At 41.5% G+C, this 72089-nt stretch overlaps 1 protein-coding gene across 5 annotated transcripts; it reads left to right on the top strand.

Moving 5' to 3' along the window:
• Positions 1-16314: 16314 nt before the first annotated feature.
• LOC135468015 (homeodomain-interacting protein kinase 2-like) lies at positions 16315-58780 on the top strand. Of its 5 annotated transcripts, none has more exons than XM_064746015.1 (16): positions 16315-16370; positions 22126-23128; positions 38986-39109; positions 39567-39689; positions 39866-39952; positions 40201-40385; positions 40698-40878; positions 41050-41272; positions 44443-44531; positions 44841-44906; positions 48597-48797; positions 51032-51132; positions 51270-51566; positions 53301-53401; positions 54361-55060; positions 55221-58780. In XM_064746015.1, exons 2-16 carry the CDS (start codon positions 22143-22145, stop codon positions 55573-55575), a joined length of 3819 nt encoding a protein of 1272 aa, XP_064602085.1. In that variant the 5' UTR covers positions 16315-16370; positions 22126-22142; the 3' UTR covers positions 55576-58780. The 5 variants fall into 5 exon arrangements, with proteins under 5 accessions (XP_064602085.1, XP_064602086.1, XP_064602084.1 ...); XM_064746016.1 differs by lacking the exon at positions 16315-16370 and adding an exon at positions 16561-16828 and having other exon boundaries at positions 40698-40863; XM_064746014.1 differs by lacking the exon at positions 16315-16370 and adding an exon at positions 16561-16828.
• Positions 58781-72089: the final 13309 nt, after the last annotated feature.

Here is a 72089-nt window from a genome sequence, read left to right as displayed (position 1 = left end):
ACGTTTTTGAGCGCCTAAGTCACAGTAGGTAGAAATAAACTTTGTAAAAAACAATTCAAATACATGTACTATCTATGTCGAGAAATTAACTCTGGGCACAGTAGTGCATGTCAAACATCATTTCTGTCATCTAAATACATATATGAATACACTTTGTAAACCTACATATTAGAAAAATATTCACAATCTAGTATACATACATATAATATTAATACACTTTGAAACAGTGTACTGGTCTGTGGGCTGGGACTCGCCGTAAAAAAAATTTTACCCCTCAAAAATACACCCTTTGGCTGGATTGCCCGTCCAGTTGGACGGGTGTCTGGCTAGCCTGGTGCCCGGGGGTAAAAAAAAAGTCTGCCCGGTGTGTAGTTCGAACCCATGGTCCAAAAAAGCAAAAGGCCTGGTTTATAGCTCAGCCTGTTACCAATTAATCACCACCCTAACGGCGGGCTCCGGACTAGCGACCCACCGTTAGGGGGGGTAATTGGGGCTGACACATCCCACTACCTTTGGGCCATCTACAACACCCCTTGGTAAGGTCTCTCTGCCCCCGAAACTGTCGAAAGTTGCAGAGATTCCTTAGAAGTGCGTAGAGCCCGGCGCCATATGCAGGTAACGCATTCATATACTACATATACAGAAGACCAAATCCGGATTTGAGCTAGCAAACATCCCCTTATACATGTAGTATATGAATACGCCCCTTACACACAGCGCCTTTCCCACCTCTGTCAGCCGACTGAGCTATATCTCACGACCCACGAAACATGGGCTAAATTGGAAAGTCTATTCCGCATAAACAAAAATATTTCCAAATAATTCTCCTAAAAATACTGGATCTTATCAAACAAGACATGCTGAAAAAGGCTGTCACATTTATTTTTTATAAAAATTCGTGGTTTAGGCCCTATAGTGGGGAGAAAATCATCTGAATCACCCTGTTGTGCAATACAGCCAGCCTATATATAGACTATAATCCTTATGTATTAAATGCCAACTAGGTCGCCTCATATCAATGTGTGTGTGTAGGCGAGACTTGTAAATAAGCGTGTATGCCTTGGCTGGGAAGGCGCCTAAGGGGGGGGGGGGGTATGGAGAAGCAGGGAAAGGGGGGTGGGGCCTCTTTTTTGTTCTGGGGAGGGCCCCAAGGGGGGGTTGTGTCAGAACCTATAGTGTGTATACTAGAACTTCTGGACCTCGCCGGGAATAGGGGCTGGGGGCCTCCATTTGCCAAATGGAGAGTGCGCCAGAACCCTCCTTCCCCCTACTACTACATAACTTGCACGGGTTAGAAGACCTGAATTAGGCATGGAATCACCCATTGGATTTCGGTGGTTGGCGTTAGGAAACCTACATAAGAACAGTTAGCCCTTGGATAATTTATAAGCTTGAATTAGTAGGAATTCGTTGACAGGCGTACGCCTTTGCAGTTGCAGACCCGTCCAAGCCAAATCGGCAACCTGTTCACCTATAGTCAATAAATGTGCAGAACTGTATTCCCTGTGTTCGTGTCTTCTTAGTGTGTTCCTGGTGTTTGTTTCGAACAGTGAGCCAAGATCTGGTCTCACTACGCCCTATCCCTGAAAGCACACCGGCGGAACAGGACATCCGGCGTACGCAATGGCGGAGTGAGCCATTAACTCGGACGAGAAGGATAGACGACTAGCGGAGAAGAACGTTACAGAATGCAGACTACGGTAACAATAAAAGATTCCCGGATCGGAAGGCGTATATATACATTTCCAAGCCCTGAGGGATTAACCCAATCGAAACGCCGTCGACCAGAGTGTGTGTTGCCCAACAGGAGAGTGGATTTCGGGTGACGCCAGAGATTTTGCGGGAGCAAATCAAAGCAACAGGAAGAGAGTTGTCATCGTTGAAAGAAGGGCTTTTAAATGTGACGATGAACAGAAGTGACGCAATATCCTTTTCGATGCCAGCCCAAAGAAAGGTGCGGACGAGCGATTCTTTGAGACAGATTCCCCCTGGAAACCTTTTAGGTTAGAGCGTCCCTTGGTTAATCCGTCGACGTATGACAGCATGAGGCCATGGGTCGATTATCTAACGCATTTTGAAGTGTCTTCCGAACTTAACGGCTGGATGGAGGCACAGCAAGAGCGCCATCTAGCTGTAAGTTTGAGAGGGGCGGCTCAGCAAGTCGTTACTCATGTTGCAAGTGGCGCGTGAGCCAGTTACAAGGAATTAGTGACGGCGTTTGGAGGAACTAGACAAATCTGAACTGCGGTGACGACGACGGCTTCCAGATGAGACACTGATGGAGCTAGGGCATTCCATTCGCCGGTTAGTATCTCCTGGATACCCCAATGCACCAAGCGACAGAAGCCGAAGAAGTGCGTGACGAGACGACGGATAAAGACTTCCGGGAGAAGCTTTTTGAGGTGAAGGAAAAGCTTTTGGCGATAAGCGCGAAAAAGACCAACAGGCTCAGAGGAGCATTTAAACTGACGGCCAAAAGAAATTTTGTAAAGAGTTCAAATCAATTTATTTTGCCAAAGCAAAAAACAGGATGACTGAAGTTTAATGTATTGAAAAGACCAATGACTTTAGATATTGAAAGTCTTTTGTAATAACGGACAAAGAAGGCCCTCAAATCATTTTACAAGTGAACAAACAGAGCAGGGGTAGAAAAATAGGCATTCAATCTTGGTTAACAATGGGCAGAGTATACAAAAAGTTGATTATTTTTAAAATCAGTCAATATCAAAACAAATCAATATCGCGTGTGGCCACCCTTGCATCAATGCCTGCAAAAACTCTCCGACGTAAAGAAAACGTCAGTTGTCTGATGACGTGGAATTCATTGCCATTCATGTTGGAGAGCGAACGCCAGTTGCAACGTGTGGCCGTTGTCTTACTCGACGACCCATGATATCCCAAAGGTGGAGGACATACCTGGGGAACGGCAAGACGTTGACGTCATTGGCGTCCAGGAAGTTCTGCAGAACTCGAGCTGTATGGGGTCTGGCGTTGTCATGCTGGTACAGGACACCACGTGGCTGCTGTTGACGGAATGGCAGGACAACAGGACGTAGAATTTCATCCGCGTAACATCAAGCTGCTAGGTTCCCATAGATGATGACCAGTGGTGCCCGTTTCCCTCCACAAATCCGACCCCAGATCATCACGCTGCCGCCACCAAACAGCACCACCTCCTGGACGCATGATGCAGCCGTTCGTTCGCCTCTTCGACGGTAAACTGGCTGTCTGCCATCTACTCGGAACAGGCAGAAGCGGCTTTCATCCGTGAAAGCAACACGTTGCCAATCACGTCGTTGCCAACGGCGTACAATTCGAGCTCATGGCAACCTCAGGCGACGATGTTTGGCTGTCAACAACTGCCCTCTGAGTGGTCGATAGGCCTTCATTCCGTGAGCCATGAGTCTCCTGGACACGATCTGCCGACTGACCCGGTGACCTAAGGCATTGATTGACAATGACGTCACTGTCACTGCCTCAGGTGTAAGGTGCGCAGGTACCCGTCTTCTCTGGGCGTAGGTACCCTAGGCCTCCCTGTTCTTGGCCTGTCTCGTCGTCATATGACTGAAAAATTGTTGAGAACGACGTTAAACCCCAAGCACTCACTCACTCTTGGCCTGTCCGATGCCTTTTCTGTCTGTCGGTAACGTTGCACCGAGTTTGAGACAGTTACACAAGAGCGGCCGAAGGTCCTTGCAATGTGGGCATGGGTGGCTCCCATGGATACTATCGAGGCGTTACCAGCACACTGTGTAAAGTTTTTATATACTTATTACATGTGCAGTTGCGGCCATCCATGGGTCACGTGATTTTTCATCTTTCTTCGTTGTCTCAAATTCGTGTGGGTGTGCATGGGGATATGCCTCGTACAATGTTTTCCTACAATAATTTGTATTCTTGAGTACGGCGTAAAACACCAATCAAATCAATAAATAAATAAGTACAATAATTTGGTATTAATTTGCTGAAAAGGCTGGTTAAATTTAACTCACGAAGACGTAAACTTTCTATTTGCCGTCAGTTTAAATGCTATAAATGTAGCGAAGCTGGCCACGTGCGACGAAATTGTGCGAAAACGTAACCAACGTCTGCAAATATAAGCGTCAAGTCCGACATTCCTATACCATTCGTAGTCCGTAAAGGGCGTTCCAAGTCGATAATCGCAAGATCCATTTCCAAAACAACGTTTAACACTAACTCCCAAAGACAAAGGTATGTAAGAAATTATACAAATAAGAAATAAAGCCGGTAACCTACTAGAGAGAAGCAGTCATCAGTTTTCAATGATGCCGGGCAGACAGTGAATATTCCAGGCATGAATTCAATATCAACGTTCAAATTCGTAGTCCGTGAATGAGTTCCATGTCAAATAACAATTAAACAAGTATCTCAGTCGCGCTTTAATTGCAACTGTTCATAAAGGCATCATGCTGATGTAATTAGCATGGCTGCCTTTACGGCCCCTAGCCCCAGGTTAAGCGGTATTAGATACAGTTTGAAAATGACCAGCGTTACAGACCCTAACCGATCATATTGTGATTCAAAAGTAACGGACGATTACGTCTTTCCCGTTAATATGTAAAGATTTCATGGTACAAGAGGCGCCATCTATGATGTTACACATGACATACAGGATAGACGGTTACACTGGGCAACCAGCGCCATCTATGTTGTTAAATACCATGTACGTGATAGATATGTACATATGGATAACAGTGTCGTCTATGTGGTTGATCACAGTGCAGATGGCCAGAGATTCTGAACGCTCTGTCCATACCTGCCAACGAGAGTGTTATACTCATTGTAAAATTTGAGAAACTTAGAATGAAGGCGTTTGATGGAGTATCCTTGACAAACTAGTTTTTGAACTAGCAACTTGTGACGCATATTAAAGTCATCACAATTAACGCAAAATCTGACAAATGCTACAAGGGGAGATATGTATACGCCATATGCAGGACCCTTTGGTATATTGCTATCTAAATAAGGATAATTTACAATATCAAAATTGAAATTATCCCCTTTGTCGTAAAGGCGGCGTGAAAGGAGACCTTGTTCGTCTTTGTACAGATATAGATCCCAATAAGATGTACCATCAGGGCTGTATGTTGTCTCCTTTAAATCCAATGAAGGCGGATAGATTTCCTTTACCGCTTCAGCAATATGGGGATTATTTAACGCCAGAAGATCATCAATATACCACTTGGTAAATGAAAAGGATCGAGCTTTAGAGATATTACTTTTAAGTAATTTCTGCATATCGTCGTATTCATATGAAAACAGGTATAGATCTGGCAAAAGAGACGCACAATTGGTACCCATTGGAATACCTATGCACTGTTGGTAAATGGTATCTCCGAATTTCACATAGATGTTATTAATGAGAAATTCAAGTAATTCAATAAATAATGTAACATCCCATGAGTGGTAACCTTTATAAAGAGTAGAACTAAAGAAAGCCTTATTGCTTCTGACGTTAATGTAACGGTGACCAGTTTTAGTAAATACTGAGACAATTAACGACGATATTCTTTCAATAAGATCTTTGTGAGGAATCGTAGTATAGAGAGTAGAGAAATCCCATGTGGATACGTCTTTGTACGGTATATGCATATGAGCATCGAGTTCTTCTGTAAGACGTTTGGAGTTGTTAAGAATCCACATGCAGTTGATTTTTTTTTTTTTTGATTGGTGTTTTACGCCGTACTCAAGAATATTTCACTTATACGACGGCGGCCAGCATTATGGTGGGTGGAAACCGGGCACAGCCCGGGGGAAACCCACGACCATCCGCAGGTTGCTGCAGACCTTCCCACTTACGACATGCAGTTGACACCTGAATTTTTTGTTATGGCACAACAATACTTATTCCAAAATGACTTTACTTCTTGTAACGCTCTCGTAAATAGAGTTGACAAGAGTTTGGTGGTACAGCTTCTTGAACCTGCAATAAATCGAGCCTTGTATGGGGATTTATGCATTTTAGGAATCCAGTAAAGTTGTGGTATTTCTGTGTGACGGGTAGGTATATTTATGCGCCTTTCTTTAAGAAAGGTTTTGTGTTTGTTAAATAGTTCCTCCAGAGTACATGTAGTAGCAGAATACGTGGATGTCGTAGATGCACATAGCTCTTGAACAAGAATTTTATAATAATATACAAATGGAAAAAAGTAACTGTGCATCACAGAAAATGGGACAAAACAAAAGATGTTTGAAAAGTTATAAACCTAACCGTCAATAAACATTTAGCCAAGCATTTTTCATGAAATGTCATGTCACGTATCGCGCTTGGCAAGTGCACTTCGTGTATAATGACATGACTCACATTCTGCATGATGTTTGACACATGAAGTTCACACACCTGATTTCGAAAATTGAAAAACTGTTGATTATTCTTTAGCCTCTAAATGTTGTGGAAAACACGTTAACTTCAACATAAACTGTGCGTACAACATGCCACGGCTTGCAGAAAATCAGCGTCTCCGCGCCGTGGGTATGCTGGAGACGAATGGCCCAGAATGAAGTTGCCAGACATTTTGGTGTCCATCGAAACACGATATCCTCTCTATGGTGACGTTTTCAACAGAATGGGAACACGAGAGATTTGCCCCGGTCCGGCCGTCCACGTGTGACGTCACGTCAGCAAGACAACCATATTCGGCTGACCCATCTAAGGAATCGATTCCAGAGTTCCAGTTTGACTGCTCGGACCATTCCTGGCTTACGCCCAATCAGTTCCAGGACTGTACGGAACCGACTGCGGGAGCGCAACATCCGGCCCAGACGTCCGATTTTGCTCCAACGTCATCGACAGGCACGTCTTGTCTGGTGCAGACAACATCTACGGTACAGGAGACAAGATTGGGATGGTGTTCTGTTCGCTGACGAGTCGAGATTTCATCTGGACGGCTCAGATGGCAGGGCAAGGGTGTACAGACGTCCTGGTGAACAGTATGCTGACGCGTGCGTTGTTCAACGTCGAGCGTTTGGTGGCGGTAGCGTTATGGTATGGGGAGGCATCACATCTCATGGGCGGACCCAACTTGTCATTGTGAATGGCAATCTGACAGGCCTGCGATACAGGGACGAGATCATTCTGCCTCATGTGCAAGCGTTCATTCAAGGACATGGACGTAACATCACACTTCAGCAAGATATTGGCCGTCCACATGTCGCTCGTGTTGTGACGGATTTCTTGAGACAGCACAACATCCCGGTACTCCCTTGGTCAGCAGTTTCTCCTGTCCTGTCCCCTATCAAGCACGCATGGGAAAAAATGGAACGGCGTTTACGTCAGGGCCCGAATTAGCCATTGACGTTAGCTGATTTGGGACAAATGTTGCTTCAGACATGAAACAACATTCCCCAAGCTTTCTTCACTTGCTTAGTGTCGTCTATGCGTCGTCGTTGTCAAGCCTGCATCAACGCCAATGGTGGACACACACGATATTGAGTTTGTGAACTGACTTTTGACACCACATCTCTTCGAGGGCGTGTCATGATGCCTGGTGTCAAATCCTAAAGATTTCGAGATTATCCTGTCAACAGTTAAACAGTGATTAAACAGAATACCAAATATCATATTCTTATCTTAATTCATTAGAACATGGCATAACTGCAGATGATGAACAGTTACTTTATTCCTGTAGTATAATTCTTGCAAATAAAGATGACATTATTAGGAGCCTTGTCTGCTACAGTGATGACAAATTTACTGTGAAGGTCAGCGAGTGTTTCTTGCACAGTGGGATCCTTCAGAACCTGTTTAACTTTAGGTAGAGCGTCAATGTCTAGACGGTGTATAGTTAAACTAACTTTCTTTTTGACAATCTCGAGGCAATCGTTAAGTATCGAAGAATCCACTTTCTCCCGTTTTGACCATTTTTTAACATACTCCTCAAGTGCCGAGATGATATTTTTTTTGTTTGATCGAATGTTGACATTACTCTTTTCTCTATACTTAGGACCCCTCACAAAGAGATTCCTTAGATCATGATTCTTAATAATATTAAGGTCACCAGTCAGGACATGTTTACATTTGTCGCAGGTAAAAACTGAGGATTCACAATCACAGTTATAGCCGCCAGAAGTATACATCGCCAAATCGAACTCCTTGATGGCCTGGGAATAATTGAAAATTTTGGAAGCGATAGGCATTGTATACTCCTAGGATATGCAAGGTGGCTCTTGGATATTAAAATAATTAGGCACAGCACTACGAACATCAGGTTCATTAAAGATGCGTGGTAGGTGAATTAAATCAAGGCCACTGTCTGAATACTTTATCTTCAGAAAGAGTCGATCGTGTTGAGTTTCAGTTGTAGTTAGAGGGCGACACAATCGAAAATACGATATGTTTTGACACAGACGTACAAGGTGAGGTGGAACATTAAAATTGTGTATGTTATTGGATACGTCTTGAACGACCTGTTTTAGCAAGTTCAGTGGCAGTGCATATAATACTGTGCGTAGAGCATGCATGCTATTGGTGTCGTACGACAATCCTATTAAATTGTTAACTGTAACGTGTTTGTGAATCATGTTTCTGTTGAACTTCCTCCTACCATGACTGCGAGGTCTACGTTTATGGTATTTGAATAAATTTGTTACGATGGAGTCATATGGTTGGCTAGATGTTACATTGCCGATTCCCATAACGTTATGATTCAACCTATATGGGAAGACTGAACCAATCTCTGGCATCCAGAAAGGGTCACGGATTTTACGTTCAAATTCGACATCAGTCTCATTTGTTGATGGATAAACCGATTCTATTATTTGAATACTGAAATGGTCCCAGTCATGGTCGGCGGCAGAGAAATGCTTGCCTATTAGCAATTGTTTCTTGCCCACGGACACCCGTAGATGTAGTGTAGTTTTCTGGGTGGTCTTCCCAACATACTGCTGACCACACTTCTTGCATGTTATCAAGTAAATACAATTGGAAGTAATACAACTTAAGTTAACGTAGGAATTAACAGAATAACATTTACCAGTCAGTAAGGAAATAAAAGTGGCGGATGTATCAAATGACGGACATGTAAGACAATTGGTATGTCCACATTTGGAAATAGTTAAATGTTTGCTTTGGGAATTCAATGTCAAACAATCGTTCAGTTGGATAGAACACAATTTGGTGGAAATACTATGTTTAATGCTCTCAAATATATCCGGTATATGGATGGAAATGGGTCTTAGTGCTAACGAAACATTCATTGACTCGCCCTGGGAACATGCACCACTATTCCCAGCGTTAGTCCTCTACATATTGTTGTAGTTCATAGTTATTGGTATAATTGTGCAGAGGCCTGGCAAAGACCGGAGGATCAAAAACTGAATTAGGGACCACACAACAAAAATTTCAAGAAATAAAAGTTAAAGGTGGCGTTTTGGCGACATTTCAAAGCTGTCTGTGTGTTCCGGTATACGTCAACAGTGCGCCGACAAATTTGGTCGTAGACGCTGGGGCGGTGGTGACTATCATTTCAAAGGAATTTTACGACAAAATTCCGAAGGCAGGAAAACCTGAGCTAACCTCATTGGCTAAAACGCTTACCGTAACCAATGGCAATGCCTTGGCTATTAAGGGGTTTGCATGCTTTTCGTTTTCAATCGGAGGACGAACTGTGAGACTCGAAGCGGTAGTAGCCGAAATAACCGGAAACAGAGTTCTGAGGCTTGATTTCATGCAGGAGCATGTCTGCCTTCTGGACATGCGCATCAATGCCATGAAGTTTGGGGCTATTTGGATAAGAATGACAGACGAGGCCTCCTATGCATGCCGTCGCATTCGATTGGATACTGTTATCCCTCCAAGGCAGGGGAAGATTGTCATGTGTAGCCTGGCAGAAGGGACTGCTCGAATGACACAGGGCTTAGTGGAGCCACCGTGTGGGGAGCCCAACAGGGCGGTAATGGTGGCACAAGCACTGACAACAGTTGGTGATGACGGTAGAGTACCAGTGCGACAAATGAATCTTGGGGACGATTCACAAATGGTTTACAAGATAACAACAATTGCCTACTTATGGCCCATTAGGACTGTCGTTCCTGAGTCGAGTTGTCCCGCCGACTGTGTGACCGCCACAACACTGGAAAGAACTATTGCACAATTTGAAAGGTGACTTTGTCTGAAGCTCAGCTGAAAGCAGCCTGATCTACTATAAAATACACTGACTTGTTTGCATCCGGTACTGTACGTTTTTGTGTGGATTACCAGCATCTGAACAGCGTCACCAATAAGGACGCGTACCGTCTACGTTGTGTTGATGACTCCCTTGACGCGCTGGCAGGTGCCGAATGGCTCTCCACAGTGGATCTAATGTCTGGATACTGGCAGGTTGAAATGGAACCGGAAGATAAACCAAAGACGGCATTCTCAACTCACAGAGGATTGTTCCAGTTCCGTGTCAGACTTTTTGGACTGTGCAACGCTCCGAGTACGTTTGAAAGGCTGATGGAAACGGTTTGCTCGGGACTCAGATGGGAGATTTGTCTCATATATCTGGATGACATAATCGTCTTTGGCCAGACATTTAATGAGCATCTGTCAAGGTTGGAAAGTGTCTTGCAGCGGATACGTAAGGCAGGTCTACGACTTAAGGCAACCAAATGCCAACTGTTTGCTTCAGAAGTAACCTCCCTCGGACATTGTGTGTCGAAAGACGGTATCAAGCCAAACTCCGACAAGATAGCCGCTGTGAGAGACTGGCCAACACACACGAACGCTACAGAAGTGAGAAGTTTCCTGGGGCTCGCCTCGTACTATCGCCTCTTTGTGCAGTCATTCTCTAAGATTGCAGCGCCACTTCACCGACTAATGGAGAAGGACCTGCATTTCCTTTGGACATCTGAATGTCAGGATGCCTTGGATCGTCTAAAGCATGCTCTGATGTCAGCAGCAGTTCTGGCACATCCAAAATTTGACCAATCCTTGATTCTGGATACAGAAGCCTGTGGAAAGGGAATAGGAGGTGTACTCAGTCAGGTACATGAAGGGCGAGAGAAGGTTATAGCCTACGGGAGTCGAACCTTGACAAAGCCAGAGAAAAATTACTGTGTGACGAGACGGGAACTTCTTGCGGTGGTACATTTCTGCAAAACGTATTAACCATACTTGTACGGACCAAGACTTGTTCGACGCACCGATCACAGTGCCCTGCGATGGCTAATGCGCTTTAAACAACCAGATCAACTTGCTAGATGGATTGAGGTACTATCAGAGTTTGATTCTGAGTTTCAGCATCGACTGGGACAGGCCCATGTCACGATTTCCGTGTAATCAGTGTGGAAGGAGAAAATCGTTTGGTCCTAAGCTTTCCATAAGCGCGGTGGACTTCGGCGTCTCGCGAGATTGGTTGAAAAAGGATCAGGAGACAGATCCGGCCATTTCGAAAATAAGAGCGTGGTTTATACGCGGCACTCGGCCTGCATGTGATGTCGTTTCTACGGTGGGGGCAGAAATTAAGACATACTGGGGATTCTGGGAAAAGTTGGTCATAAAGGATGATCTGTTGTGAAGGAAATGGTTTGACGACAACGATCGGCATGCCAAAACCCAGTGCATTCTCCCTAGGGCGTGACGCACAGAGATTCTTACAGTGCCACGATTCCCCTGCAGGAGGCCACTTGGGAACTGGAAAAACTTTGAACAAGGTGAGGAAACATTTCTTCTGGTTTGGGTTGCATCGAGACATAAAAAAGTGATGTCGATCCTGTACAACCTGTGCCCAATAGAAACGGATAGGTAAGCAACGTCGAGCTCCAATTCAGATTACCGGTTCCGGGATACCGATGGAGAGAATAGCCATGGACGTGATGGGTCCATCGCCAAACATCGGGTAATCTGTATGTTCTGGTTGTGCAGGACTATTTCACAAAGTGGATCGAGGCGTTTGCTTTGCCGAATATTGAAGCAAAGAGTGTGGCTACACTGTTTGTAAACGAGGCTGTTAGCCGCTTTGATGTTCCAAGAATACTGCATACAGACCAAGGGGCACATTTCGAATCACGCCTAATGACAGCAGTGTGTGATATACTGGGCATCCATTACCCCAAACACGCACTACGTCTTACTATCTATAGTCCGACAGGATGGTTGAAAGGATGAATCGGGCTTTGGAAGCCATGCCTAGCGCTTAGGTGGATGTAAAAAAAAACTGACTGGGATAAGTATTTACCCTTGGTGTGCATGGCGTATCGTGCTGCGGAGCATGAATCTACAACATATTCTCCAAATCGGCTAATGTTTGGCAGGGAACTCACATTGCCATCAGAAATTGCGGCGGGATTACCAGCACGATCCACTCTGGAATTCGGGTTGCGTCGCCAGAAACGACAATATGACACTAATTTGTACTTGCAACGTTACCAGGTCGGGGACAGTGTTTGGCTGTATACACCTCATCGAAAGAATGGAAGGTCGCCAAAGTTACAAAAAATGGTGGTCTGGGCTGCACGAGATAATTAACCGCTAAGTCACGTTCAGAATCCGTCTGGGCAGCCAGATAAAAGTTGAACACGTGACAAGTTAAAGCCATACATAACACGAGGCGAAGATGTTGAAAGCAGTCAAACCCCTCGACCAGAAATTGTGTATGAACACTTTGATCAGTTAGACACACAACCGAGATGGTAGTCTGAAAACAGCCAGATACACCGCAGCCAGAATCATTGAAAGCGGCGACTTCAACAAGGTGAGGGCGATCAAGCCAGACTCCACGGCGCTTCGGCGATTACCATCTCTATGGCGTGTACCTCAGTCAGACCGCTGTTGGACCATAGGCTGACTCTCGTGATAAACTGCTTCAGACCTTGGGATGGCGCGATTCAAGTCGGTAGCGTGCAAATTTACAGCCATGCCTAAATGTTCTTTGTACCCTGAAATCTTCAGAACTTCGGAATGTGTTTTCACACATTTCCGATAAGCATCAAAGGAAGACGCATGCTTGCCCATTTTGTGATTATCAGTCCGCGAATAAGGTGGATGCGCAGCGACACATCGATCGCATACATGAGACTCGAGTGTGCCAAATAGATGAGCCCAGCCCAAAGAAGGCCAAATCAGACATAGTAGCCCCAGTGAGGAAAGCTACTCGACCCGACCTGGTGCGAACGCCACAGAGAGGAAGTAGGAAGCAGGTGAAAAAACTCCGGAGTGCGTCCCGTTGATTTTAGAAGATATAGCCTACCTACCGGGCCTGCCGGCGAACGCAACAATCGCCAACGACGAGAAACAAAATCTGGCGTACGCACGAATACAGGGCCAGCAGCAGCGGGCAGGAAGATTTGCGGATTCTTCGACGCAAACGGTGACGACGACTGAAACGGCTGAGATGGATCGTGAGCATACGTGGAGTGGGAAGAATTCGAGTGATTCTGGCGGATTTTCTATGGGCGAATTGTGATATGTGAACTGTGAACCTTTTAACAGCAATATGCTTTTATTTTTGTTTCACGCGTGAGGACATTCCGAGATATTTATTTTAACTTTTCAAGAGCATTCTAGGACTCAGTTCGCCTCGAGGACGAGTCGCATGGAGGCGTGGGTAATGTTACAAACTGTGTATCTTTACATGCATATATTGTCTCATGTACAAATGTTATTTTGTCACTTCACTGTTAACACTTATTCCCATTTGAATTGTTATTATATGACAATAGATGGTTGTGTTGTCGTTCATAGGTCACGTGACTATGTAACTATAAATACCCTGTTGTGATGATAATCTCCAGGAAGAAAGAGAACAAAACTGTTAACCAATAAATAAAAGCACTACTGTTGTTTTCTCTCTGTCTAAATTTCTGTTTAGGCAACTCAGTGTAATTCTTTAATATAGATCTATGTATTTCTAATGTAAAGATAACGTTAATCTCTGTAAATAGCTTACTATTTATCCCCTTTCTGTTAAATAACCATGGCAGCATTTGAACCTATGCAATAAGCTATACACAAGCTACCACAAAAAGGTTTAATGCCACTAATTGACTAATGTACATATGTAAATAGTATACCAACGCACTGCCATTATCTCTCCGGCCGTACGTGGGAAGGTCTGCCAGCAACCTGCGGATGGTCGTGGGTTTCCCCCGGGCTGTGCCCGGTTTCCACGCACCATAATGCTGGCCGCCGTCGTAAAAGTGAAATAATCTTGAGTATGGCGTAAAACACCAATCAAATAAATAAATAAATAAATCACTGCCATTATCTATCCAAAATATTCATGTGTTAAAAAAAAATAATAAAACACTGATTTGATGGGCCACGATATCCGCCAGGAAAGTGACCTTAAAACCAGTATTTAAACCAAAATAATCTCCAGTCTGTTGTAGATTCGCAACGGCTGAACACCTAACTTGCACGGGTTAGAAGACCTGAATAAGGTCTGGAATCTCCCGTTGGATTTAGGTTGTTGGGGTTAGGAAACCTACATATGAACGGTCAGACCCTGGATATTTTATAAACTTGAATTAGTAGGAACTCGCTGACAGGCGTACGCCTTTGCAGTTGCAGACCCGTCCAAGCCAAATCGCCCTGAGCCAAGACCCGGTGTCACAACTCCCTATCCCTGAAAGTTATTGTGTTCAAAAGAGTCCGTAACAGTATATATTAAGTTACAGGTACAAGGAGAGTGGGTATGACCAAATTACAGGTACAAGGGGAGTGGATATGACCGAGTTACAGGTACAAGGAGAGTGGGTATGACCATGTTACAGGTACAAGCAGAGTGGATATGACCATGTTACAGGTACAAGGAGAGTGGGTATGACCATGTTACAGGTACAAGGAGAGTGGGTATGACCATGTTACAGGTACAAGGAGAGTGGGTATGACCAAATTACCGGTACAAGGAGAGTGGGTATAACCGAGTTACAGGTACAAGGAGAGTGCGTGTGACCAATTTACAGGTACAAGGAGAGTGCGTGTGACCATGTTACAGGTACAAGGAGAGTGAGTATGACCAGGTTACAGGTACAAGGAGAGTGGGTATGACCCGAGTTACAGGTAGAAGGAGAGTGGGTGTGACCCGAGTTACATGTAGAAGAAGAGTGGGTATGACAATGTTAAAGGTACAAGGAGAGTGGGTATGACAATGTTACAGGTACAAGGAGAGTGGGTATGACCATGTTACAGGTACAAGTAGAGTGGGTATGACCGAGTTACAAGTACAAGGAGAGCGGGTATGTATGTTACAGGTGCAAGGAGAGTGGGTATGACCAGGTTGCTGGTACAAGGAGAGTGGGTATGACCGCGTTACAGATACAAAACGGGTGGGTATGACAGAGTTGCATTTACAAGGAGAGTGGGTATGACCATGTTACAAGTACAAGGATAGTGGGTATGACAATGTTACAGGTACAAGGAGAGTGGGTATGACCGAGTTACAGGTACAAAACGAGTGGGTATGACCGAGTTACAGGTACAAAACGGGTGGGTATGACCATGTTACAGGTACAAGTAGAGTGGGTATGACCCGAGTTACAGGTACAAGGAGAGTGGGTATGACCGGGTTACAGGTACAAGGAGAGTGCATATAACCAAACCACAACCTGTACAAGAACAGCGTTATGAGGGGAAATGTCCAAAGTTTATATGAGTAGGTATATTATTTATCTGTTTATTTGATTGGTGTTTTACGCCATACTCAAGAATATATGAAACATTCTCAAATACAAATGAGTAGGTATAAACATACAAAAACATACTCTTTTTATTGGTGGTAAGAGAATATAATTTAAGTTGGGTATGATCAAGTTACAGGTACCGGTACAAGAACAAACATTATATGAAGACTCACCAGAGGTAACAGGCAACAGTTGTCTCAGAAAACTAGAATTCACAAACTTAATTCTTTTAGAGCTTGTAGGCCTATCTAATTTATGCTTCGAACATTAAGAGGACATATGCCTATGTTACAGTCCTTGTTGGGATAAACGATTCTTTACATTGTATAAGTACTAAATCAGTTCCAAACAAAGACAAGTCGGTCTGTGCAGGGGCCTATGCCAGTAACCTTTGAATAGAAATCCTTCACGTGTCCACGTACTACTTCTACCTTAATTGTGTATTACTTTGAGATAATATATAGGTTTGTCGACTCACTAAACACCCACGTATTCTCGCGAATGGTCATATTGTTAATGGCAATGAGATTTAGCCTGTTGTTACGCTCTCGTAATGCGCCATGTGTTTCACCATGTGACGTACGATCACTGCTCACCGGTTGGCTGTGGTAAGTGGAATACCAGCCTTTTCATTGGTTGGTATTTCCCGATGGCTGCTGCTCTGGGTTCCATGACGTGTTTGCAGTTCAAGGGGAACGACAGGACTGAGTAAATACGTCGACTTCGAATTTTTGAACATGTGGAGGGTATGTAAATCTTCATATGTTCATTTTTGACAGGAATTTGATACTATAAGAATCATGGCTCTATTTGTTTGTAGTCAAACCGTATTCAGATTAAAATCGTGGTGAACTGTTCGCCCATTTAGGAAGTGAACCACCTACGTACCTTACGGAGCTCCCTCATCGACCACCAGTCGATCCCCCGTACCCGAAGAAGACATGTTGCGCTTGTAGTGAATGGCTCGATTAGAGCCAGTATTTCGGGGGTTTTAGTTGTGTTTTGTACATATTTTTCTGTATTTAATCACGGGGGATCTTACGAACTCAAGTCTTTCAAACCTGGAATCAATTCTGATGAGATCATATTGTAAATAGAGTGTTAGAAATTGAAGACTTAGGGTAAACTCTGCCAGGCGATCACGGAGATCTCACACAGGAGTCCAAATATAAACATCGACAATCTGCTCGACAGTTTCTAGCAGGTAAGAAAAAAGCTCGGGTGGCACAGATCCCAAGCTTTTACCTTTTATGTATATGTGCATGGCATAGTTTGGAGTGATATTTTGCCGTGGCTGTATAGGTATTGGAAAATTGAAGGAATGGTTATGTGGCGAAGAAATGGTGAGGGAAGATTTGAGTCATTGTTCAAATCTATCGACTTAAGAATGGGTTTTACGGCAGACTAAGAAACGCCGAGCGCTATTGTTATTGTTCCCACCAACTGTGTTTGCTTGCCGACCGTAGGGATTAATGCTGGAATTCTTGGACATGTTTAAAGCGGTTTTGGTCTTGTTGATTCTTGTGGTGTGTTCATCTTACAATTAATAAGTTACATGTAGCCCTGTAAGCTTACATGTTCGATGTCTAGGGTTCGGTTTTTTTCAAAGTTACTCGACAGCAAGCCTAATAGCAGTATATTTTTACGCAAGTTACATGTCCTACTGGATCAGTATTTTGCCAATGAATGGAATGTATTGTTATCATTAAAGTGACAAAACAGCACATTAAATAATCAACAATTTAACCACAATTTTCTGCCTCTTGTGCCTTTGTTTATTCAAGTCCTGATCCCAAAGAGATTATGATGTTTCCATATAAACGTATCAAGAAAAAAAAGATTATTAAATGATTATCTATGTTATTTCTGTGAAGCAGAAATATCTGAAAAATATTTTGATTCATTACCACTTCATAGACTTCTAACTTTTCCCTTCACATTAATTTCTTTCAAAATTTAGAAGTATATCATAGAATAGAAAATTTTTTTTTTTGAATTGTGAACCTAAAGTGTTTAAACTCAACCCCCTCCCCTGAAGAGAGAAAATCTTGTGCGAAATATCAGCACTCCGTCTGACATAATGATAGTCTCGCTAGGGAGTTGCATGCATGTAAACTGTCACTGTTAGATGTCACATTCAACAACAACAACAATTATTATACCTCATAGTGTAATTAGGGCCTCCGTGGCTCAGTTGGTTAGCGCACTAGTGCAGCGCAATGACCCGGAAGTCTCTCACCAATGCAGTCGCAGTGAGTTCAAGTCCAGCTCATGCTGGCTTCCTCTCCGGTCGTATGAGGGAAGGTTTGTCAGCAATATTCTTGAGTACGGCATAAAACACCAATCAAATAAATAAATAAATCATAGTGTAATTCTTGGTTTCCATTGGTCGAGAGACAGTCACATGATATTCCGCAAAACATGATGTACAACGATCATGCGCGCCAAGGAATGATGGGTCACGCTCACAAAGTATTATCCCACATTCACGAGGCAATATCAAATGATCACTTGTATGTATTCCACAGAAGTTATCTCCATTTGAGAGCTAGTAAAGTGAACAACGGGACAGTGGTCATAGCTCCCTTATCGATGTACACATTTGGCAATTTAAAGTACAACTCGAAAATGTGCTGGTTATTCGGTGAAATTACAACATATGGTGCATGCTGTGGCGAGGGACATCAGGAATGGTTAACTCTGGACAAGTTATATTCAACTTGGGTTTCGCCCTCAATGATGTCACTTCTCTTGAGCGGACAATTCCTGATGTTGAACCCCACGCTATGCACTATCTGTACAATACATAGTATGTCAGAAAGGATATGACAGTTTTTTAACATTTTATATGGAATTTCCATATGTATATATTTATTGTCTGAATTCATAACACGTTCTATGTCTTTGCATTGCTTTTGTGTTTTGCATCTCCAAACATTCGGTAAAATTTGAAATTCCAGAAAGTCAGTGTGGCTTCACTTGGCAGTGTGTATGTCTTGTACTTTGTCCGACATTTTCACAATCAGTACAAGGTTTCTGACAATGTCAGGGATTCATAGATGTCCAAATTTTTACAACCAGAAACTCAAAATTGAGTGTTTTTCTGGTCCAGATTGAGTTTGTTTATATTTTACACACCGACTATAACCTGGTATGGAGTTTAATTCTGCTTTAGTGACCCGTAATTTTGTGAATTGAAATATATGATATACTGGTATATATTAGTATGAGAGAGAGAAAGTTTAATTTTATTTGAGGTTCATTTCTGATCTTGATGTTATTGTTGGTATGTACATATACTTTCACAAGTATTTTTTCCTGATCAGAGGTAAAAATTGTATAATGAAAGAGTTATAAACCATGATGATGCATGTTCAGTTGTTGGTGGTTATGTTAAAGGAAATGAAGGAACTAAGAGATATATCAAAGGTAAATATGTGCAAAATACAGAGGCTTAACCGGCTCAGATGTATATAATGAAACAGTTATAAGCCATACATGTTCAGTTGTTACAAATATTAAAATAAAGGAACTGACAAATGTTACATAAAATATAAACATATAGGCCTACAAACACAAAAGACACGGCTTATTCTGATCAGAGGTATATATTGTAAAGTATTTATTATTCGCTGGAATTTTCGAGGATTTACTTCAAAGATGGGTTCACAGAAATTGATTGTCACGTGATTAAAAAAAAATTCTTAAAACTGTTTGATTTTCCATGTTATAATATGGCCGAAATTACTCAAGCACGTCGAGGTATTATCAAGAGTGGGTATAATTCTCGTTTGTTTCCTACGTTGTCGCTAATCCTTGTAATCTGGGTCAGAGATTAAAACACAAAATAATGCAGTCTCTGCAAATAAATTGTTAGTTTTTAAATCTACCCTGGTGTTAGTTACATTAAATAGAGATGACCCTTCAAATAACATCAAGTGTGTCACGCAACACACCGGCCAGTATATTTACCTCCCTTAATAATATAATTCCATGTTGTTTATTTCTACAAATAAAAGGATTTGAGTTTCTTTGTTAGATTTGCTTTTATAGTTTATAAAAATGTAAAAATGAACAACGGTAGTATGAAATATGCCAGTTTTTTTTTTTGCACATTTAATGTATTTTTGGGGTTATGATAGACGTTAACACCTTTGTGTTGGCGTTTGTTGTCTAACCCAATACGGTTCAATCTCATTTTGTACCTCGTCAAGACACATTTTTTTTTCAGATACTCAACACTTCACCATTTTGGGTCACCAGTAATACACCTGGAAAGTGTGATGTTGATAGTGAAAGGGGGTGAAGAAAAGACATACATGTAGGCATACATGTATACATAGGCAGACATGTTCAGAGATTCTTTCCTTTGTAGCTATATAGGACTACCTGGTATGCAGGTACATGTAGGTGTACATGGAGGTCTGCATATAAATTCCCCCAAAGCATTCTAGAATAAGTAGTTATTTCAGCTCTTCCGCAAGAGGAATGAATTTTAATAATGATCATACATTTATTTTGCATCAACCCATGTGGGGTTTATTTCATTACCTTACTCACTAACAGTTTTATTCTGTATTTTTCATTCCTTGTGCTTTGATAGTCGGGATTGCAGTATTATTTTTTTCTATGGTAACCTGCCTAATGCGAGAGGTACATTTTCCTTTACCTGTCTAAACATTTCTTGACCCGTTCATTGTTGTCCTTGGGTCAAAAGAGGATGAAACGGTTGTTGATATAGGCTAAATCCAAATGTAGGACCTACATTAGAAGGCATGAATTTGTTGTTTTCAGCTTTAATTATTGGCAGTATGTAGTAAAAATCTGAAGTGTTTCTGTGCATATTTTGCTAGGTGTTCTCATGATATTTTTTATTCCATTGCATTACCACATCTCTTCACAAAATCATAGGTACATGTATGTCAGGAACTGCACCCTCAATGTTACTTTAACGCTGCATGTTGACAATTCGTGGGGAATTGAAATCAGACATTTGAAAGTGATGTTAGAATGAATTTGGGCAATATAGAAGCAGCCCTGAGTATAGTAACCAAAAAGATCATTTTTAAACTTTTGCTACATCTTATTTGGTTTGGGTGTGGCACAGGTGCTTTTACTGTACTAACACATGGTGGAGAACATCGAGCACATGATTGGCTGTGGAGATTTACTATTGATTCAGACAGGACTGTCTGCTTTAAATCTCGCATGTACGTTAGCTTTGAGGAACTTAGACGTACACACAAATTTTGGGGGTATGCAGTATGCTCTGTTTTAAATTTGGAAATGTATGATGTATATATGAATTGTTTTGGTTTTTTTTTTTTTTTTTTTTTGAAAATTTCGATTCTTTTGACTCATGTACATGTACGTGTAGCACCAGATTAAGGTTTTATGTTTCAATCAGATACCTGTATTAGTCCTGCTTGATGCAACCTTCACTTCGATATTTTGATGTTACTACAGTGCAGTCATACATTCTTGCATTTAAGCTTTATGAAGCATTTTAACATCATAGGGTATATTTATTGAGATAAAATGAGCATTTTTGGAGTGCAGCTGTTTGACACGACCAGATGTACAAGCAGGGTGCAAAATGGTCATACGTCCACTTGTCACCAACAGGTAAAATTTGCTTGTGACAAGTTGAACATAATCATAGTCTCTCAGCAACATGGAGATGATTGTGCATTTCCCACAGGCTATGCTCGGTTTCCTCCTACCATAATGCTGGCCACCATTGTAAAAGTAAAATATTCTTGAGTATGATACAAAGCACCAATCTAATAAATGAATAAAATCCAACAGATCCGATGTGATGGGTAAGAAATCCAACAGATCAGATGTGATGGGTAAGAAATCCAACCGATCAGATGTGATGGGTAAGAAATCCAACAGATCGGATGTGATGAGTAAGAAATCCAGTTTAAGACAATGCATATCATGAGGATACGTCGCATGTTGAAATAGAGAATTAACCGTGATTTTTAAATGTTTCTAAATGCAACAGATACATTGCCATTATCTTTTCGGCAAAACTTGCTCATGACTAGAAGACACTCCGGCTAGTTTTCAAACTTGATCTGAGTCACAAAATTAACCTGCACACAAACTTTTATCAGAGTCCTAACAATGTTGCATGGAAAGCAGCGAGGAGTTAAAACCAACAGCTTAGTAAGTGAACTGGAGATCAGGCTATCGCCAAGCTCCAGCTCCATTGACATTCAGCTTGACGACACACTTAATGCTAATGCAGGGTTCCATATACAGATATGTACATGTATACATGTCCTGGCCTTCTCTTCCTGCTGTTAAGGAAATTATTCTGTCATTTCATGTAACAGTTCAGCCCCTAGCTGTGTGTGGTGCACTCAGCTGCCATTGTTGTTGAGTCCAGGTCTGTGTATGCACATATAAGTATATTTCCTCCTATCCTGGGTTAGGCTGACACAGCTTTACATCACTGCTACAGCTCTAATTGTTTTTTGGGTTTCTCTGCAGGTTGACATGAACTACTGATGCAAGAAGAGCCCCCTCATTACAGCGCTAAAATCAGTGCATTCAGTAATTTCAAGAAGATAAAGGTAGAGGGGGCTTGTCCAAGTCAGCATGTAGTTGTGGGGGCTAACCTGTACCCCAGCCCTCCACTACACCTGGAGCTAGCCCAGCTTCCTTATGGAGCAGTGCCACAAGGAAACGAATACGCAAATATCCAAGGGATGCCTCAAAACTATATACGAGCCTCCACCATTAAACTCTACAACACATATCAGCGATGTGGATTAAAACGTAAAAACGACGACGAGTCCCACATGCAGCTTACAGAGGCCCAGCCAGTATCAAGGGAGGATGACAGTACTACCAATACCACCGCAACCACCACCACCAACAACAACAACAATGCTACGGCCACAACCTCTACCAAGGCCTCCTCAAACAACGAGGGTGACTACCAGCTGGTGCAGCATGAAGTTCTCTACTCCATGACCAATGCCTATGAGGTGCTGGAATTTCTTGGCCGTGGAACCTTTGGTCAGGTTGTCAAGTGCTGGAAGAAAGGGACCAATGAAATAGTGGCGATCAAGATCCTCAAGAACCACCCTTCCTATGCTCGACAAGGTCAGATTGAAGTCAGCATTCTCTCGCGCCTAATGCAAGAAAATGCAGACGAATTCAACTTTGTTCGAGCCCATGAATGCTTTCAGCATAAAAACCACACTTGTCTGGTGTTTGAAATGCTGGAGCAGAACCTCTATGACTTTCTCAAACAGAATAAGTTTCAGCCGTTACCACTGAAGTTCATCCGTCCCATAACACAGCAAGTGCTGACGGCTCTACTGAAGCTTAAGAACCTGGGTCTGATCCATGCAGACCTCAAACCAGAAAACATCATGTTGGTCGACCCGGTGCGCTTTCCATACAGGGTCAAGGTCATTGATTTTGGATCAGCCAGTCATGTGTCTAAGGCAATTTGCTCCACCTATCTCCAGTCTCGTTACTACAGGTAAGTCAGGAGTCTCTTTTCTTGCATTTGCATTGTCTGGCTTAGCGTAACAAATTGTGAGTTGTTTTGGCTTGCACGCACACATGGATATCAAGCTACATATATATCTGTTGATATTTTGGTTATATACCAGGGATTCATAGATGTCTGAATTTGGAAAACCCAATAGTTTTGCTTTTAAATTTCAACGAAATCTTTGTACGTTCAGGGCTCACACACATCACAGAATTTCTGGAATCTCAGGGAAAATATTTGCTCAGTCTGGTTATGGAAAGACAGAAAGAATTATGGAAAGAAATTTAGTATTATCGGACCTACATGTAGATCATGGAAAGTCATGGAATTCTAGAATTATGCAATCACATATTGGAATTGTCATACCTGAGCGTGTGCATCCAATAATAGAGAAAGCAAAGTTAAACCAAATGTTAGGGGTGGTATCTTAAAAATACTGCTAGTATTGAGCTCAGGGTTTGTACACATGTAGAACACAATATCATGAGGGGGATAATCCATCGTTGATTCAGTGTGTACATATTAAGTACTGTAAATGACTGAATTCCTGACAGTGTATTGTGTATTACAATCACTGCTAAACAAAATTTTAGGGTTGGTGTCTTAAAAAGTATTGTATGTATTGACCTGAAGATTTACATGCATATAAAACACAATGATGCAAGGGGGATGTTCCATCCTTGATGCTCTGTGAGCATATTACATGTAATTACTGTAGGTTACCAAATTCACAATTTCAGCTTTTTATATATTGAGCTGAAGTTTTGCATTCATGTGTCTAATGCAGGTGAACTCTTTGGCAGCCTTGTTACCAATTTTAAGTCGAATTTACAAACTGACGTCTCTAAAATAATTCTGTTCATTATTTCGGCGCAGTTACTCCTTTGAAATTGTTACCTTCCAGATGATGGTACTATGTTTCCACATTAAAAATCAACAACTCTGCTCAATTTTCACATTTTTTCATACACGTATGCGGGGCTACATGTCGATGACCGGATTTTTGCCAGTGACAGGCAAATATAAACTTTGCTGGTGATAAGTGAACCACGTCTCAGCAAATCATTTTATTAAATCATAAAACATGCACTCTACTTTGATAAACTGTGACTAAACCTTCTGATTGGAAAAGTTAATATTTTGCATGTACCTAACATGACAGTAACTCAGACATACCCAGTAGGCTGATTATGTCCAACTTCGGATACTCACACACAATGACACAAGAGGAAAGTACTGAATTCTCCATAGTGTTTGTTACTCTCCATGATGAATCCGTTTTTTAGATAGTGTAGACAAAGGCAAATGTACCACCACCTGCAGTCATGGAGAATGCTTGTATAGTGACCATTCGTCTTCACAATATTTTTTTTAGTTTTCGTCATAAAATAGACAGAGTAAGGGCTGAAAAAGGCCATTGGGGTGACTACTGCCAGTTCTGCTACTGCTTTACAAAATGCTGCCCTAATATATTTCTCAAATATACTTTCAACTCTGCGGATATCTTTTTAGTCTGCAATGTTAAATGTATCACTTAGGATCCAGTGTCTGTCACATGCAAACTTGTCATTTCATAAAGAGAGAGACTAATGCAATAAAATGCAAGGTTCATTATAGTAAAAAAGCCATATTTGACTCACAAACATACTTCAGAATTATATTTTGAATGTACTTATGTACAAAGAATGAAAAACAACATGTACAGTTATAATTCAATAAAGACAGGCCGGTAAAATTTTATAAACATTTCGAGTCCTGACACAAGGCAGCTGTTTAGTTAAGTGAACTAGGTGAAGTGTAAATAGGCCTTACAGTTTACAAACAAACTCGTGATGCTCAGGAACTGTCGGTTTAGCAATCTTTGGTTGGATGACGGTACAAAACTTTGTTGACGTGCGAAAAGATTGAAGAATTACAGTAGTGATCGTACAGGTTTAATGAGATGCGTGTGCAAGATTCGGGGTCTTTTTTCCTGATAGAGTAGTTCTTAGCTTGAAGTTGTCTGTGACTGAAATAGTGTTCTGACAGCTCCATTTCTTCGAAGCTCTAGGACACACAGTGTCTGTGGCTGAAATAGTGTTCTGACAGCTCCATTTCTTCGAAGTTCTAGGACACACCGTGTCTGTAGCTGAAATAGTGTTCTGACAGCTCCATTTCTTCGAAGCTCTATGACACACCGTGTCTGTGGCCGAAATAGTGTTCTGACAGCTCCATTTCCTCGAAGCTCTAGGACACACCATGTCTGTGGCTGAAATAGTGTTCTGACAGCTCCATTTCCTCAAAGCTCTAGGACACACCGTGTCTGTGGCTGAAATAGTGTTCTGACAGCTCCATTTCCTCAAAGCTCTAGGACACACGTGTCTGTGGCGGAAATAGTGTTCTGACAGCTCCATTTCTTCGAAGCTGTAGGACACACCGTGTCTGTGGCTGAAATAGTGTTCTGACAGCTCCATTTCTTCGAAGCTCTAGGACACACCATGTCTGTGGCTGAAATAGTGTTCTGACAGCTCCATTTCTTCGAAGCTCTAGGACACACCATGCAGTCATTGTATTGTTTAACTTCCATGTAAACAAAGACCATTGCGTCAGACAAAGATGTCAAACATTTCCCGACAGACCTAAGCTTGAAATTTAAGTATACAAGTAGCACAATAAACGTGTCCTTGCATTTTATGTGGCACCACCCTAATATCTGGAGTATACGGCCCAAAGAGTAAAATCAGAAAGCTAGCTGTCTTTTGCGCAGGCAGCTGTCTTTGCCGGGACAAAATCACGAAGGGCTAAGCTCTTCCAAATCGAGGGTGTTGACCTCCATGTTATTAAAATTTGCGGAGAAAATAAAGTTGTTTGTTTAAAATTATACGTCCCATGGGCAGAGAGGCGCTAACCGGGCTCAAAGAAGCCACGCAGTATCTGTGTACATGTCACCTTGTCCACACTAGCAACACGGTTCACCGAGTCCATGGCACTTCGGGGGTGTTCGCTGAGTTCAACGATGACGTTATTTCCGAAAAAATCCAACCTTTGATGGAAAATATGCATAATACAGGGCAGTAATCAACAGGTATAAAAATACGCCCAAAATGAAAATTTTTAAACAAAAATTCCAGGGCATAATTTTCTTCATTTGGCATAGAAACATAAATGTTGTTTTAGAGTTGCTTGTCATATATCCTTTAAAGCTTTTGGCCAGTCATAGGGTTGCAGTAGACACCCATAGTACACAGACCCAGGAAGTCTTTTACCTCAAAGCTCAAAATTTTGGTCAGGTACAGTATTCACAGGGTTACAGTTGCTTACCATAGTACATGGATTGCCAAATATAGTTTGGGATTTTCATATTATAGACCTCCGTGGTAAAGCTGTGCACTAACTCGTCACAGTGTCTTTTACCACGACCATGACTTCACTCCATAACATTTGAAGTCACTACTCTGCAATCCTTAAGCATACGATAAACAGTCATAACTGAATGACAGTATAATAATTTTGATCTTTCTTGTTCATTTAATGGCAAGATCTTGGCACTGTATAATTAGAGGATAATATCTGTGTATGACAGTGACAATTGTTCTACGTTTCTTTATGGGTCATTATAGAGGCATGAAAAATTGTGAAGAAATTGACAGAAGTAGTTTCACCCACTGACATGAGGTGTCAGTGTGCTTAACGAAGTAGACAGTGTGTTAAATATTAGCTTCCTTTTGTGAGGTTTCTTCATTGTTTTGTTGGGATTTATATGTTATGATCACATGACTTGAACATATGCAGTATTCTCTGAAAGAGTTGGGGGCCTCCGTGTCTCAGTCTGTTAGCACGCTAGCGCAGCATAATGACCCAGGAGCATCTCACCAATGCGGTCGCTGCGAGTTCAAGTCCAGCTCATGCTGGCTTCCTCTCCGACCGTAAGTGGGTAGGTCTGGCAGCAACCTGCGGATGGTCGTGGGTTTCCCCTGGGCTTTGCCCGGTTTCCACCCACCATAATGCTGGCCGCCGTCATATAAGTGAAATATTCTTGAGTATGGCGTATAACACCAATCAAATAAATAAATAAATAAACTGAAAGAGTTTTTTTTGTTGTTCCCACCTGCCTGTATCTGGGGTCAATTCCATAAAGCCATTTCAGACAGTCAAAATTGAAAACCTCTTTATAATGCATAGTTTTTGGTTCTGAAAGTGGACATTTGGACACATTTGTCTTTAGCTAATACTGATGAGGTGGACAAAATTTTAATTTCTGAAGTCGACAAATAAGCTTTATGATGGTATTTGAATTTTTGACTCAAGTCAGAAATGGCTGTGTGGAATTAGCCCCAGGTAACTTGCCAAGTAAATTGGACACCCCTTTAACTTGTATGCCCTTTTGGTACATGAATGTTTAGATGAAGCTGTGTATGTAGAGAGCTATTGTGCCATGATACGTATTGTATCACCACTCCCGTTGTGGCTGGACCCATTGTTACATTCATACTGTCGTCGTCGTCATATGACTGAAAAATTGTTGAGCACGACGTTAAACCCCAAGCACTCACTCACTCACATTCATACTGATCATGCTAAGTGAATGATGGCTGCTTGGAAAATGTTGACCAAATAAAAAAATATATTTTTATTATTGGGAATATGTACATGTATAAGAAGGTCCATGATCTGTGCTACTATCATGAACGTTGAGCCCACAACTGGGTAATTTACCTGACCGTTACCTAGACAAGTATAGGCAGCCCTCCTGAAGCTGTTAATCTCACAGTTGTTAATCTCACAGGCTGGATATGAAGCTTGTGACATGGAATGACATGTTCATGTTGTCTCCTGCCATCGTGTTCAGTGCATAGAATGATGCTAGTCCTGGCTAGACTAGCCAATCTTTCCCCCATGTAAAGAGCATTTGTAAGGGAAATTGCCATTGTTTTGAGGTGTTAGGCCTAATTAAAGGAGTTCTGTGGCATGTGTAAGTGAGTAGGTGGGGATCTAAATCTGTGCCAACAGGCTGGTATGGTAACAGCTGAGTGATCTTAAGCCCAATAAAGAGACTAGTGGACATGGCCTTAGTTAGCTCAGCTCTCAGTGGGTCAACTCCTCTGTTATACTTGACCCTTGACCCACCCTTCTGAATCGGTAAACAAGGGGCACCAGTGCAGACTGGCTGAATAAGGAAGCCAGGGGTCGAAATTTCCATTGATTTGTCTGGTAGAATGGTGTATTGTTCAAGGAAAGTGAGAACACTATTGGTCAAATATCTGGCAAGGGAAATCCAGATTAAAAAGAAAAAAATTGTGGTATTAACTTACGTGTTATGATTGTATCATAAGTTCCTTTGGTTTCATTTGGTAAGACCAGGAGACACAACCTGTAGAAGAGGAGTGTGCTTCCCTTGTTTGGCACTGTTGTTTTTGTTGTTGGAGCTGATTGGAATGTTAAAGGAGGTTTCCTTAACCTCATGGTTGATTAGTTGTGGGTACTTGTACTGCACATGTATCATGTTCTTATAAATGGGTTTTTGATTAGCTCGTATTGTATAGACTCAGAGAATCAATGTGAATGAGCCGATGTGTCACACTGGATGGGGTTTACAGCAAACCTTTTAGTTGTGACTCTGTTGTAATTACTATTATTATTCCTATGATGTACATGTACATGTATGGCTGACGTAGACTGTCGTAGTCTTGTGTGTGTATATTACACAGTTTTACATAGATCCGTCAGAGCAGTGAATAAAGACAAACCTCCCACTGAGACTACTCCCTTATTCTAACGTAAAGGATTCTGCACATTGGTTACAGACTGAGCTAATGTTTAGCAAGCACTCCAGCTCCAGCATAGGCCACAGCTATGTTGCTATTCACTGGATGCCAATGTTTGTATTTTAAGCTGCATAGCATTCCCTAGCCAACCTTGGCTTGCCAGTAGGATATGACCGACAGGAGTTTTACAGAGAACTCTCTCCAAGCTAAGCTGTGTAGTTAGGCTGACCAAAGGTTCCATAGGTTTGAGCAAGCACAGGTTGACCGGCTTTTCATTGAGCAGTGGTGTCCTGAATTGGCCCATGTCTTGTCTGCTTTAGTCTGTTCAAACTGTGGGCAGACCCATGACTTCATTGTGAATGCCTGGACTGGGGACTGATTTCATACTTTTTGAAGGGTTGAGGGTGGACCTGGACAGGTTCACATGAGACAGACTTGGCCTCAGCTCTTAAGCCCCGACTCAGTACAGGATGATGTAATAAATGCTGCACTGATGTTGTGACTGACTGGCGGGTAGAACCAGTGTGGAAGCAGCAGTCAAGATAGATGTACAGCGTACATGTGCATGTAGCAGCTCGTTTCCCTGGGCAGTATGGCATCTCCTGTAGTCTGGAGCATTTGGGGGAAATATTCATAGCACATTGGACTCACATGACCCCCGACAAATGGTTCATTTAAACTAAAGGTTGAGGTCTATTTTCAACAACTTCTGATATTAACCTGCCTCTATGTTTAATCAGTGAATTAAAAAACAAGTAGGTCCTTTGTTTATGCAGAACAAAGCAAGCCGTTAAATCCACTCCAATATGGCAACACACTTTGAAAGTAGCCTAGGGTAATGTGATTGATTGCCTCTCAAATTTGGCAAAAAATAAATACAGAACAGAGAGGGGGAAAAAACGAGAAAAATTATACTTAAAAGAAAACTGCTGTTTTAAATAAACAGTACTTACATATAAAAAGGAAACTTCTGAATAAAAAAAATATGTATCACAATTAATGTTTACCCAAGATTTTGGGCAATATTTTCTGTATTTATCAAGAATAGCTGAAATTATTGCCTTTCAGTACAAATGATAAAGGAAAAAGTTATAATGTGACCCGCTTAATTAGTTTTAGGAATTTAATTCCTGAATTTGAACAGGTAAGCTAACATATGCGTAGACAAGACTTGTATTTTGTGTAAGGTTATAAATTGAGCTTTGCAAAAATTTGACCAAATGTGCAGTGATATTTTTTGTAGAAAATCTCTCATATAACGTCTTTGGAAAAGTACATAAAATCTTTCCTTGAAAATTTGGTTATGGAAAAGTCCTGAAATTTCAGTCACATGTCTCTGGACAAACCCTGTAGCACTGCAGCATTTTAGTGAATTCTTACCATGTACAAGAAGGAAAAGCGGCAATTTTTTAAGCTGCCAGCAAACCTGAGCAGATTGGAGAGATTTACTGGTACCTCAACCTATTTTTGCATAGATTACCATCTTATTTCGGACCAAGCAGTATAGTTCCTGAAAGGACTTACTAGTGTTGTCTTCAGCATACCCAAGAATAATCTAGATAGGTTGATCTAAAAGTTTTTTTTATCAACCTACAGCATCAACCTCGGATATTCAGCAGCAGAACTTACAATTTACATTTACAACAACAAGGCACTCTGCCCGAGTTTACTTTCAAGCAGCATCTTATGTGACTGAATGGCTAACAAGACAACCAAATCCATTGCCAAGTTTCTCTGGATGTAACAAAACTAAGTTGAATATCCACTGCCATCGAAATTATTATTATATCCAGACATAAGTGTTGTTTACTTTGTATCAGGATAGGACTGGTATTAAGATATAAGCCTGGCTTAACTTTAATACACTTTTGAACAACTGGTACCAGAACTCTGGCACTGCTCCAAGAAAAGTAAATACAGGGATGTATGATTGCAATGTAGTGACTTCATAATCATATCGGAGTAAACGTGCCGTCAAGCAGTCCATGATATTTGTAATATATATATCTAATTTAAAAGTTGTGCATCTAGACCTTACATGGTGAGTGTTCACCAAAGTGAGAAGTCGCTCTCTAATATTCCAGTGAGAGTGATTTTAAAAAAATCATAGTCTCTTCTCTGTTAGATTCTGTAATTCACAAAATTTCAGATGCAAAAAGATTCAGTTTTCTTTATTACTTTTTGGGACAGGCCACAGACAATTGTAGACAGTAAGTCAATTTACATATAGTTATTGGAAATTGTCTGGGGCCATTGTACGGGTAGGCATATTCAAAGTAATGGAAGTCAGAAATGAAGAAGTAACTTTCTTCCCGAATTTAAACGAAAGTTAATGCTTACGTTCAATTTGTCAAACATGACAAGCTTAAACAAGCATAAGCCAATCAAAACTCGAGAGGAGACTGGGAGGCCCATAGTAAAATTCCTGTAGTAGCTTTGCCTCTCGACAAGCAGGTGATTTACATCAAGTGAATTACATTTGGCGACGGCTTCATGGTCTTCTGCACAATTTTAAACTGTTTCTATGGTGTATACGGGTGATAATTCCATATCTCACTTTTATGCCTTACTCACAGCTATCACAACAGCAACATTGTAGACATTAAGCTATTGTTTTTCGTGTCGCGGCACATCGGTTTGTTATCAAAGTGTCAGTTTCTTATCATTTTAAAAGTTTGTCATACTTTTACTTCACTCAAAGCCTTCAAAACATGTCTGTCCACCTTTACATGTTGAACTCTCCTATAGCTTAGAATTTTCATGTATTGTGTCATATTTTTAGGTGATATAATTTTCATGTTATGAATGATATGCGAAGAGGTTAATGGGGCAGTTTCGAATTTGCATCTTTTATCACTTAAGGTAAAAAAGTGTACCACATGACCTGTTAGAAATGTGAGGTAACTATTTGGATAACATGGCCATCTGAAAAAGGTTTTTTTTTTAAATAAATGAACAATGAAGAGAATTCGTGAAATGAGACTTTGTGAACTTACAAGTGGCTGAAGGAAAGCAGTGTCAGTAGTCTATCCAGAAAATGGTGAATGGTAAGTAATGGAATAGTAAGCTAATGTCCAGGGGTCAAAATTGATAGTTTGGTCTCCTCGACAAAAATTGACCTCATGAATATTTACATGATAGAAGAGATGACCTGGGCTCAATTTTATGTCGTCGTCTTTATTTTGAGTTCTTAAAAATGAGTGAATGACCAAACATTTTAACCCTTCATGTCAACAAATGTTACATAACATACAGACAAATCACATAATACAGAAGGACTATGTTTACCTTCAGCGACAAACTCTCCTATTGGGTCGCACATATGCAGATCATTTGTTAGCTTGCACAACAACTACTCGCAAAACCAAGAGTTACTCCGTGTACATGAGCTGAAGGATGTTATGGCACATGCACAATGACATGGGCTGAATGATGTTATGGCACATGCCTGGTGACATGGGCTCAATGATGTTATGGCACACGTACAATGACATGGGCTCAATGATGTTATGGCACATGCCTGGTTACATGGGCTCAGTGATGTTATGGCACATGCCTGGTTACATGGGCTCAATGATGTTATGGCACACGTACAATGACATGGGCTCAATGATGTTATGGCACATGCCTGGTTACATGGGCTCAATGATGTTATGGCACATGCACAATGACATGGGCTGACTGATGTTATGGCACATGCAGAGTGGCATTAGCTGAATGATGTTATAACACAGGGTGCGTACAGTCCTAGAAACTTCTTGAAAGTGCTTGAAAAATACATTTTTATTTTCAAGTACTTGAAAGCCCTTAAAACAGACAAATACTCCTGGAAACTCCTTGAAACTCCTTTGTCCCAAACTTAAATATTGTCTTCCGACCACCGAATCTGTATATCGGGAGCTCACTGATAATTCTCCCACTGTCAGGGCTTCCGCTGGCACTCTCCATTGTTGCAAATTTAGAACAATTGTTTGAAATGGCAATAAAATTTGAAAAAATGCAAATGTTTTGGGTGACAAAAAGAAAAAATGCAAACGTTCTACAAAATCTACCATGAGAGTTTTCTGGGGGTTTTAGCAGATGTTGGCAATTTTTCTTATGAAAATAATCTACTTGCGTTCATTTTAAACGGCCTTATCTCAACGAAACAACATCAACACAGTTGTATGGCGATACTTGACAGAAATCTGCAAAGGGGGTTGAACATTGTTGCAAGTTAACTTACATTAAATAACGCTTGAAATCATTTTTGTTAAATCACAAATGAGAATCATGTCATTTTGGGGAATGCCTTTCATCGCCAGTTGTGAAAAAAAAAATTATCAAGGGAAATAAATCAAGGTAGAGTTACACCTGTAAATGAAGTTACCTCCCATGACAAATTTGAACTTTTCCACTTAATAAACTATTTTTTTTGGATCCGATGTAAATTAAATGTTTCAGAATATGCGCCTTTACATAAACGTGTACACCGTCTGTTTTTCTTCTATCAGACTGCATTACTCCAATGTACTGATCATAATGTTGCATTTAAATAAATTGAATGTACAAATTCATTTCATAACAAATTTTTCTGATAGAGGAAATTACATTTTACTAGGATCCTAGAGATAGGTTGAAAAAAGGATTGATTCTTTTTTCTCAAAAAACAAAAACATGCTGCCAAGCATTGGTCCATTATTTTGAGGGCAATTGTCATATTTGATAAACTCAAGATATGGCTGGAAGACGCCAAACTGATTCTAGCAGCTACACCAAGGCAGATAAAAAAGGAATTACAGAAGGAGACCTACAAGAGTCGTGGATGCTAAGGAAGTATGGCTAAAGAAAAATAGTATTTACTAGAAGATCTGATGATTGGCTGAAGTGACTGGCCAGAGGAAGCCCTGCATAATGATACGTGGGGTTCATTTTTTATTACTGAGTCAAGACCGGGTCAAAGAATGTGTCGCATTACAGAGGTGAAGGGCAGATATTTCTTGCAAAGGCAAGTGTACTATTCAATATGGCATTTATAAATTAAAAATTAAAGCATCAATAATTCAGACTTAAAATAAAGTCTATAATTTGCACCATGGTGTTTTTAAACTAGCCTTAAAACTCCTGGAAAACTCCTGGAAAACTCCTTGAATTTCATTTTCATGTACCTGTGACATCCATTATCAACGATTATACAATTTAATCATGTCGAAATACTTCTGAGAATGAGAAAAGCAGTCTCATGTTTATAAGATAAAAGTTTATAAATAATGCAAAACACGTAAATCGCTTAGGTCTAGTTCGTATGGGAGTTATCACATTCAGCAGTGAACAACAGCATGATGTTATGGACATGGATTTATTAAGGTTTACAGAGAATTTACACACAGGTTGTTGTCTTAATATTTTCCAACGTACTATAGTTTGTCTCTGGGCGTTAGTTGTGTATTTTGGGCTCCAAAACTATGTGGTAAAAACTCCCCAAATATCTAAAAAAAAAAACAAAAAAAAAGACTGGCATCGTTTCAATTAGTGCAACTATACCTTGTCAGATACATTTAAAATCAATGTAAATTTCCAGACAATGTGCAAGTCAAAGAGGAAGTATCGTTGTTGATGGAGAAAAACTTGCAAGGTTTTTAAGTCAACAACTTTAAATATACATCTATATATCTAGATATGACCCTGTGGGTCGGTGGATTAGATGTTTTTACATTTGGGTTTAGATGGGTTTACATCTGGGTTTATTTCTATGAATTCAGTTTGGATATGGTGTTCATGATATGTAGCGTTGCCATGCTTACCATATGGGGTGGTGAATATTCTGCGTCCTTCCTGATTTTTTTTGCATCAGAGATGCAGGACTCGTACCTATCAACATCACTGTAACTGTAAGATATTTTGTTCATTACATGGACTAACCATGTGAGGAAAGAGAAACTTCCCTTATTCCTTCTTCTCGTATTCCTTCCGTTACATATATATTGGCTGAGCACAGTGCAATGACCCAGGAGCCCCCCCACCAATGCAGTCATTGTGAGTTCAGGTCCAGCTTATGTTGGCTTCCTCTCCGGCCGTACATGGGAAAGTCTGCCAGAAACCTGCGGATAGTGGTTGGCTTAGCCTGGTTTCCTCCCACCGTAATGCTGGCCGCCGTGGTATAAGAGAAATATTCTTTAGTATGGTGTAAAACACCAATTAAATAAATAAATAAAAAAAATATTGGCTGAAAGGAAAAAAAATTAGAAGAGTTACAGTACATCTTTATTTTAGGTGGCTGATTTCTGATGGTGCACATCAACATGTACAAGGCTGAGCTCGGGTACATCATCCTGTAGATGGGCTGAATTCTAGTGTGGCACTGATTTGGGTTCAATATCTACAGGTGTGAGACTCCCTGGAAATGTGTAGGAGAGGAGTTTAGGGGTGAACTGGTCTGATTTAGACCAAAACAGAGCTGGGGGAGGTCAGGTTATGCCCTGCCAGGTTATGCCTGGTGCATCATTGGTCAGACCACTGCAGGCTTCCTTCACACCTCTCAGGCCAGACCTATCCTGGTCTCCAAACTTCCTGTTTCAGCAACACACAGCACTCTTCTCATCCCCTCCTACTGATATTGGGCCGGAACAGAGCTCTTAGCCATTGTTGCACTGTCCATTGTTTTGCATTTGTGTATCTCTGGTTGGCTATTCCCCCTTGTGTCAGTCTGACCCAGATCTGTGAAGAATTAGGTCATGGCCTTATGGCCTGGACAACAGTACTGCTGGTACCAGAGTAAACACTCACAGAGGGCACATCTTAAGCGCACTACATCCTCAGCTTTGCCTGTCTCTAGTTATACTTGACCAATGCAGATACCTGTACGTGTACAATTTAAATTATTATACTTTAAAAACCACTGTCACAAAGAGTCTGTTGTATATCCCAGGCTAATCATTTTACACTTTGTTTTGAAACATAAAATGTTATTTTGGTACAGCATACATGTATACCTGTATTTGTTCACATATTATGCAGCTGTATGATATTTTACAATATGACCCATCAGGCATGCGCACTAGTAGAGGTAGAAATAAGAACCAAAAATCAAAAGGCCGTCGGGGCTGTCAACTTGTAGTATTGAGCCTGCACATATTGGTAAATACTGCACATTCCCTGCTTGGACCAAAACTTTTGGTAATACAAGACTGAAATAAACTTCAGCTCATAGCAATGCAGACATTTGTAATGGATTTACTACATCATGGTAAGTTTTAACATAGAAGCCTATCACAATGAAATATTTGTTTAAGTTCCAAAACTGGGTTTACAACAGTGTAGATGCATTCAGATTTATAAGCAAACTTTTGAAGACATCCAGGTTCCTGCTACTTTATTTGTGGCTTATCGCTACTTAATAGCCACCAAAACATTTTACAGAAGCCCCTGTTCATAGCTTTATTTTGGTAGCTTATCATTTAAGTTTGGGATTATTTCATTTTTTAAAATGGGAAAGATAGATTATACTGTGCACCAGTAATGTGTAATTGGCTCGCCAATCACTGCTTGTAGTTAATGCAGTCTGAGGCTTATTTGTAGCGTAATTTAGCTGTACATGAAGGCTCAGTGGCATATATCGTCAATTTTTGGTTGAATCAAATGCTAAAACAACATGCTGTAAATCACTGGGCAGAAAAACTAACATGGTTTATAGTATGTCCCGACATCGCAGAAATCGGCACACTGCCAAGTGCATCTCCATGGAAACGTCTATTAACTTACTGTTTAGATTCAGACTAATGACCATATAACTCCATACAGTAGGTATACTTGGTGAGTAGTATATCGGCAAGAGTTATGTATACACATATACACTGACTGTGGACTTTGGCAGTATTCATTGTTTGTTTACTTTGATTATTGTTGATGACCATGTGCTCCTACACTCTGAACATCAACAGTCCGGTCAGCTGGCATATGTTGATTCAAGTGACTTTTAGGTTTTACTTTACCCAGTTTCCTCCAATCATAATGCTTGTCACCGTCATGTAAGTGAAATATTATTGAGTACAGCGTAAAGCACCAATCAAATCAATGAATAAAAAGGGATTACTTTAAGAAAGGCTGATCATCAAATTGATATATTCAGGTTGGTTAGATGTTTTCTATTTGTAATTTAATAAATCAGTTCATCTAATAAAATTATGTTTGCACATAGTTTGAAAATCCAGCTGCGTAGTGTGCTTGTGATTTTTTTTTTTAAATGCGAACCCTGAGTTACATGGCAATTAGCTGTGCTTGTAGTTGAGTGGCTTACATGTAGTCTGTATGCACTATCTTTCTCAGTATGGGTAAAGCTACATATGTTTGGTGGCTTGTGTGTGGGAGAGTGAAAAACAGAGGCGAGTGTCCTTGTTGGGAAGGGAGGAAGGGGTGTTAACAGCCCTGGCAGTTCATCAGTAGACTGGTATACATCTACCTTCCAAGCTTATTTTGTGCTTTGACAGTGGCTAATTTGTGGCACCTGATGTACCTGTAGTTATACTTGTGTAGATGTTTCTCCCAACAGGCTCTTAGACAGAGATCCAGAGAAGAGAACCAAGTTCTTGCATGTACTGCTGCCAGCCAGAAGAGCGCACTCTCTTTAGCCCACATATAGTTTACATGTGCTTCTTGTGCAGATATACTGTAATTCTTCAACTCGTGAGGAAGAGCTGAAATAATTAATTTGTTCTAGAATGTTATGACAAGTCGTAATTCTGTGCAATCGACATGTACATGCATATATTTGTAGTCCTATATGTAATAACAAGAATCTCTGTACCGATAGGTCTGTGTAGGCCTGTACATGTATGCACATGTATGTCTTTCCATTTTTTCTACACCCTTCACTGAGTCAACTTCACACTTTCCAGGTGTATTGCTGGAGACCCGAAATAATGAAGTGTTGAGTGTTTTTAAAAAAAATGTGTATTGCGGTTGGCTTACCCAGTACTCCCTCTCTTGGAAACGCAGGGAGTACCGCACTACCTCTGAAAATAATTTCTATCAGTGTTTGACCCCTTGGGTTACTGCCCAATAGTTGATCTTCCTAATTGTGTGAATGCCAACAAACTTATTATACAAAGTTTTTCATGGTCCGTTGCAGAATTTATCTGTTTAACTGTCAAATGAGCTGTTAATTGTGTTTGCTATATGTGATGAACATTTGGATATAATCCTGAAAATATTGAAAAAAAAGGGTTGACTGTACATGTATTTTATGTGGCCTTGCCATATTTGTACTGTTGAGATACAACTAAACAATGTAAGGACCAAAAGATATATTTTGATATGTTGCCACAGACGGCACTGGTACAAGTAATGAAGATTTTCATGCTCACAATAACCGAACAAATAGAAATGGTAACAATTTCGGGAAAATGTCTATAATCTTACAGTATCCCATAATATGATGTTCTTGTGCATTGCATTCTTTTAAAAGTCATGTCATAATTGGGTGGGGCTGGATCCTCTGTTACACACAGAATTACTGATAGGCCCTTTGTAGGTGGAGAAGACCAATGGATTCTGCTAGGAGACAATTGGTCACCAGTGACAAGAAAATTCAAAATAGAAGAGGAACAATAGACCCATTTCACAGGCCTTGGGCTCTAGTTTGAAGACATTGTTCTGGGTTCACTGATAAAATTACACTTTTTGTGAAGCACTGCCACTGGCCATTGTTTCCAATGTAATGTTTCTAAAATCAAATTTAAAATGTGCATAGATTGCACAGAAAGTGGCACTTTTATATGTGAAAAAGGTTGAGGATTTTAATCACAATTTGCAAATGGATCTCTGATCATATACATGTACTTATATGTTTTATGCCTTCTTTGCATATTGAGATTTGTTAATGTTGCTTTTGTCATCATCAAACCATAGTTATGTATGGTGGTAATGCATTGTTATGGTTTACTTGCATTGTGGATCTACAGTGGATTATTAGAGCTGTGTATATAGTTATATGAAAAATAACACCAGAGTGTGTTTGTGTATTCTACATGTACGCATTGTGTTGTTTTCCTGTCAGGCCCATTGCCTGCTTTACTATTGAGGTGCCAGAAACCCCAGTTAAACCCCTGACTCTGATTTCAGGGCACCAGAGATTCTTCTGGGCTTACCCTTCTGTGAGGCAATAGACATGTGGTCCCTTGGCTGTGTAATAGCTGAACTGTTCCTGGGCTGGCCCCTCTACCCCGGCTCCTCCGAGTATGACCAGGTGAGTCTAACACTGATCAGGTAAATCAAATAGTGCTCACACCAGACATCTGCTTGGCTGTGTTATACATGTAGCTAAACTCTTCATAGGCTGGCTTCTGTGAGTACGACCAGGTAAATTGGAGACTGGATAGGTAAATCAAACAGTGGTCACACCAATCAGCAGGCTTGTCTGCAGACATTCTTGCCAACCACACAACAACCACATAGGATCCATGGATTACTGCATTACTGTTTTACTATTCATTACTGCACATGTGACACGGGCTGACAAGAATAGTCTGTACTTGCAGATTCGGTTTGTCTATACATGTGACACCGGCTGACAGGAATAGTCAGTACTTGCAGATTTGGTCTGTCTATACGTGTGACACCTGCTGACAGAAATAGTCTGTACTTGCAGATTTGGTTTGCCTATACATGTGACGCCTGCTCATGTGAATCGCTTGTACTTGCAGATTCGGTATGTCTCCCAAACACAGGGCCTTCCAGCTGAGCACATGCTCAGTGCCGCCACGAAAACGCCACGCTTCTTCAACCGGGAAACACGGGAGGCTGGGTACCCATTCTGGCGACTTAAGGTTTGTTTACACTTTAGTAAGATATATTATTTAATATGGAAATGTAAAGAAATTCATGCCCTGTTCGTTTGGTTGTATTTTTCAGATTTGTGTGTTGATTTTTGTAACACAATAGCTCAAGCTGAAATATGGGCTAGCTGTTCTCTAATTCACAATAACCCTATTCCTGTTTACAGACACCTGAAGAACATGAAGCAGAAACCAAGATAAAGTCAAAAGAAGCCAGAAAATACATTTTTAACTGTTTAGATGACATGGCACAGGTATGTAAACAAGAGCTGAGACTGTTCACATTGAACTCCATGGTTTCCATATGTCTGAAAAGGATGAAGTGGATGGGTTTTCAGGCTGCATGTACTGTTTGCACAGCTTGCTTTTAACTTGTCTACAACAGTTAATATAAAGGCTAAAGACTAATAATTGATGCTTATCTACATTTTGATTGTGCGACATTAGTAAGCATAACACTCTGGTGCGTGTTAGTTTCTAATTCCTGTAAATGTCTGAGCAGATCAATGTTCCAACGGACTTGGAGGGCAGTGAGCTGTTAGCAGAGAAGGTGGACCGACGAGAGTTTATCGACCTTTTGAAGCGGATGCTGACACTGGACCAAGAGCGACGAATCACTCCAGGGGAGGCTCTAAACCACCCGTTTATTATGATGTCACATCTGATGGACTACGCCCACTGTAACATGTTAGTACACTTATTCCCCTGCCTACCCAACCATCAAGACGGGGTATTCTGTCTTGTGGGCGTACTGGCTCAACCCATAAACTTAACTGCTATCAAAGATGATAAAGCTTTTGGGACATACATTTTGTCTGTAGCGACATAGCTTTTTTTGGCCAGATTTTATGGAAGTGAAAAATTCTGGAGTTAAACAATCTATCTGTCGCTCTCATTTACCAGCATGGTTACATGCATGCCAAGTCCTGTGGAAGGCTTTCCTATCAACAGGTAGAGAAGAAGACTGTTTGAGGTGACTTATTGTTGTTGTTGCTGCAGTGTGAAGCAGGGAGTACAGAGTATGGAGATTTGTCGCCGGCCTGGTCTCACGGTTTATGACAACTTGAACCAGAATTCCAGCACAATGATGACCAACTTTGTACCTTCTACGTCTGGCAACATCACCGTCACCTTCAACAACCAATTGAATGCCTTACATTCTCAGGTAAGGCACTCACAGGTAAGCTTTCCCTTACATCTCTCGGCATTCTGTGTAAAACAGTTTCATCTACAGATTTATTAAGGAAACTAGACTAATTTCATGTAAAAGAAATGTCTTCAGATGTATTACCATTGTCACCTCGTGTCATTAAATGAATTACTGATAGTATGTTTTGGTGTATTCCCCCAGCTACCAGCTCAAGCAATGACGGGTCCGAGTCACCAAGCTACAGACATCTCGTATCTGGGGTATGTGCAACCCGGTCCCTATCTGCCATATCAGCCTGCACAGATGACCCAACAGCTAGGGCAGCCCCTCCCTTCCCAGCGCTCGACCACCCACTTCGGTCGCTCAGACCCCTTCAGACAACAGCTCTGTATGCCCTCCCTTGTTGTGCCAGCAACAATGCAAGGTAAGCCAGGGCCTTTGGCAATTCTTTGCAAGAAGTCAAAGTTGCATGAACATGTGCAGCAGTATTTTGATGGAAAATCTTTCTTGTCTTATGGTCTCATGACATGGGCCTCTAAAACTAGCCAAATCTTGACAGACCACATTTACTTAAATTCAGTTTAAAGCATAATGACCTGGCATTATCGACTGATCAGCTTTTGTTGTTTGTTCATCTATTTTTCTCAGGCTTCTGTAGATACATTAGGTTCAGTCACATGTTTCTGTACTTACGGTGGGCACAGTTGCCTGTTTCTGTTGATACAGTAGGTTCAATTCTTTGTTTCTGTAGTTACAGTAGGATCAGCCCCAGCATTCTGTAGTTACAGTAGGATCAGGTGTAGGTTTCTGCAGTTACAGTAGGATCAGCCCTAGGTGTCTGTAGTTACAGTAGGATCAGCCCCAGGATTCTGTAGTTACAGTAGGGTCAGCTGTAGGTTTCTGCAGTTACAGTAGGATCAGCCCCAGGTTTCTGTAGTTACAATAGGATCAGCCCCAGGTTTCTGTAGTTACAATAGGATCAGCCCCAGGTTTCCGTAGTTACTGTAGGATCAGCTGTAATTACAGTAGGATCAGATAGGTTTCTGTCGTTACAGTAGGATCAGCTGAAGGTTTCTGTTGTTATAGTAGGATAAGCTGTAGGTTTCTGTAGTTACTGTAGGGTAAGCTGTAGTTACAGTAGGATCAGCTGTAGGTGTCTGTAGTTACTGTTGGTTTCTGTAGTTGTATTAGGATCAGCTGTAAATTTCTGTACATGTAATTACAGTAGGATCAGCCGTAGGTTTCTGTAGTTACAGTAGGATCAGCCCCAGGTTTCTGTAGTTACAATGGGTTCATTCCCAGGTTTCTAACAGTTTACATAAAATCTACCACATAGCCATCATCACAGAAAAAATGTACAGCTATCTATTTAAATACACAATTTTCTGTTATTACCCACAGCTCCTAAACTGATGCGTCATAGTCATGAGTCAAGGGCGATAACGCTAATGGCACACTGTTAAATGTCTGTCTAAGTCAGGCATTCCAAATCAGTGAAATCAGGTCAAACATTCTGTCGACACTGTCTAACAGTGCTAAACTTGCTGAACCCTCCACTAATTAATTTCAGTTCTCGCTTGAGAGTTCATTACATCAATGGATGCTTTCTTTCACTAAAATGGAACCTGCTGGCTTGGAATGGACAGTCACTTTAGAAATCTATGTTTCCATTGGCTTTGATGGAAAAGATGACCAATGGCATAGCAGGTCTCAAATGAGTTCGGATGTTTCATGTCTGTCGTGTGTGCTCTAAAAGAGAAAAGCATACATTGTACCATGTAATGCAGCATATACCTATACAGCATCTCTGTAAAGATGATTTAGTTCAGGCAGCCTACGCCTGTACAGTGTCTCTGGAGAAATGGTTTAGTTCAGGCAGCCTACGGCTGTACAGTGTCTCTGGAGAAACGGTTTAGTTCAGGCAGCCTAGGCCTGTACAGTGTCTCTGGAGAAACAGTTTAGTTCAGGCAGCCTATGCGTGTACAGTGTCTCTGGAGAGACGGTTTAGTGCAGGCAGCCTATACCTGTACACTGTCTCTGGAAAGACGATTTAGTGCAGGCAGCGTACGCGTTTACAGTATCTCTGGCAAGATGATTTAGTGCAGGCAGCCTACGCCTGTACAGTGTTTCTGGTGAGACAGTTTAGTGCAGGCAGCCTACGCCTGTGGTGTCTCTGGCGAGACAGTTTAGTACAGGCAGCCTACGCGTTTACAGTGTCTCTGGCGGGACGGTTTAGTGCAGGCAGCCTATGCCTGTACAGTGTCTCTTGTAAGACTGTTTAGCGCAGGCAGCCTATGCCTGTACAGTGTCCCTGGCGAGACAGTTTAGTCCATGTATATATCGCTTGTATGAGTAAACCAGTATCTACATATTGAAAGCCAGTTGTTGTACTGTTGTTGAGGACTTCATGACTTTTTTGTGTTGAAGATTTGAGTTGAAACCCTTGAGTTTAGGCCTACTTCATAACTGTCGACTTTTAATCAGATTCTCAGTCGGAGTAAATAAACGCAGCAAGGTATTATCAGCTTAGCATAACTACATGTAATTTGACCATCTCACATTTAACTATAGCTATACATGCCACCACTACTATCACCGTGTTGATGTCATATAATTTATTTATAAAGCATTCAGAAATGCAAATGATTTACACCGTGCAGAAGACTTGAACTTCGCTTTAGTCCATTGTCTGAACCTCCATCTCAAGTTTCGAGTCACTCCAGATTACGTGAATCACATTTTATTTATTAAGCAGCCAGCAGTTCAGTCATATGCCGCATGTAATTTCCAATATATATGCCGTAAGAAATGAGGAACAAATGTCTGGAATTTGAGATACATACGGGTGTAAATTTTGGGAGCGATCAACACAAAAATGTCTTGCTGGCGCATGAGAGTAGTCTTAGTGACGTATATAGATGCTGTCATGAGAGTATGATTACTGTCGTATCAAGAAATGAACACAACAACCATCTGTTGCCTGTAATAGTTTTGGACAAAATATTTCTGATTAATATTATACAGAGTATTTTGTTCAAGGACGCGCACATGGCTATACAAGCACTCGCACACGGCTATGCTGGCTGGCTGACAGTAGTAGTTACTGTACAGTCTCTTGGCACATTGACGTTGACGTGTCAGGCCTGATGCACGCGGTGTGTGTCTTGCGTGGACAGGATTACCCCAATCTCCCCATTTACATGCCACGATTCAACCCCGACTTCTTTGGAGGATTACTGCCCACTGTTTGTGAAAAGGTTCGAGAAATGCAGTAATCAGCTTTTGCTTAAAGCATCATGACAAGGATGTAAGAACTGGCTATTTTTTGAGTTTGTCTACATGCTGGTCCATCAGTATTTTGAGACAGAAGTAGGCATTAGCCCAGGTGTGCGGCATCAAATTAAGCGTACTGTGGTTTGAAGCTTAATTCGAATAGACTAGGAACTTGGACTATTTGGGGGTTAGTTAGCTCATTTGTTTAGTTTGCTGATTATGTTTTGGGCCATAGATTCCAAAACCTTTCCTTTAATGTGATACATCTGCCGTTTTATCCTTTCATAATGTACACTTTTTCTGTCTGTTGTGTGTGCATAGGACTAAATTCACCCACAAGATACAACGCTGTTCCCATGGTTACCCAAGCGCCACAAACTCTGCAGCTGCAGCCCCAGCTGATCACTCAAGTAAGTCAGGTTTATTGTCCGTGTTCTCTTACTTATAGTGTGTGTGTGTGTGTGTGTGTGTGTGTGTGTGTGTGTGTGTGTGTGTGTGTGTGTGTGTGTGTGTCAGGGGAGACAACTCTGAGAATCTTAATGAGGGTCTTTCTAAGAGGTTATCTGTTGAATAAAAGCTGCTTCAAAGGCTCATGGTTAAAATATGCCGAGTTATTAGCAGTGGAGGTGTGAGATAAGATGAAGCAGTGTGTGTACAGGTAATCTACAAGTTGTACTGTGTGATTGAAGGTGCTGGTGGGATGTGTTTTCTGTTCACAGTCCGTGTCCTCACACCACCTGACCCCCGTCACAATGTTAGAGACCCCACGTCAAGTCCTAATGACCGTATGTAATACCCACCTTTGGTCTTGCCTCTCCCCCAGCGCTGTATTTGCTGGGCCAATAGCCCCATTCTGTGACCTAACGCTGCTTCTCTACTGAGGCACATGTAACCAACTGCGAGTGTATTAACTCTTTGGCCCTGTGGTGCTTTTTAGTGACATTCATGTACTTCTTGTATTGGGCTGTGCAGGAAATGTCTTACTCGGTTTTGGACCGATTTGTCTCTTTTTCACGTTTGTTATTGAAAGGTGTGCTTGAAACTTGCTACAAATCTACTACTTACAAATGGCTGCTCTTAGTACTCTTCTACATTTACTGTTACATTGTCTTGTAATTGTGCTGCGCTGTCTGCCTAACTTCTGTATCAGCTCTACACTGCAGGACATTTTCATACTTGATGACTGTCCCCTCCCCACAACTCACTGATACACTGCTGTTATTGGCTGTGAGTCCAATGTTCAAAGATACACTGGTACATGTAAGCTACAAGCGCAGAGATACACTAATACATGTAAGCTATAAGCTCAGAGATACTCTAATAAACATAAACTCATGTTCAGAGATACAGTACTACATGTAAGCTCCAAGTGCAGAGATAGACTAATGCATGGAAGCTCCTAGCTCAGAAATACACTAATACGTGTAAGCTACAAGGTCAGAGATACATTTATACAAGCAAGCTCCAAATCTCAGAGATACAGTAATATATATAAGACCCAAGCTCAGAGATACAGTAATAAACATAAGCTCCATGTTCAGAAGGAGGGCCTCCGTGGCTCAGTTGGTTAGCACACTAGCGCAGCGTAATGACTCTGGAGCCTTTCACCAATGCGGTTGCTGTGAGTTCAAGTCCAGCTCTTGCAGGCTTCCTCTTCTCACGTAAGTGGGAGGTCTGCCAGCAACCTGCGGATTGTTGTGCATTTGCCCCAGGTTCTACCCGGTTTCCTCCCTTCATAATGCTGGCCGCCGTCATCTAAGTGAAATATTCTTGAGTATGGTGTAAAACACCAATCAAATAAATAAATAAATCCATGTTCAGATTTACAGAAATACATGTACGATTCAAGCTCATAGACACTCCAATAAACATAAACGCCATGCTCAGCATTACAGTAATACAGTAAGCTCAAGCTCAGAGATACATATACACTAATACATGTAAACTAGAAGTTCAGAGATATAGCAATACATGTAAAGTCCAAGTGCAGAGATACACCAATACATGTAAGCTCCAAGCGCAGAGATACACTAATACAAGGAAGCTCCTAGCTTAGAGATACACTAATGCATGCAAGCTACAAGCTCAGAGATACATTTCTACACGCAAGCTCCAAATCTCAGAGATGAAGTAATTATGTAAGCAACAAGTTCAGAGATACAGTAATACATGTAAGGTCCAAGCGCAGAGATACACTAACACATGTAGGCTTCAAGTGCAGAGATACACTATTACATGTAAGCTACAAGCTCAGATACTGTAATAGATGTAAGCTACACGCTCAGATACACTAACACATGTAGGCTCCAAGTGCAGAGATACACTGGTACATGTAAGCTCTAAGCGCAGAGATACACTAATACATGTAAGCTACAAGCTCAGAGATACACTAACACATGTAAGCTCCAAGGTGTTGTTCGACTGCCCTGTGATTTATGGGCAAGTGATTAACATTAGAAAAGCTGATCCTGTAAAGCTTCCTACCTATTGGCTTCAATGTTAATTGATCCACCATGTTCCATACTGAAGGCCCACTTCTGTTGTAGGTTCTTAATTTTTTACCATGCAGGATAAAAATATTTGTCTTACTTATTTTACTTCTGTGCTATGATAGGCCTCTGTTGTTATGGCTGCTCTAAGGCCAATTCCATGGTAAGAGATATACAATAATTCCTTTTTGATCATTTTGAGAAAGTCTGCAAATACAGGCTTTGTATTGGCCTTGCTGACCATGAGCAGACTTGAGCATTGAGAGGTAGGCCTTTTACTACCTTCACACTACCAGTCAGTGAATAATTGGCAGCAGATTCCCTTTATCCCTAAACCTAACCATGGTTTTGTCAGAAAGGTGGAAATATGAAGGTTGTGATCAAGTATCAGTTAAATAAGTAAATAAAATGAAAATCAATTTATTAGATGATAAGATAACCAAGGTCTGTAACAAACAGCTCTACAGCTGAGACAGTGCTTCAGACAATTGTGACTGTGCGTTACAAATGGACAAGTCCATGGACGTGGTATTTCAGAGAGCTCTGACCTATGTACTATAAATGGACAGATCTACAACTGAGTCACAGTGCTTCAGACAGCTCTGACGTGTGTACTACAAATGGACAGATCCACGGCTGGATCACGATATTTCAGACAGCTCTGATTATTCACTACAATTGGGCAGATCCAAGATTGTTAATTGATATTTCAGATAGCTCTGACCACAAGTGGACAGATCCACAGCTGAGTCATGGTATTTCAGACAATTGTGACCATGTACTACAAATGGACAGGTCCACAGCTGAGTCATGGTATTTCAGACAGTTGTGACCATGTACTACAGATGGACAGATCCACGGCTGAGTCATGGTATTTCAGACAGTTGTGACCATGTACTACAGATGGACAGATCCACGGCTGAGTCATGGTATTTCAGACAGTTGTGACCATGTACTACAGATGGACAGATCCACGGCTGAGTCATGGTATTTCAGACAGCTCTGATTATTCACTACAATTGGGCAGATCCAGGATTGTTAATTGATATTTCAGATAGCTCTGACCACAAGTGGACAGATCCACAGCTGTGTCATGGTATTTCAGACAGTTGTGACCATGTACTACAAATGGACAGGTCCACAGCTGAGTCATGGTATTTCAGACAGTTGTGACCATGTACTACAGATGGACAGATCCACGGCTGAATCACAATATTTCAGACAGCTCTGACCCATGTACTACAAATGGACAGATTCACGGCTGGATCAGGTTATTTCAGGTAACTCTGACCATGTACTAGAATTGGACAGAGCCACAGCTGAGTAAAGGTGCTTCAGACAGCTATGACCATATACTAGAAACCAATGAAGCCATCAATGAATCATGGTGTTTCAGACAGCACGACAAAACTACACTATTTCAAAAACTAACTGCAAGAACAGCTTTGTGTGGGCTGATTCTAATCTTGGGTTATGGTGTTGCTTTATTGCTTTCATATGCTTTCAGGTCAGCATAGTGGGGATTTTTATGATAGAAATATACATCTTTTCCAATGATACAGTGCTTCCTGATTTTTGAGCTATTGCAAATCTCACACAGGAGTATACTGTCCAGGGTAATTGCATTTACCATGGCTGCTCATACTGTTCTGAAAAGCATCATTTGAGAAGATCTTTTGGTCAGATTCATGTTGAAAGGAGTTTTTTATGTACATGTAACTAGGTATTTGTTTCAGAAAGCTCTGGCTTTGATCAATTTATCAAGAGCAGTCCTGCTGATTTTTGTACAGGCACCACACCTTATACCCTCAAATAAAAAACAAACAGTATCTGCTAATCTGCCGTCTGTATTGTCTACCCCCCTCCCAAATATCTGTGAACTTCCACCCTGCCTAGTCTTCTCAAACATGAGTTAATACCTCATACCATTGGCGCATCCCCCAAGTATGTTTTAATCACTCTTACTCCACTGTCGTCTATCTTCAGAATGCGACCGTGAACTCATGGTCAGGGAGTCGCCCTGTGCTGGTGAGTTCCTGGCAGCAGTTGCCAGGGCTGGCCTCTCAGCGACCCCTCCCCCAGACCATGGTGGCAGACCCCCTAGCTGCACAGTCTGTGCCTGAAAACTGGCGTCGATCCATCGTGCTAGGAGAGGGTCTGGATCAGGGGCCCACTCTACTACCTGTGGTAAGTCTTACCTCTCCTTATAGTTGGTTTTGTAAGCCCATCTCACTAGGTGAGTACAGGGAAGTTTTTTTATGGGTCTACTGGTGAGAATCGCCAAAGGCCAGTAATAGAGGCATGAAAAAATGTGAAGAAATTTCCGGAAGTAGTGTCACCAAAGTAGTTGGTGTCAGTGCGTTTAACGAGATAGACCTTATGTTATGGTCAAATATTAGCTTCCTTTCATCTTGTTTTCCTCCTTGTTTTGTTAGGAATTACATGTGCCGATTATGCATTGAATAAAACTTGTAATTATGTTTGGAGTCGTGCTTCATTTATTATCCTTTTAAGTTAATGTTGAAAAGGTTATCAAATACACTTGCGCTATTTTGAGGATGGTAGCGCTAAATTTCACATACCGGTGGGTACCTTGATTGCCTGTGGTGGCAGCGCACGTAGCAAAAAGATTTTGTAAAGTAACCTACATGCAGCTCCAAATAGTATGTAGGCCTACCGTAGCTGTTCAGCGTGTAACTAGTCATCGAAACAGTGGAAATAGCCGCAGAAGATCATTAACGTGGAAGTTATCAAGCAGGTGATGTAAGATTTGACATTGATCCGTTGTGTCACTGCCTAGTAGTTGACCTCCCCAATTGCGTGAATGTCAACAAACTTGTTATACAAATTTGTTTATGAAATTTTATTGAATTGGCTCTTAATTACATTTGCTGTGTGATCAATCATTTGGATATAATTCTGAAAGAGATCGGAAAAATTAGCTAGTTGTGAGTGTGTGTTGTTTTAAACTCATTTTCCCATTGCTCAAGGCTTTGGTATCTGCGGCGTTGGCCAATCACGGGCATTGTGTCCAGCAGGCCATCTCTTTTGTCTGACCAAGTCAGTATGCAATTAAAGTTTTACCAAGGCCGGCAGTTGCTGATTAGTACATACAATATAGAAGTTGGAAAGATTTGATTGTTAAATTAAATTGTCATCGCGAACAAAGATTGTTTTTATTCGGCGTAATGTAACCTCGAAAGCCTTTAGTTTTTGGCACATATGTTTGTGGCCATAGTCTTTACAAACTCACAGTTTGAAAGGGAAACCATGAAGGGGATAGTGCAACATCTGGTTGAACTGATGAGTATAATGGCTCAGGCGTAGCGGCTTACTTGCCTTCGGTAAGTCGTCTCAGTGAAGCAGCTCTGGATAAAAGAGCAGTGGAAATCGTACTGCAACAAGGAGGCACATTACATGCATTTTAAAGATTCCTTCGTTGTCATATGACTGAAAAATTGTTAAGGATGACATTATACCCGAAGCACTCACTCACTCGAAAGTGAAACACACTTGGCCAGGTGGCAGATAGCCCTCGAACTCAAGATGACTTGCACTTCTTACATTTTCATTGATAATTCCGTTAAGTGCTGGCAGATGACGAGTTGTTTTAAAAAACCGGGAAAAACTCTACTGTCCATTTACTCATTCCTTTACCGCCAAGAGTGATGCGTGTTTCAGAATCAAGTTTCAAGGTGGCGGACTCAGATGTTTTTTCGTTTAGTTTGAAGCCAGGTTATCCTGTGGAGGACCTGTAATGGTTCACATACCTTTTCACATTTAAAGGCTTAGTACTCTGATGTTCAGCATTGTCATACTATTTAAAACAATTGTTCAGTTTAATCTGTGGTAATTTTTTTTTGGGTGGGGGGGGGTTCTCTTCGGAATTTTCTCTAGGGGATATATTCCTTGATGAAAGTGTTGCACTCAGTGAATCAGAGGTAGAAACCAGTGAGCTGTTGCCAGCAACAACAAAAAAAATGTGGATAAGGACTAATTGTTGACTAATTTTACATCATTATTCATAGAGCCTCTTTAAATAGTCAGCATTTTCATGTTGTCTTTCACTGTGCTCTTGTTGAATTATAATCAGTCTTTGTTGTTTTTTATGGCCATACTTACATGCATTTTTTTCTTACTATTAGGAGTTAGAAGAAGAGCAAAATAAGCCATGATAAAATATATATTTCTGATAATAAGAATGGGTTAAGCCAAATGGCCCAGCAGGTAATCAGTACAGTTATAGCAGTATTCCAATAGCATACAGTATTACTATGATCAAGTCATGAGAAGGTTGGGCCTTATTACTGTGATCAAGTCACCATGATTTAGTGTTCAGTACCTCAGTGATTGTTATTCGTCAGAAGGTTGAGCCCCATTACTGTGATCAAGTCACCATGGTTTAAATGACTTTTTTTCAGGGTTCTGGCTCCCAGCAGTGGAACCTAGGAGTGTTGCCCAGCTCATATGGACTCAGCTCCCTCGCCGCTACTCAGACTGCAAAGCGCCACACAAGACACAGGTACATAGGCCTCCATGTAGACTATGATACTGTGATATACTATGATACTGTGATATGCTATGAATACAGTGATATACTGTGATACCGTGATATTCTATGATACTGTGATACACCAGTGCATATGTCATACTTTGTAGGTCAACAAAAGAGATGACTTCCACTCAGCTTTCTCCGGTGAAAAAACGTGTGAAAGAGAACACCCCTCCTGAGCTGGACATTGCCATGGCAAGGGAGGAAACTCTGCATGTCTCAAACTGGCCCAACACCATTCACCACAAGCCCATGTCATCAGCAAGCCGGACCCAAAGGGAACATCGTCAGCAGACAATTGTGATTGCAGATACGCCAAGCCCTGCTGTCAGCGTCATCACTATCAGTTCAGACAGTGAAGATGACAGTGATCATATAGTTACAGCACCTAAGGCCACCAAAGAGTGAGTATGGTCCTAGTATGCCCCAAACTAAATAGTAAGCCAGTTGCCCAGAAGCTTCAAGCTGTCAGGCGGGGAAATAAGTAGCCTTCAGTCCTGATGTCAACTTTGATAGCTGTCAAAACAACTGGGTGTGTTCGGTGGAGACGGGAGGGTCTTGTGTTACCATTAAGATAATTGGTGATGTTTTCTCACCATTTTTTCAATATGTATGAAATAAAATGGGTCATTAAGAGAAAGCTTTATTTATTTATTTCATTGATGTTTTATGTTGTGCTGGAGAATATTTCATTTATGGTCAGCATTATGGTGGAAACATAGTTCATAGTTATGAAAATATTATCATTGTTTGTATGATAGATGTGGAATTCATTCATTCGTACCTGCAGTCACTGATAGGGCCACGCTACTAGGCTTGTACCTTGTTGGTAAATGGTGAATTAAGACAGGTATTGAGTCTATCACTGTCCTTAGTATGAGGATATGTCCACCACAGATGACAGGCTTTCAGCCTCCCAGGTATTCGACAGTGGGAAGAGAGAGAACTTGACATGACCTGGACATAAAGAACCAACAAACAGTTCTTGCATGCAGAGTACACTATGAATGAACTCTCGTCCCATGTGTACTGGATAACCGTCATTAGAAAAGATTAATTGACACTTAATGGACCAGGAAATGGACCAAAGGTCAGAAATAAAGTGCAGTACAATTGCCTGGAAGACTCGCACCAGTGGGGATCGTTGTGAGTCCAGCTCATGCAGGCTTCCTCTCCGGTGATACATCTGAAGGTGTGCCAGCAATCCGTGGATGGTCATGGGTTTCTCTCTTCCAGGTGTCCTCTTACCATAATGCCGGCCGCCTTTGTAGTAGTGAAATATTTTTGAGAGTGGCGTAAAATTATTTGATTGTAGATTGATGACTTGATCTACAAGTGAAGTAAGCTCCACCAAGTGAAAGGTAATGAAGAGTAGGAAATGGCTCCCTTATACATGATGCTTACCTTTAGACTCTGATAGCTAACATTCAGAGCTCAGACTTCATCTGAATTTATGACTTGTGAGATACAAAAGATCTCTAAGACTATGTTGCCGATATTATCAAAGTGTTAAAATGACATTAGCATTCCAGGGCCAAAATGGTGTCAAGTAAGACTTTTTTTTACATAATGTGTAGTGTTATGTGTTCACATCAGGAGGCTAGAGTTGACTCATTGATGCCGGAGTGTTGTTGGGTCAGATCAAGAGGCTAGAGCTGACTGATGTCGGAGTGTTGTTGGGTCAGATCAAGAGCCTAGAGCTGACTGATGTCAGAGTGTTGTGTTCAGATCAAGGGGCTAGAGCTGACTAATGTTGGAGTGTTGTGTGTTCACATCAAGGGGCTAGAGCTGACTGATTGATGTCGGAGTGTTATGTGCTCAGATCAAGAGGCAAGAAGTGACTAATGTTTGGGCCTTGTGTGCTCAGATCAAGAGGTTAGAAGTGACTGATGTTCGGGCCTTGTGTGCTCAGATGAAGAGGTTAGAAGTGACTGATGTTCTGGCCTTGTGTGCTCAGATCAAGAGGTTAGAAGTGACTGATGTTCGGGCCTTGTGTGCTCAGATGGAGAGGTTAGAAGTGACTGATGTTCGGGCCTTGTGTGCTCAGATGAAGAGGTTAGAAGTGACTGATGTTCGGGTCTTGTGGCCTCAGATGAAGCGAGTACAATTGACTATGTTGAGGTGTTGTGTATTCACAGGTATCACCAGGAAGTGAGGAGCAGCTACAAGTACAGCAGTCAGAATTTCACCCATTCCAGCAGTGACAAGAGTTCCACCTCACATACTCAGCAGGCCAAAGGTAAATATGGCAAGTCAAAATGTGTTGCATCATACAAGAACACTGGCATTATTTAGAATTCCAATGTTGCGGAGATAACAGAGTTGTTTTAAAAGCTAATGGTAAGCTGTGGTAGTAATCTGTTGTTGCAACTTACAACACAGCCCTTTGGTATTAAGACAAATACATTTTTACTGCACACCACATGCACTTGCAGAGCTTAAGGTATAACCCCGTTGAAAGTGACTCATTGATAGCTATGCCTTCGCTGAGTAAGGCAGGGCAAGTTATTTTGCTCAATCTGGTCTACCACTTTGTTTGTCAAGCAGACCCATATATTTGGCCAGTGCTGTATCATTCATTCCATTTGTCCTGTGGAAGTTTATTTATATTGGAGGATTGTTGAATGCATTCATATGGCGTGTTTGTTAAATTGATTCACGCAGAGGGATTGTTAAATTGATTCACGTGGAGGGATTGTTAAATTGATTCACGTGGAGGGATTGTTAAATTGATTCACGTGGAGAGATTGTTAAATTGATTCACGTGGAGGGATTGTTAAATTGATTCACGTGGAGGGATTGTTAAATTCACTTACGCGGAGGCAGTAAAGATGTGTCCAATCCCAACATGTTCAGATGATGTCAAGACATTACATTCTGACATTCAGTTTGGTTTGTCTGTCATGTCATGGTGGTCCACCAGCATTTGCAATGTCACAGAAGCATCTAAAAATGATGGTGAATAGATGAGCAGCCATTTACTGAGACGCGATATAGTTCCATGGGAGCTTTGCACTATTGTAATCAAAAGATTCCATGCAAACTCAACTTCAGTAATTCACTTTGTTGAAACCTTATATCAACATCTACCCAAGAAAAATAGACAATCATTAGCAGAGGCAAGCAGCTCTTTAAGTCCGTATTGCTATCCATCAAAACATAGCTTGTGTATCCATATCTTTGTTTGTGTGTTTGCAGGTGGAGTAAGGGGAGGGCGACCCCCAGTGAAGTGTCTGACAGTTCAGGACAGCCCAGACTCAGAAGTGAAGACTAGCCGCCAAGGCCACCACAAACACATGTCCTTCACCCCAATCAAACATGAGGAAGGGGAGCGCAGTCAAACCAGCCTGCTGAGGGGAAGCAGCTGCAGCCTGGGCAGCCAGCTAATAGGAGCAGACAGCCAGGCCATGGCCATGGTAGCACCTGCGGTCATCAGTGACAGCCTGGCCCTCGGGCCCAGCCATGACCCGGCCAAACAGTTGCTCACTCACATTCCCAAACAGGAGAGTTTGGTCTGTGCAGACAGAACACACCGCATCAGATCCCCACGGCCAGAAGCTCGCCTCCCGCCTCTAGAGGTAGAAGTCCCAACATCATACACTCATGGCAAAATGGCTTTCATTTCTCCAACTGTGCGACAGCCAACCCACAGCCAGCATAGAGTGCACACTAACCCCACCAATCCCAGTCTCGCATCCAACCCAGGCTGCAGCAACCAACAGTGTAACAACAGCAGCAGCAGCTCAGCCAGCCAGTGTCAGAAGCAGAGGTCGTGTAATGTGAATTTCGTGAATCGTCCAATGGTGGGAGGGAAGCTGCCATCCCCTGTACAGCAGTGTGCTCCCTTGGGCCAGGCCATGTTTCTCGCCACAGCTACACAGCCTGTTGAGGTTCAGAGGTAAGATAACCAGCCATCATGTGTGTAACCTGTGAACATCGTCCTGAATATAAAGCAGGAGCATATAGTTTGACTAACTAACATAGATAGAATTCAGGTTATGTAGTAAGATGTACAGTGAGCAGTTGGCTTTATCATGTTGTGTTGTGTTCTGTTGCAGGGATTACCGACGGCCTCCCCAGTTACAGGGCAGTCCCATCCACCACTACATTGTGCCAGCACACCAACAGCCCCATGTTGCCATCCCAGGCCCAGGACAGTTTGGGCCGTTCTCTCCAGGCATGGCCCCGCCTCCTGCCCACCAGAGCCCACGGCACGTCCAGTACACAGCTCACCCCCTCCCTGCCCACGTCCACCTTCAGGCCGGCACCTATCCTGCCCCTCTACCACCCCAGTACACAAACTCTAGCTACATCAACTCCACAGCCCCTGCCAGTATCTACGCAGCCTACCCACTTAGCCCTACCAAAACACGGCAGTACCAGTATTTGTACCAGACCTACCCAGCCGAGTAGCGATGTCTGCCTGTCACAGCATTTCGGTCACTCCTCACCTGTGTATATAAGCATATGTTACCTCAGACTTTGAAAGTGAAACTGTCATATACTGGCTGAAGCCACAGCTTGCTGTCACAGCTGTGCTGTTTTCTGCGGTCACTAGTCAGTGGGTGGGGTAGCAGGAATTTTGGCTGAGCATCCTAGAACTGATCGTAAGAAAGGGCTGTGTAACGTGGTTGTGAATTTGGGTAGATGTCTAAGAGTCTTGTTTGACTCAAAAGACAGGTAAACTGGCCAGAGGATAAGGTCACTTGGAGTGAGAAGTGCTGGAAAGTGAGGGGAAATAGCTGTTGTGTGTAGATGGTTAATCAATTTTACCTGTATTCGAGAATTGTAAGATTAGAAAAAACATTTCAGGTGTGCAGTTAGAGGAAGGTTACTCTGGCTTTTTTTGTTTTGAAGTTGTGTTATGATGTTTTTGGTGTTAAAAAGCGTGACACTGACCACTGGAAACATTTCGTATTTTGTGATTTTCATATATATAGGATTAATCTATATTCATTACTTGAGCAACTTGATATTGTACGAATGACTATTGTGAATTGCATTAAGCTGTTGTTTGACAATCTATGTTATGATATCACTGTATTTTTCCTCCCCTATTTTCTTCAGTCGCACTGCCTTTCTCACCTAATCAGTACCCATCAGTTGTGCAGTGCTCAGATCACACACATGCTAATGTCCAACTTCAGATTACTAAGTGCATTGTGACTGGTACAATTCCATTTGAAATCAATGTTTCACAGTTGTTACTTAATCGTAGAAAATTGTTACAAATTCTGTAAATATTTATATATACGTATAAATATACATATTATATATTTGTATAGTGCATTGAATACAATGGCTGATGGGAGTGTACATGATAGGTATTTATATAATCATTTTCTCATATAACAATTTGTATAGTTCTACCCATTTGGGAATCATTTGTGGGCTTTGTATCCTTAAATGTTAGTTAGTGAAGTAGTTGCTTTATGTCAACTTCTATCTTGTTTTGTGTTTTGATAATTAGAAGATTTGCCGGCTCACAGTGGCAAAGAGAATAGCTGTGTATTTTTCTGGTGTATAGTGGAAAGTTGGTTTTGTGTTCCCTATTGTACTGCTGTAGTGGTACGTGGTGTGTTTGTGGGTGGGGAAGTGTTGTGAGTGTGCTATTTGATGTGTCACATGGACCAGCTGTTTGGAGGAGGTCTGGGGCAGTAACAGCCCCAACAACCTCCAGAATCAGGTCTTCGAAGTGCACAAGAACTGGAACCAACCCAGACATGTCAATTCTTGTTATATGCACATAAATTTACTTGTGATATTCAGATTAAAAACAAAAATTATCCTATAAATTTGATATCCTAACCAAAGCTAGGGAGTGTGCTATATTAGTGGTGTAGATTTAGAGACAGTCAAGTCTGGGTACATATTATGTAATCAAACTACTTGCCAGTATTTGGGATCTTGTCTTTCAAGAAGATCAATATTCAGTTTCATGTACACTATTAACCTTCATGCAACCGGTCACCTGGGGGAGAGTATTGTCATAGTGACATTCATCACAAACACTCACCAACTTATCAGGTGAAAACTTTAGTGCAGTGTATGTAATGTGAGATTTGCCACTTCAACTTAGAGCCAAGTATTTGAACCAGATTGTTCCGCCTATACACTTTTGGAGGAGGGTCCAACACTTTGTGCATTATTACTCCCATACATTTCACATTGTTAATTTTCATTTCTCTCTTTGATTTTGTTACATTAAGATAGATGTACCACTGGTAGGTTTGTCTTACACTGGTGGTCTTGTATCTTTTTACTCGGTACACATCACATTTCATAGACTTCAAAGTTTACATAGTAGGCTTATTCGTGTAGTTGCCACAGTTTACTTAGTATTTCTACAATGTTGGTGGTAGGCTCCTGTTTTTCTCTGTTGCCTGTTTGTTATGGACTGGACATAGATATTGTCAGTACTTGTTAATTATAGTGTAGTTAGAAATAGATTGACTGGATGTGGTAATGTACTTACTCGGGACATGTATGGTGTAGGGAAACCTTCAAGCCCTGGCTTGTTTGTAAAGCCACCTAGCTCCAAGGTTGTCTTAAAGCCTTGTATTATAATCATATTTATGCAGTCAATTTATCTTTTGACATTTCCGATTTTGCTGTTTCAACATTGAATTAATATAATGGTATTAATTTGCAATTGATCATCAATGACAAGATTGTGCACAGAATAAGAATCTGTATGTATTGAATTTAAATTTGTTTTATTGGGCAGGTTATTTTACGCATGTTATTTTTCTGTAGGTTCAGGTGATTCGGGTCTGCTTCATCTTTGTGATTTGTCCAATGCCTCACCTCTTATAAAAATGGGCTTGGCCTCTGTAATGTGTACAAACCAATGAGTTATCATTTTGGTGCTAAAAGTAGATTTAAAAGAACATTTCAGTGACTCGAATCTAAACTTTTGGAACACCTGGATTAACATCTGCTGGTCAAAAAACCCCTGTTGTGGCTGTGCAGTGTATGGTTTATATCATGTCATCTGTCTGTCTGTTAGTCAGAGACACTGCAGGGCTGTCATCCAGCATTTCACAGGTTGGCATCTCATCAAGAAACATGTGTTCTCCTAACAAAAGTGTACTGGGTACTAGGTATACCGGTATATAGTGTTGCGTTTCATTAGTCACTTGTGTATTATAAATGCCATTTCCATTGTCCGTCATTGTACATTCGTCACATAGGACTGGATATACCTCTAACTGCTTACTCAGCATGTACACAGTTTCATGTGATGTTCACATAGTGTTAGTGCGCTCGTGTCCAGCTTGTATTTGACACCACACTTACATTTAATTCCCCAGTTTGATTCATTCAGTAGCTTTCTGTCTTTGCCTGTGCAGAATAATAGTACAGTTTATTTACTACTAGTGAGAATGACATGGATTGAATTAGTCTATCTGATCTCACGGAATTTCTGTGGTCTTGTTATGTAATCAGTGTCACCTATCTTTGCATTTATCTATATTCTTTTTGTTTGTTGCTGTGTATCTTTTATTTATGTCACATATATACTTGAAACTTGTCATTTAAGGCACATGATTATTATGTTATTTTATCCAGCACTTGGTGTGGTATAGACGTTTTTGTTTGATGTTTTTTGTTTTGTTTTTTTTTTTGTTTTTTTCAGAGCCAGGAAGGTTGTTGTGAGGCAGGTGTGGTCACTGGTGCATGTCAAGTGACCAGTGACTCACTGGTACATGTCAAGTGACAAGTGACTCGCTGGTACATGTCAAGTGACCAGTGACTCACTGGTACATGTCAAGTGACCAGTGACTCGCCGGTACATGTCAAGTGACAAGTGACTCACTGGTACATGTCAAGTGACAAGTGACTCACTGGTACATGTCAAGTGACAAGTGACTCGCTGGTACATGTCAAGTGACCAGTGAATCGCTGGTACATGTCAAGTGACCAGTGACTCACTGGTACATGTCAAGCGACCAGCGACTCGCCGGTACATGTCAGATGACCAGTGACTAACACTAGGATAGGGGGCATGAAAAAAAATTGGTCAGCAGCTGGACAGTTGCAACACAAATTGTGTGCCGGTCACAATTAGCACAGTGTCTAAAAGGACTGGGCTACATCACCGGAAGAGTATTTGTGCTTGAGGATTGGGCCTAATGCAGGTGATGAGGTATCTGTATTCACGTGTGAAGTGATACTTGTGCAAGAAAATTGGGCCTAATGCAGGTGTTAAAATGTAAGTCTGTAATCAAGTGCGAGATAGTACCTGTGCAAGAGGATTGGACTGGATACAGGTGTCATTGTGCGAGTCTGTAATCAGCTGTTGTGAGATAGTGCCTGGGCAAGAGGATTGGACTGGATACAGGTGTTAATGCGGGAGTCTTTAATCAGGTGTTGTGAGATAGTACCTGTACAAGAGGATTGGATCTGATACAGGTGTCATTGTGCGAGTCTGTAATCAGCTGTTGTGAGATAGTACCTATGCAAGAGGATTGGACTGGATGCAGGTGTTAATGTGCGAGTCTGTAATCAGGTGTTGTGAGATAGTACCCGTGCAAGGGGATTGGACCTGATACAGGTGTCATTGTGCCAGTCTGTAATCATGTGTTGTGCGATAGTACCTGTGCAAGGGGATTGGACTGGATACACATGCTAATGTGCAAGCCTGTAATCAGGTGTTGTGAGATAGTACCTGTGCAAGAGGTTTGGACCTGATACAGGTGTCACAGTGCGAGTCTGTAATCAGGTGTTTTGGGATAGTACCTGTGCAAGAGGTTTGTACCTGATACAGATGTCAGTGTGTGAGTCTGTAATCAGGTGTTGTCTGGTAGTAACTTAGTGAGCAGTGTACCTGTTTAAAGTGATTCACAAGGTGGCTTTGTAATGAAGTGGGAGGTAGTACTCCAAAATGATGATAGGGTAAGGTCAGATACTGGTGAAGTGTTGGTTTGTATTGAGGTTTGAGGTATCACCTAAACAAGCCTGAGTGCACAGAATTTGGTAGATGTTGTGCACTGTCCTCAGGCATGAGAATAAAACCTGACCCAAATAGATGCCACAAAGGCGATGGACAAGTAGAGAGCTGCAACCTCTACTCGCTATGCCTGAGGAAGGGGAGGTAACCATGGGAAGTCACTCAGTCTGTCTTCTACTAGTATGCTCCCACCTGTACACAACCAAGTGTTTTAAGTCCCTCGTGTTTTATTCTCTCTCATTTTACGGAAAGTTTCTCGATTTTAACAAACGTTATTGAATTTGCATTTTAACATTTAATTGTTTTACCTTAATCTTGCTTTTCTCCCATATCACTCGGGAGAACTGTTTTGAGAGGGAGTGAAGTAGATGAAGACAGATGAGGTGACTCTCAATGACAACCCATCCTCAGCCCAGATGGCAACTCGGCTCGTGGATGATTTCGTGTCCAGGGTGGTCAAGGTACACACAGTACACCAGCCCTGCTGGGGAGTGACTTTAGGTCAGGATGCCAACAATACAGCCCTGCTGGGCAGTGGGTTTAGTCAGGGTGCACACAGTACAGCCCTGCGGAGGAGTGGGTTTGGGATACACACAAAGCATCCCCTGCAGCTGGCTACCACCAGTCAGTGTTGCACCTGCCTCTAGACTCCTTTCAGACTCAATTTGGGAGTTCGTCTTTATCAATCTGTAACATTTCTTTCTAGTCAAGATTAGTGTGTGTTTGTAGAATTAGATGTACTAGAGATGTGTAGTGTCATGCTAATGGCCTGGAAACACGGGAGTGGATATTTATTATTATTAGTGGCTTTTATTTGCTTTGATTTGTATATAATGTGAAACATAAAGCTTTAAAGAATGAAACGAGTACCACTGCGAGCCGACCCTGTGACGGATGGCTAAAACGTAGAGGACTTGTCGTGGCACACACACTGGTCGGGTCTCACTACATCCGAGTCCCACCTGGCAAAGATCTAGTTCTTAATGACCCTTTTACCAAGGTGTGCAATATTTTAGTGATGGCAAGGGTGAAATTGCTATTTTCATGGTTACGGTTTCCAATCCGCTAACTTTATAGAGGATTTCTTTTGGAAAGGTTATCGGATTAGATTTTTATCACTGGGAACAATAGAAAATAAAGTATCTTCAACTGCAATAAAAACGCTGTGATTGTGTTGTGATGCGTTTTGTTTCACAGTTCTCTGAAATAATGTTTTATCGTGCTGTAACTGGTTGAAAGATTGGGAGGTTCTTTTCCTGACGGCTGATGCAGATGGGCCCCTTGACCAAGCAGATCACATGGCGGAAAAGACTCCCTCTGATTTTGACTGCTGTGTTTAGGTGAAAAGGTATGTCGGGTTCCTGTGCAGCTTTCCCCCACACCTAAACCTGAGGTCTGCCATTCTATAAATGAAAAATTTATGGGCACAGAGGTGAAAACCAAGTAAATATATATATGCTTAATTTCATACCTCATTTCGAGGTCTTTCTAAAGTTTTCTTGTTAAATGTAGGCCTACTATAAACATACGTTAACTGATGTGGTTTGCGTAATGGCTTTCATCTGAAGTACTGGCAAGATGAAAACCTCCCACCTTCAAGATTAATGTGTGTTTGTAGACGATTCTCCACCTGTTATTATCTGCTCCAATCCATCTTTAGTTTTATCATGGAGGCTCTATAGATTCAAGTGTATTTTGTGCCAGTACTAACTGAGCCCACTAATCGTCGGTCGCCCAACTGCCAGACAAACCATTATGCTGTCCGCATTTGTATTTGTTAACGGTAAAATATGCCTGGCAGGGATCATTGTCTCTTTCTACAGCATATACTTGTTCACATATCATTGGATTTATTCGGTACCTAGAAAGTTTGAGCCAGCCTAAAAGTTACAGATGGCCCTTTGGGCATCTATTTCGGAGCGGATAAATTTTCTGGCTGAGGTCATTCTACGTAGAGTGAAATAAACTCTGATAGTACATATAAGTGCCACTTGCACAAAACACCACTGACTTGGAAATGCTAACTGGTTCCCTGCAGTTGTAGGCTTTATTTCTTATATCGCGCTACATGACTCGATCTTTGCCCACATTGGCGCCATACCACGCTTCTTTTACTTTGGGAGTAGATTTGCGAGACGTGCATATGTGAATGTCAGAAAGCGGAGACTACAAAGTTGCTTCTGAAGTTGTCATAAGCGTTTTCAGAACCATGTACCGCTTCGGGAGCGGTAGACCCAGGGTCAATCCTAGGTCGGGTCACCCTTAAGACCTCAAGAGTAAGTTGTAACTTCCTGGCTTGGCGTTCAGGATTGAGGGGATAGGTTGCACCTGATGTAAATAGCGTTCGGACTATTCTGCCACCTGTGAGTGGAGGTGGGGTTTCAAATACAGGCTAGCGCAGCGTAATGATGCAGGAGTCTGTCACCAACGCGGTCGCTGTGAGTTCAAGTCCAGCTCATTTTGACTTCTTTTCCGGCCCCACGTGGGAAGGTCTGACAGCTGCGGATGGTTGTGGCTTTCACTGGACTCTGTCCGGTTTCCTCCACCCATCATGCTTGGCCGCCGTCGTAGAAATGAAAAATTCTGGAGTATGGGGTAAAACACCAATCAAAAAAGCAATATATAGGCCTATATCAGCGGAAAGATCGTTACGCAATACAGCGTTTTAAAAAAAAGATAGTAAGACCCTGTACACGTGTGGGCTGCAGAATGTGCGCCAACTGGCAGTCGTGAACATAACAATCACAATACATGATACTGCCCCCCAGCTTAACAAAAAAAATGAGTTTGTTTTCCAGTAGAAATAAATCCTTACAGGTAGCATATACCCCTGTCACACTGAATACATTGTAGCAGTACTGTCTTCTTTCGCATATTGCCATAACTATAAATACAGTGCACACAGCGCCTTTACATTTACTAGTATAAAATCCTTAAATACTTTTCAGTTTATGCCATATTCCCTTGCTATGGGAGCTATAGATAAGGAAGAGCTCCTTCAGCTGGAAAGTATAGGTAACAAAATTGATTGTATTGTGGTGTTAGACTACGCTCAACAACAGATACATTGTCTATTACTAATCTGGTCCATGAAACCGGTGTGCTATATGAATTTATGCGTCGAAACAGACATTCTAGGTCCCTACCAGCCGTCAACCAATAAGGACGTTCCAGGTAGATAATCTCAAGGCCATTCCCAAAACGAACAAACAACCAAAGAACTAAGATAGTATAATGTACGAAAATAGGACGGAATCGTGCAAAGAGAAACAGTCAACAGTTTTCAATGATGTTGGAAAGACGCAAGGTATATTCTAGGCGAGTGAAATCAGTATGTTTCAAAATATTTCAAAAATCAAAATATGATTATCAGTTATCTCAGATGAGTCCTGGTAATGCTGGCTAGTGGTGGGTAGAATATAACTATCCCCTACTGAGTCTAGTAACATGTCCGAAATAAACACCTTCATGCTGAATGGCCTTCTTGCAAGCCGAAAATGCTTCAGTCAAACGTGACTTACAGGTTTCAGAAAAACGTGTTCACATATCATCGTGTTTTCAGCCACCCCAACAACAGCTGATGGCCGCTATGTTCGATATGGGCAGCCTCGATCAGGCAAGTCCCATTTAGGTGTCCCACTCGGACAAATTTCATCGGTCCCTTCCGGCACCCACCCGCCAGCACAGGGCCCAGTTGTTCGAAACCGTATTAACTAATAATGGTATTAAGTCATATTTTATATTTAAGATTTTAACCCAACTCTGCGGCCAATGTAGTTGTTCAAAGTCAGAGTATAAAAGAAGTAGATTTAGTTCATATTTAATATACTGTTACACAATTATTTTTGGGCGAAGTACAAAATTGAAGACTTGGCTTAATGTTAATTCTGGTGTTAAGTCTTGAAACAGTTTTGAACAACCGGGCCCTGGTCATTGGAGACACCTCTAGAATATGACATTCCGATGGCAGCCTCCCTACCATCTACTCGCGCAAAGTGGCGTCACAGCCCGTCTGGTGGCCATATTCCCGTTCATTGAACATTAGACACTCTCGCTATTCTCGACAGCTATTGTCCTCGTCTAGAGATGTTGGTTACCTACGCTCTTGAACACGTCCAGATGGGCGTCGTCACAGACGCTGGCTTCGCTCATCGATCGTCGCCATCAAGCGCGACCTCATGTGAGCACTACTTCTCCACTCCACCTTCTCTGCTGATAAAGCAATGGAGAGTCCTTAATCTTTCAGATTGATCACATTGCACAGCGCGGAAACTGAGGAGAACGTAAGAAAGTCGACAGATGGCTTGACTGTTTGACTCGTATTGTTATCGAATATGCCAATAGTTTAGGTCTTAAGGACAATTTGGATCTCTGAAAAGAGAACTTCCTGGATGATTCAGCCACAAGGAAAGGGCGGCATTGGCCAGGGGTCAGTTGCAATACTTGCGGCAGAGGGCGGAAGAATCTTTACAAGAAATCTCCCAATGGGTACACCGATTGGCCCTAGACGTCCATGCCATGTCAAACAAGACAACTGTTGATCAGATATCAGCCGAGTTGCTATGGAAAGAGAGCCCCATAGGATTTGTTGTGTTCCGTAAAATAATCTGAAGGGAAAACACCGTGTTGACCGTTAGTTCTTCTCTTTATTGGGCAGTCCAGTTTGTGAGTCTTTACCAGTACATAATCGGCATATATTACATACATACACGTTCAGGATCAAATATATAATATAGTTCAATATGAAGAAGGTAGAGTGGTCGAGCTTCTTCTATAATTCGTGCTCTGGCGTGTACGCGTTTTGACAACAATCACTTGTCTGAGCTGTACTGTGCATGGCTGGTGCCAGCGCACGCAATCTTTCTGGACTTTTGGAATAAAGGTTAAAACTTTGGTGTTTATCGGTTTTCAGTGCAACAGTAGTAGTTTGTTACCGCGTACGTAACAATACGTCCAACCAAGTCATGCTTGGCAGGGGAGTCATCCAACCTGTTGACCTACTTTTAAGTACAGCAGAGAACAACCTACAACAATACGATTTTGGGTGAAGCATCTCACAGTCTTACAGGAAATAAATAATATGCGCGTGACCATATTAAGCATAGCCACTTTGTCAAAAGCGCGATTATGAAAAAGACCCAGATGACACACTGTATAACGATCACATGGCTTTATTCTGAAGAAGAATAAAAAGGGAATTTCATTAGGACATAATCAAAACGTGGCGATCGTCTCAAGGATGGTAAATGAGTGCACAATTTAAATAAAAACAAATCATAATTAATTTTCATGGAATACTGTAAATAAAGTGAAATAAAGTAATACACTGTATTTAAATGAATTGACATGAGTTTGCTTTACACAAATATGAACTAAATTAAATAAATCTATATATACTTATACAATTGTTAACTCTGCAAAACCCCTATACAGTTTTGGAACAAAAATAAAGAAAGATATACATACGTACGTAATACCATATATTACACTTTAAAGACACATACTGTCTTTTGAGATTTAGAGTTAAGCCCCTTAATTCCATTATTCCAACAAAAGTAGTCGCTCCTGTTGAGCATGTTCAGGAGTTATCCCCCTTGTTCACATACTTTTGACATCGCACACATTCGTGGATTTCTACTACGAAATACGTAAGGAAATATTCCTCTAAGTCACTCAGGCTTTGTATCAAGCTTTACTGGAGTTGCAAACTATTAAAAAACACAACTACCATTAAATATACTGAACTAAAACTACTGCTATTACAATCAAAAATCTAGCGAATACAAAGCGTAACATTACGTAATGTTAATTAAATGGAAACAACAACGACGCCTGAAGGTGACCAATAGACAACTACTTTGTAAGCTAATCTACTAATTAATACAACGATGTGCTCATTCGGCATAACTATACAAGTAACTATGCATTCAACAACTATCATATGGCTAAAGGAATCTGCATGATCACATACCTGAAGAAGAATAAAAAGGGAATTTCGTTAGGATATAATCAAAACGTGGCGATCGTCTCGAGGATGGTAAATGAGTGCGCGATCCCACAATCCTTTGCGTCTGAAGTCACGCTGTCCCAAACACACGAACACTCATTCCTTATGTTATTCATTACAGGTTATGAAAAATACTAACAGAAAATTGTGCCACAATGATAGTTAACAAAAAAAAAAGGGTACAAAAGATGGTTACTTCGCTGTGGTGACATTGTATATGTATATGGGGCCTCACAATTACATGAAAGTGGTTCAAAAGGCCTATCCGACTGGTGACATTGCCTTGGAAAGGGACTCATGCGCTGTCGTTGATCAGAGCGCTAAATTCCGTTCGATGTGGATTGGCCCCTATATGGTACCTGAATGAAAGCCGCCGCTGTACACATTAGGAAATCAGAAGGGAACATTTGTTATGTACCATGACAAGCTCAAACCTCGCAGCGATCGCGTATTTCCATTGTGGTTAAGGAAACTGCGTCATTACATAATGACATGTCAAACATCTGGCAATGAGATTTTCTCATGCTGATAAATAATTTAGATGAGTGAGTTAGTGGTCAACAATTTTTCAGTCATATGACGAAAAAGGAATCCTAAGGGTGCATGTGATGTGCCTCCTTGTTGCAGGGCGGATTTCCACCAACCCTACCCCCCCCCCCCCCTCCCATCCACCTCCCCCACCAACCCACCAACCACCATCACCGTCCACTTTACTTGGTCAATCAGAAAAGGTTATAGAGGCTGTCACTGACTCTGATTCAGGCACCTCTGCTAGAGCGCCTGATGTGAACATGAAACATTACGATCAAGTAATATATGGCCGCTTTTCTAACTGGTCGTGGATTGCTATTCCTTTCTAAGGATGTGTTAGCCCTACACCTATCATTGTCTATTCTGCGCCAGTGGCAGCGATAAGATTTCACATATTTCCCACGGGAGGTTCTTTGCTGCCTAGGGGTTTAATTTTCATGATTTTCTTCTTTAAATTTCTAGGCCGCGCGCGCGTTTGTTTTCTTTTTTCTTCTTGTGGTGATTTGTTTTTGTCTACTCCCTGTTCGACAGGACGCCCAAAAGGAAAGGGATAGACTAGAAACGTGCTGTACACGTTTGAACATTTTTGCATAATTGTTCTTTCTTTCACAGTTGTTCCTATAGACTACATCCAGATATTTTACAGGAAAGGGAGGGCTGAGGTGACGACCTCTATGTGACCCACAGAGTTGTCCACCTTGATCGGATTCTTCAACTCTACCCTTCAAGTCTCCAGACGTGGGTCGCTATCACAGTGCTGATCATTTTCATCCAGGGCTATCGAGGGACCCGAGAGCAACCCGATGAGTATTAAATTCACCACATTATGATGAAGGCCTATATGTAACGATATGCCAGTATTGTAAAGAAAGAGTAGTCAGCCTTTAGAGTGAGTGGCGCTGTGTAAGTGACGTGAATCTGCAGTAAACACCTCAGCGTTCAACACTGGTTAAAAGTCCATTTGTTTTGCATGGTGTAGCAAACCTAGACACTCGAGCACAGTGCCTGAGAACCTCCAGCACAGTGTCTGATAACCGCCAGCACAGTGCCTGAGAACCTCCAGCATAGCGTCTGATAACCTCCAGCACAGTGCCTGAGAACCTCCAGCACAGTGTCTGATAACCTCCAGCACAGTGCCTGAGAACCTCCAGCACAGTGCCTGAGAACCTCCAGTGGACGACTTGTTTGTAAACCTGTGCATCTAGAGGACTATGTTAATCTTGTGCGTACATGATTTCATTTTCCGTTCAGATCTTTACAGAAATTACAGTACAGGATTTTTTCTTAATGTTGTGTTGAAACCGAACTGTGTGTTGGTTAAACAAGGGCATCTCAAACAACTAAAGGACTATGTTAATCTTGTGCGTACATGATTTCATTTTCCGTTCAGATCTTTACAGAAATTACAGTACGGGATTATTTCTTAATGTTGTGTTGAAACCGAACTGTGTGTTGGTTAAACAAGGGTATCTCAAACAACTAAAGGACTATGTTAATCTTGTGCGTACATGATTTCATTTTCCGTTCAGATTTTTACAGAAATTACAGTACGGGATTATTTCTTAATGTTGTGTTGAAACCGAACTGTGTGTTGGTTAAACAAGGGCATCTCAAACAACATTTAAAGTTAACTGTTGAACTTTCAAAGTTCAAGCATGCTTTATGGATATTCTCAAATGTCTTTTAATTTCGAGTTGTCTTTTGAGTTGCATTTGTTTACCAGTTACTAAGACCTTGAGTGATTAATTTTATTGACAGACAAAAGTCAAACTCTGTTGTGATGAAAAGGGGAATGTAACGATATGCCAGTATTGTAAAGAAGAACTAGTCCATGAGTGGTGTTCTGTGAGTCGGAGTAAATCATACCTGTATACTCCTTACAGCGTTTGCGTCGCTCTCTACCTTTCGCTTTACACCACTTTCACGATCAGTCGATCTTTACCTTTGGAGGCTGTGAGGCGCACGTAGACTTGTTTTAGACTTAGCCTCATCACGTATGTCTTCCCTCTGAACTATCTGATAAGTATTCATCAATAAACTTCTTTTAGGTTTTGGTTAGAATCATGTTGTATGTCGGTATTGGCAAAATGGAACGGCGGGGCAAAATGGAACTTCACTCAAGAAGCCCAGTCACGTTGTTTTTGCTACGAACGGTTAAATCCACGAAATTCCCCACGTGGATGAAAGTTTTCCACCTCTCGTAAGCCATCTCCTAAAACCTGGGCAAACAAAAACATAAGACTTTAACATGCAAACGGTATACGTTTTTTTTTTAGTTTCCTAACATGATAAATTTTGATTTAAATATAAGCATCACTTCATAACTCAACTCTTACCAGTGCTAAGAACGGAAACCAATATTCAGATCTGGGTGCAAAACGGATCATTTGGTCAGTACCAAAGTCACAGTACCTAACTTCAGAGTTTACAGGGCTCCCTGTGGCGAAGGGTTTGATTGTACTTTTGGCAAGGTCAAGTTAGTTTCCAGTGATTTGAAAGTTTACTCACTTTGTTGGTTGATATACATGCCCCCCCCCCCCCCCCCCCGCCTCACCCCCGAAAAAGCTATACAGCTAGACCATGTTCTAGGATTTTATAAATACTAGATAAAGTGTTATGTGTTATTTACACGTCGGCGGCTTGAATCAAAGGTACAGCTAATGGGTTATTTCGTTCCTGTCTTTTACAGACAATCTTCCATGTGGGCACAGAAGTAGATATACATACTGAAATACTTACTGAAAATGGAAACCATAATGTTTGGGCTGATAACTTCTGACGCGAGATCTGTGGCCTATCGACTGCCCCTAAGGAATGGTATGCCTAACCGTTAAATCAAAACACGAGGATGGCTGGACTGGATTGATGAAATCACTTCCGCAGACGGCATCCAGAGTTGTCTCTTCAACAACCCGAAGCCACGTCAGCGGCTCGAGTCTGAGCTTTTAACGGAGAGAATGTGGCAAACTTCTTTGCTCTTCTGGAGCCTTTGATAGACAAACATTTTTTCTCCCTAGTTATATTTACAACCTTGACAAACAAACAAAGTCATCCAGAATCCTTGCTAGAAGAGGTAGGCGTCAGGTTGGAAGAAGCCCTTCTCCTGAGGATATGCTTACAGTTACTACTATCAGTCAGGTCACTCCATGCACATGGCCTGCAGACCATCTTTCAGTCAAGATTCCAAGTGAAAATGTTAGTGGGCCAGCCCTACCTTCATTCATCGATGCGATTTTCCCGGCTACGTCAGTTACAGCTTCTGAACCCCAAAACATTCCGGCACATGTGCCACTGTATACCTTCTCACCACCTCCAAAGGCTACAGTTCGACCAAAAAGAATTACCTAGGCGAAGTAAGGCTGCAATTCTCACAAGCAGTCCGGCTTACTGGGGTCCGATAAAGTAAGCAGCAGTAGAAAAGGATCTGTCAAAGGCAAAAAGACCAGCAAAACACAAACTGTCTACCTGAAAAAAAGGGACCGGTTCAAGCAACTCTGATATAGTAGATACCAATGATGTTGAATGCATCTGTTGCTCTGAAATGTGGAGCAGAAGCATTCATGATGGCATGATACAGTGTACCAACTGTATGGAGTGGGCGCACACTGCTTGTGCAGGCACTGACGATGAAGGACTCGACTTTGTATGTCACCTCTGTCGGTGATTTCTTTATCTGCATAAATACAAGGATTGTTTCAGTGAGTGAAACAATCATGTTCTGTCCTGTGGGTGTTAAAGCATTACATCAATAATACTCGTCATTGCTTTCCTATTAGAATAACTAAATTTTGTCGCGTTCGGCAAAACTTTGTTCTCATTTTTATTTATAGACCAGCTGGCATGGCGGTTTATAGCATTAGTATTAGATTTGACCACATCATAGTATCCATGGCGTCGTGAGGTCGAAACAGTCTTGAGCTGTTATTTCACTTATCTTCTGTGGGAAAGTCCATCATAAGCATAAGGGGAGTTATAGTTTTCTCCAGACCTTGTCTGATATCTCAAGTCCAGACTTATTACTCAAACAAATCTGGCATTGTTGTAGATTAGTGCGAATGCTAAAGCATCATTCATTTATGCTCCAGGGGCACGAAACGCCCGTTTCATTCCCGATGTATGGGGCAAAATGGATCATGAACTAGAAAATTTAAAATTGATTCACCTCGATGGCATCTAAGAGAAACTGTCCGTGGAGCTAACAGTTTTACAGTGTAGGTACAAGTGAAAGCTCACGTGCTCGGTTCCGTGGAACAGCATGTTCAATTGTACAAGATAGAGGCCCGTAAAATTAAGCGTTTCATTTTGCCCCACTTTCCCCAACTCCAAGTAAAGAGAATGCATATGTACACAGTATTGTTAGAAACAAAAGTTGAGACGGATTGCTTGTGTTTTCTGACATCATTTCCTGTCTTATCACTGTGACCCCAGTGACCTGGGCGTGGTTCAAGATTTATGTACAAAATTTACTAGTGGTGGCAGTGATGTAAAGCGAAAGGCAGAAAGCGACTAATGCGCTGTAAGGAGTATGGGAGTAAATAACTACCTTCGCCAGACATATTACAGGCCTATAATATATATTTTGTATCCATTTGATTGTTTAACGCCACACTCAAGATTTTTTTCACTTTCAGGATGGCAGTCAGTTTTATATGTGAAGGAAATTAGCTGGAGTGCTCGGACTAATTAAACTATTGACAAGTTTCTGATCGACTTACCCCGGTTGGCGTGTGATGCAGGCCTATATACCTATAAGTAAATAAATGTAGGCCTACATATTCCCTATGCCCAAGACCGGGTTTGAGCCGGCACCTCGTGAGACCTATAATCATTGAAAGATAATTAGCCTGTATAGGCCTAGGTCTATAAACAGTAGACCACCTCCTCCTCCCACAGACATGCATCTAACTTCGGCAAGGCACTTAATTTATTTACATATTTATGCCATTAATTGTTGACACTTGCAGGGGCCACCACTTTGTAAGAGGGTGGAGCCCAATTATGTTTGCTCTACCCTCACTTTTTACGTGCTAGGGAAAATTTAATCCGGCAGGAAATGAAAAGAATGTATTGCATCGCCTTGTTCTAAAATTTCAGTTTTCCCACATTTCCTGTACTAAAATGAAAGAAGACTATAGATAACTTAGGTCATCACCCGTAGGCCAACTTCTTCGTCACAGATTGAGTGACGAGGCCTACATAAATGATCCTTATTTATCCAACTGCATCAAATTGCAATACACAACTTTGGCTACCATACAATTTAGAGCTAGATTATCTTTGGGTTTCACACAAATAACGTATTTGAAAGTAGGTCTATACCGGTATTCAAAATTATATGAGATATTTTGAAATTCTTTAATTATTTTCTCGAGAACAGCTGAGGCTATTTTACGAAGCTTTTTAAGGGGACATTGTGAAAAAAATGCGCCAAAGAGA

The sequence above is a fragment of the Liolophura sinensis genome, chromosome 6, assembly GCF_032854445.1.
Source record: "Liolophura sinensis isolate JHLJ2023 chromosome 6, CUHK_Ljap_v2, whole genome shotgun sequence".
Taxonomy (NCBI): domain Eukaryota; kingdom Metazoa; phylum Mollusca; class Polyplacophora; order Chitonida; family Chitonidae; genus Liolophura; species Liolophura sinensis.
This window is presented reverse-complemented; position numbering and strand designations above follow the sequence as displayed.

What these genes read in the sequence shown, in the direction of transcription:
- LOC135468015 (XM_064746015.1), top strand. Translation starts at nt 22,143, where the DNA reads ATGCAAGAAGAGCCCCCTCATTACAGCGCTAAAATCAGTGCATTCAGT. An exon ending in CACGTCAAGTCCTAATGACC is followed by an intron (nt 44,907 to 48,596) that starts GTATGTAATACC and finishes GTCTATCTTCAG; the next exon opens with AATGCGACCGTGAACTCATG. An exon ending in GCACCTAAGGCCACCAAAGA is followed by an intron (nt 51,567 to 53,300) that starts GTGAGTATGGTC and finishes GTGTATTCACAG; the next exon opens with GTATCACCAGGAAGTGAGGA.